This window comes from Dermacentor albipictus, chromosome 7 (genome assembly GCF_038994185.2).
Source record: "Dermacentor albipictus isolate Rhodes 1998 colony chromosome 7, USDA_Dalb.pri_finalv2, whole genome shotgun sequence".
NCBI lineage: Eukaryota > Metazoa > Arthropoda > Arachnida > Ixodida > Ixodidae > Dermacentor > Dermacentor albipictus.
In genome coordinates, this window is record NC_091827.1 from 38,345,590 (window position 1) to 38,410,569 (window position 64,980).

General features: G+C 48.6%; 1 protein-coding gene across 1 annotated transcript; it reads right to left on the bottom strand.

The window, feature by feature from the left end:
- Positions 1 to 3,581: 3,581 nt before the first annotated feature.
- Positions 3,582 to 48,074, bottom strand: LOC135905702 (uncharacterized). Its single transcript, XM_065436683.1, has 4 exons — positions 47,692 to 48,074; positions 13,362 to 13,722; positions 4,496 to 5,501; positions 3,582 to 3,753 (listed from the first exon to the last, which is right to left on the bottom strand). Exons 2-4 carry the CDS (start codon positions 13,687 to 13,689, stop codon positions 3,582 to 3,584), a joined length of 1,506 nt encoding a protein of 501 aa, XP_065292755.1. The 5' UTR covers positions 13,690 to 13,722; positions 47,692 to 48,074.
- Positions 48,075 to 64,980: the final 16,906 nt, after the last annotated feature.

The window sequence follows — 64,980 nt, forward strand, 5'->3', positions numbered from 1 at the left end:
ATTTCCAGCGAAGACGACGACGTCATCCAAGTGAACAAGACAGGTCTGCTACTTCAATCCTGCTAACAACGTCTTCATCACGCGCTGGAACGCTGCAGGCGGCGGGCACAGTCCGAATGACGTGACCTTGAAAACGTAGAGGCCGTCTGGAGTGATGAAGGCGATCTTTTCGCGATCTCTCTTGTCGACTTCTATTTGGCAGTAACCAGTCTTAAGATCCATCGACGAGAAGTATTTAGCGTTGTAGAGCCGATCCAATGCGTCAATTATTCGTTGGGGGGGCGAGGGGGGGGGGCGTATACATCTTTTTTCGTGATCTTGTTCAGTCGGCAATAATCGACGCAAAAACGTAGGGTTCCGTCCTTTTTCTCCACCAAGACTAGAGGAGAGGTCCGCGAGCTTTGCCACGGCTGGATGATGTCGGCGCGCAGCATTTCGTCGACTTTTTGCCTTATAGTTTCACGTTCTTGCGTTGAAACTCGCCAAGGGCTCTGGCGGAGCGGTCGAGCGTGCTGTTCGGTTATTATGCGATGCTTTGCAACTGGTGCTTGTCGAATCCTCGATGACGTCGAAAAGCAGTCTTTGTATCGTCGGACAAGATTTGTGAGCTGTTGCTGCTTACTCATGGGGAGGCTTGGATTTATGTCGAAGTTTGGCTCGGGAACTATGGTCGTCGAGGTAGGTGCGGCAGAATCCGAGAGGACAAACGGATTGCTGGTTTCCTCAATTTACTCGATGTATGCGATCATGGTGCCCTTGTTGATGTGCTTGAACTCCTGGCTGAAGTTTGTCGGCATCACCTTCGCTTTCCCTTCATGCAGTCGAGCGTTCCCTTTTGCAACGTATATTTCGCGGTCGAGCAGTAAACGTTGGTTGCTCTCGATGATGCCTTCTACGTCTGCGGGTGTTTCGCTGCCGACGGAAACGACAATGCTGGACCAAGGCGGGAGGCTGGCTTGGTCCCCAGGTACACTCAAGACACGCTGACTGGAAGGCCTCTCCGTCAGTATCGCTTGGTCTGTGGACAGCGTTACCGACTTCGACCTTAGGTCGATGATTGCCCCGTGTTGGTTCAGGAAGTCCATGCGCAGAGTTAGGTCTGGCGAGCACTGTTGGAGGACGACGAACGTCGCAGGGTAGGTCCGGCCACGAACTGTAATTCCTGGGATGCAGATTCCATTCGGCGTTTTGAGGTGTCCTCCAGCTCTTCATATTTGATGGCCGTCCCATGCAGTCTTGACTTTCTTCGGCTTGGCGCGAATAATACACTGATGAGGGAGTAGTCAGCTCCAGTGCCTACAAGCGCGGTGACTGCGTGGCCGTCGCGAAGTACGTCGAGGTCGGTAGTTATTTGTCTTCCGCTGCAGTTAGATCTTGGCGTCGGATCATGGCTGCGTTGCGTTGACCTGTGGATGGTAGGTGGCGTCGTCAGGTCTTGTTCTGCTGGCGTATTCTTGGCTTCCAGGCTTCGTCGGTATGGCGGCGTGTCGTTGCTGCGTCGCCGAAATAGATCTTGAAGCGCCATCGTCGGTGGCGGAGGATCTTCGTCATTTCGACGTACAGCAACCGCACTTCCAACGGTTGCTGCTTTTAGATTTCTGGATAGGGGCTTACGGACCGGCCCCGGACTGGGTCAGTGTATAGTCGGCCTTGAGCCGACAGGTGGCGTCCTGGCGACAGCGAACGTGGAGGAGGACGTCAGTCTCCACTGTATTCCGGCGATGTCACGTGGCCGCTCGCTAAGGTCAATATTTCCCGAAACAGATGTTTGCTAAGCCGCACCGGCGTCATACACACCCATTGTAAACACGGAGGCAGCCGAGGCAAGCAATGGACGCGTCAACACGTGATCAAACATGGCAGCGCCCACGGGATCACCGCGAAAAGGGTCAATAGACCCACTATAGGAGCCTATAAAGCAACTCTACACAGGGTATGCGGCAAAAGGGCTAGGCTCCGCCCAGAAGTTGCACACTTTTGTTTTTGTGTTCTTTTGCGTCATTGCAACCGGGTCAGGCATGTGCGGTGCTCTGTCGACACGAGATGAGCGCTCGGGTGCCTGGACCTACGTCAATTACAGAGACCAATCGGCGCAGGCGGTTGTCTGATCGTCTCGCCAATGAGAGGACTCGTCACGGCAACCCGTGGGGGCCGTGGGGCACTCTCGTAGCCGACGCTCAGCATACACAACTACGCGCACCTGGCACGTGTAGACCGCAAGTGCAAAGATGCAATAAATTTTTTTTAGATTTCGGACGTGTGGTTCTTAATTTTTAGATTTCAAAATGAGCAATTATAGTATATCTGAGAAGGTTCTCGTGATCGCGAAATCAGCCGATAACTGTTGGGGGGCTTGTCTGCTTGCGACGTAACTGTACGACTCGCATTGCCAAGGAGAGAGAGCAAGCGCAATGTTTTGCTTTTTGACACGGGATTATAAATTGTCTGGTACATGCAGTGGAATAACATTTTGCTAACGTGTTTACAGGAGCCTCGTCTACAGGTCGACAACGTTTTCTTATGTTTAAAAAATGTGTTTCAAGGCCCCTTTAAAGCGGAGTTCGTTATATCGCGATGAAAAGCTAGCCAGCACCAGCCGCACTGCTGAACGCACACCTGTCTCATGCAGTGCCAACACAAACAGATTTCCGCCATGTTTCATTGCAGGTTTGTGCAGCAGTGTGCATCTCCTCGCCCACGCCCGTCACGCTGCCCACTTCTAGCATGGAGGGAATGAGCATTACGTCATGCAGTGGGCCGAACACATGACCTCGGAGTCTCTGCGCATTGGCCGATAATAATCGGTTCCCGGTAATCTTTTTTTTTTTTGATCGATGCGCACTCGTTGCTGCTCTGCCGCGGCCATAGGGCTCGTACATAGCACGATTCGTACGACTGACTTTGACTGCCTGACTTTGACGCCGTGCCTCTGACTGCAGAGCGGTAGCAATAAAACCTACCGCGAACCCTGACGTGACCATAACGTGTTGGGCCGACTCGTTTGGCTTCAATCGGGTTTCGCAATGCTCTCTTAGGCCTAGTTCTTTCCTTCCTACGTGCTTTCTAGCCACCACATACATGAGAGGGTGAGAGCATTTTATAGACGCGGTTCGGGGATGGTCACATAACACAAACTACGCTTCACGAGAGGGAGTCGTGAAAGGACACCTTCAATGACCTCGCCTCTCGAACGGCGGAGAGCTAGCGGTTGTATCGATTCGCTTTGTTCTGTTCAGTTTAACTTCATTATGCGAACAAAGAAAAACTGCCGAACTGTTCTCATAATGTCATACCAACTGGCCCCTCACCGTACGCTACCAGTTTAACTTCCTTGAAGATAGATTCCCCCCCCCCCCCCCAAACTTTCGGGGTATTACTCACGGGGGTATTGTTCATTGACATGCGGCTGCTGGGACGATGGGTGTGGAAGATCCATTATGCTCTACGTATACAAGCGGGATCGCGCCGCCCTCGACAATCGAGCCGTGTGTGTACACGCGAGTAATTATAGTCCGCCGTAGCTGCGCCGGGGGCGCCTTAAGTGAACGCAACTCCCAATGCAAGTCTTAAACCACACGTTTTTATTCCTTGGAAGCCTTCTTCGCGCCGCTCTTGTTTTTCGACTTGCCGCTCCTGCGCTTTCCCTGCTTGGTCGGTTTTGCCGCTTTACACCGGAACACGTCGCACTGTCCTTTCTTGACCGCGCCGAACAGGGCCTTGAGGCCCAGCCTCTCGGCCCAGAGGTCGTTGACTCTGGAAGGAGGATTGCACAAACATAGTGAGTTGACGGCTGGCTCGTTCGAAACCGCCGTGTTATTTTTTTTTCATCCTGTGAAGTACACACGCGCATGCAGTTAGGAGTCACGTGAGAACAGAAGAAACTTTGCTCACACATTGCGCAGCATCAGAAGCCTAATCGGCCATATATCCCTTCACAATAAAGGAGCACTAAAGCAAAACATCAAATAAGTTATAACTAATAACGCGTATTCTATCAAAACAACATTTTCGTTAACATATTGCGGTAATAAGTTGACTATTACATGAAAAAATGAATGTCAGTGAATTTATTCTTGATTTAAATTTCGCGCATAAGCTCCAACGCCCGTCCGTTGGTGTGACGCCACAGGTTTTGAAGTGATTTCTTTCGTATTTTTGACACTGGGGTTTCAGTAAACGTTCTCGAAACTTGCTATACGTTCAGTCTTTTGTTCCGTTAGAACGCAATCGAGCCCATCTTTACCGATAAAAAACATGAACTACACTCTAAAACAAAATTACACCCTTTGGGTCGTATCTTGCCATACATCAATAAACGTCATCTCCCTTGTCCGCATTTCCTTTCCTTAACGCTGCGTGCCCGGGGCTTCCCAGTAACGAACGGCATGCGCGTTATCAGCATGGCAAAGCATCGCCGACAGGAAAGTAGCGTGCGCGGCGTTTTCAAGAAAGGAAACACAAGCAAAATGGGAGGCATTTTGCCCTGGGCACTCACAGTGTGGAGAGCGTGTAGAAGACCTTCTGGACCGGCAGGGCACCCGGCGCCCTGCCCTGCGCCGTCACCTCGCAGAAGATGCGCTGCAGGCAGTGAGGGTCTTCGAGGCTGGTCACGCCGAACTTGGCGATGGAGTCGAGGATCGGGTTCCGGTACGTCGGCCCCGGGGCTTCCCGGCGCCTCCTCCCCGCCGGGCCCACGGCGCCGACCGCGGCCACCGGAAGGTTGATGACGCTGGGCACGAGCGCCGCCATGAGCAGCCCCAGCGGCAGCAGACCCAGGAGCAGCGCCAGCGGCCCCTTGCCGCTGTGGTGCTTGCGCCGGTGCAGGTACGGCAGGTGGTGGTCCAGGTCCGGGAAGCCGAAGTCGTCCGCGTAGTCGGCCGCCACGAAGCCCCCCTTGTAGTCGTAGTGGTCGCTGGACGCCGTCGCGTACGCCTTGTCTCCGACGTCCTTGTCTCCCAGCTGGTTGCCTCCTCCGCTGCCGCCAAAGGCGCCAGCGCCCTTGTCGGCGTCTCCTCGGTGAAGGCTGGACGAGACCTTCGAACTCTCGCTGGCCATCAGCAGCGGGTTTCGCGAGGTGTAGCCGTACTTCGTCTTGACGTACGTGGGCGGCGACGTTTCGGCCGAGTCGTAGTCCGCCTTGAGCGCGTCGTTCCTGGTCAGGTACCGGTCCCTGCGGGCTTCCTCCGCGTCGTCGTCTTCGTCCTCGTAGTCGTCGGTGGTGTAGTAGCCGCCGCCGCCACCGCCGGACGGCTGCTTGAAGGACGACGTCGAAGTCGCCCCGTGCTTGAATGCCGCCGCCTTGCCGCCACCTGCCGTGTTCTTGTCGAAGTAGTAGTCGATGGGGCTGTACGGCAGGTTGTACGAAAACGGTCGCGGCGTCGTCGTCGTAGTGGTCGTCGTAGACGTCGAGGAGGTGGCGTAGTAAGCGGCGGCGGCGTAGGCGGCGTGGCTGCTCGGCGAGCCGGAGTAAACTAAGTTTGCAGAGGTCAACTTGTGCGCTGCTGTAAATAAAGTGTGGGGGGGTTGGGAATTGTACGGATGTTACACAACATGATCTCGCTACAAGGGCTGTGCTCTAAAACAAGAGCTGCGCTCTAAAACAAGAGCTGCGCTCTAAAACAATGGCTGCGCTCTAAAACAAAGGGCTGCGCTCTAAAACAAAGGGCTGCGCTCTAAAGCAAGGGCTGCGCTCTAAAACAAAGTGCTGCTCTCTAAACCAACGGCTGCGCTCTAAAACAAAGGGCTGTGCGCTAAAGCAAGGGCTGCTCTCTAAAACAAAGTTAGATTTAAAGTAGATTTAAATGGTGAAATTTAAAACAAATTTCACCATTTAAAATCAAGTGCTGCGCTCTAAAGCAAGGGCTGCGCTCTAAAACGAAGGCTGCACCCTAAAACAAGGGCTGCACCCTAAAACAAGGGCTGCACCCTAAAACAAGGGCTGCACCCTAAAACGAGGGCTGCGCCATAAAACGAGGGCTGCGCCATAAAACAAAGGACTGCGCTCTAAAGCAAGGACTGCGCTCTAAAGCAAGGGCTGCGCTCTAAAGCAAGGGCTGCGCTCTAAAGCAAGGGCTGCGCTCTAAAGCAAGGGCTGCGCTCTAAAGCGAGGGCTGCACCCTAAAACGAGGGCTGCACCCTAAAACGAGGGCTGCACCCTAAAACAAGGGCTGCACCCTAAAACAAGGGCTGCACCCTAAAACAAGGGCTGCACCCTAAAACAAGGGCTGCACCCTAAAACAAGGGCTGCACCCTAACACGAGGGCTGCACCCTAACACGAGGGCTGCACCCTAACACGAGGGCTGCACCCTAAAACGAGGGCTGCGCCATAAAACGAGGGCTGCGCCATAAAACGAGGGCTGCGCCATAAAACGAGGGCTGCGCCATAAAACGAGGGCTGCGCCATAAAACGAGGGCTGCGCCATAAAACAAAGGACTGCGCTCTAAAACAAAGGACTGCGCTCTAAAACAAAGGACTGCGCTCTAAAACAAAGGGCTGCGCTCTAAAGCAAGGGCTGCGCTCTAAAGCAAGGGCTGCGCTCTAAAGCAAGGGCTGCGCTCTAAAGCAAGGGCTGCGCTCTAAAGCAAGGGCTGCGCTCTAAAACAAGGGCTGCACCCTAAAACAAGAGCTGCACCCTAAAACAAGAGCTGCGCTCTAAAACAAGAGCTGTGCTCTAAAACAAGAGCTGTGCTCTAAAACAATGGCTGCGCTCTAAAGCAAGGGCTGCGCTCTAAAGCAAGGGCTGTGTTCTAAAACAAGAGCTGCGCTCTAAAACAAGAGCTGGTTTCCCGTACCTTAAGGATATACCTTTTACAGAGACCAACTTAACAGCAGATTTTCTATGCAGGACAGAAATTCACGCGACATAAAACGCACAAGTTGCCGCACGTGCTTCACCCACGAAAAGTTTGGGGCTTATGCTTAGTTCAGTTCCGTTATATGCCGAAAATCTTTTTGTCACGTGGAAGGGTCTCATTCCAAGCTCGAGGTGATACGCCGGTTGGTTCAAATATAATACAAAGAATTTTCACACTGTCAACAAACGAGACTTCTCATGGGAATTTATCATGGAAAGCACCAGATCGCAAAGCCAAACTATTAAATAAATTGAGCACGGCAACTGCAGCATCTCTATAGTCGTTGAAAATTTAAAAAAATGTACGAAACTGCAGGAGTCGCGAAGGAACAAGCAGATGTCGTCTGCTTAGGCAAAAATATTAAGTGCCTCGTCCAGTTAGAGGAAAACCCCTTGTGATGGAGCATGAAGCTATTGCGCTTAGAAAAAGGTCAAGTGACAAATAAACAAGGGATGGAGACAAAAGTGTATCCCTGCCGCACATCAGGGGTGATGTCAAATTTAAAACAAATTTCACCATTTAAAATCAATTCACAAGTGATTTTCTAGTACAAATATTTTATCTTATTAATGAATTCGACTGTGAGGCCAAGGCAATGCAAAGCTAAAAAAAGCGAGAGAGCGGTGTGAATATAATTCGCCCTGGTACAACAGTTGTTTGGTACGGGCTTAATAAATGCCCCCCCCCCCCCCCCATAAAAAAAGCACCTTTGCCGTCTATATATATTATAGCATAACTTAACTTGTCGGTACTATACAGTACCGACATTATACAGTCAGTATTAAAAATTATTATTGGACGCCTCAAATTAGGGTTGCCATGTGGGGAACTAAGTTTTCGGACAAGAACGATGCCGCCTTCCTTAAAGGGCAACGCTGTTACGCCTTCAACGAATAACAAGTTAGCAAGTGCTGTTAGACATTCCCCGAGTATCTAACAAACGAAGAGCACAAAATCTTCACACTAATGCATCAGGTTCGGGCGCTGATCTCTTTGTTCGTCGCTGACAGTGTTGCGCGAACCTCTTCTGTGGTCACATGGGCCACAAAGAACGCTCCCTGGTAGATTTGGCTTACTAAAGACGTAGCAAAAAAGAGCCAGAATGCGATAATGACGGGTCTTGAAGATTACAGCTAAGCTCCAGTGCAGACAACGACGAAAATAGGAGTTTGAAACTCTTGTCTAACGATGACTGTGACACATTTGGAAATAACCCGTTTCGAAGAATGACCGTTGTACAAAAGGACGATATTCTGGTTGTATATTTCCAATCCGAACTTTGCGCAGTGCGTCTACGCCAAGTCTCGATGTCATTAACTCCGGATACGAAGTGCCAAGGTTGTTTTCTGTAGTGTTTAGAAAAAGTTTATTTCAACAAGAGACGATACGAACACTGAGTCACAATCACGGCACAATTCCCCCAGGTAACATATATGGTAACATATACAAAGTACGAAGCACTGTATACAAGGTACGTTTTGAAAGAAGTGTCCCAGTCCACACTCACTAACATATAACCATACTGACCCACGGAAACTCGCAGTCACACATGAACTACTTGTCACACTACACGAAATGTTCAATATATACAGTATACACAATGGTTATGTACAATGATGGTGTCACTTTACATAGTTTTGTAGCGATGCTATGAGATGTGTGTATACAGAGATGGTCATGCATACGAGAGCACGCAGAATTCACGGGCACCTACATACATGTAAATTCAGTGAATACTTTCGATGACATGGTCACAATAACCAGGCTGGTTGAAAATTGAGCCATGTCCATCAGCCACTGACAGGAAACGGCGTGACCACTATTGAAGGAAGTATTCCCCAAGGAAGATCAACTCCTCTGACAGAAACGACAGTATCTCAAAGTAGAGTAGACAGTAAACAGTATCTCAAAGAGAGCAGAGTATCTCAAAGTATCTTGTTAGATATGGAGCTGTTTCCTGCGATTACTTCGAGTTCCCCAAACCACTTCGAAACGCAGCACAGCTAATTGAGGAATGCCGAAGCAGGAAAGCACATTCCAGAGGAGCGGCCGAGCAAACAAGTTGAAGGCAACAAGTTCACGTGCCAACAAGTTCGTGCGCCGCCGGGATTAGCAGGTGGGCCTCGGACAATGGAGCATGAGCAGCCCTCCCCTTCTCCTCGTTAGAAGTGCATTGCCAGTCTGCGAGGCAAGACCGCAGAGAGCCGCCAGGTGTGACACCGCGACACGGGCGCCTACCATTGGCTGAAAGTGGCGTCATCGGAGCGGACTCTCCCATTGGTCAAACATGACGTGACTTCCAGTGCTCGAAGGGTTTATAAGAAGCCTTCCAGAGAGACCTGAGCATTCTGGGAGATTCCCTGATTCCCTGAATCACCTCTCTCGAACTTCTTGCCGCGGGCCGCAGCGTCCGAGTTGCTGCCGGCCCGTAATGACTGTACGATTGTTAATTGACGCTCACCTCCTGTATATAATGTAGAATAAATCCTCCCAAGTTTTGGTTTTCATCCCGGAGTCCGTCCCTCAACCCCTACAATCTCAAGAAACAGAGCGCGGCGACGACGTCCCGTGGCAACTGCCTCGCACCGGTTACGCCACAGACAAATGGCCCCCGCAACAATTAAAAGTCGCGCGAAGCGGCCACGTGAGCAGCGACCAGATGTAATAAAGCGGTGAACTTCAAGGCTACGGAAACCAGCATGCACGGCCCTCCAAAATAGCAACGACGCATTGCAGCAGCACATGCTTGTTGGATTCTTGAAGGGGGCAGTTTGGACACAGCGAAGATGGGACTATGCCCCACCGCTCTAGTCTGTCACACGTTGGGAGCACTTGCCACCCTAGACGCCACATGAAGTCGCGTAGGTGGCCGGGCAAAAACGACGCCGTTATCGCATCCCACGACACAATATTGGAGCGTGCGCGGCGCGCTGGGTGAACTAGAGGAAGCATTAAGGCTGACATTTTATCCACAACACGGCTTTCGAGAACGTCTCAAGACATACCTGTTGAATATGGCGATAAAATGCCATGGCCGGGGAGTAAAACGCAGGTGAGTTTAACGTTTGTGGTCCGCGATTTAAGTGCACGCCCGGTAATATGTAACGAATTTTTGTGCCAAGGAAATGGCAGGCGAGTTCACGCGCAGGACACACTGATCGCGCTGTAACAGAGGGAGCAGAAATTCCAGGGCAAGCAGCCGGTAGCGGACAGACACGGATGGGAAGGCGAACCCACCACGAGAGCGTGGTTGCCGAAGCTCCGCGCGACAGACCAGTTCTGCACTGCCCGACCAGAAGAAGGAACCAAGAAGCGACTGCAAGGACCTAGTAACCCGTAATGGTGGCTGTACAACGTGACAAACGTATATCACTCGGCTGGAAGATACCGACTGTGCTGAGTACCTTCTTTCTTATAGAGGTAAATCATACCCTTGAACATCTTGAATACGCATAGAACACGTATAGAATACGTATAGAAATACGTATAGAAGCGCTCTCTTGAAGACGGAAAAAGGGACTGTGGGGAATCAAAGAAGAAATAACGATTTTGAAACATTTGGCGCCGCACCTGAAGTATTTTCCTACTCAGTGAAAATTCGTGGGTTACGGGATAGGCTGTGTTCATTGCAGAGATACAATGTGATGTCATTGGCGAAGGCTGTCACCTTCTCAACACCGCTACCAGGCAATGGGAGACCAGAAACGTAAGGGTCTCTCAATACTAAGCGCAGAAATGGCTCAAGGCCGAGCACAGAGAGTACTGGGGATAGAGGGCACCCCTGACGAACACCACGAGTGACGGGAAATGGTGCACCTTGACGAACATCAAGAAATAATGTTTACGGATATGTAATTGAATAGGCATTCCTAATAAGTTCAACAAAATTTGACCAAAAGCCGTATGAGGTCAGTACAATAAATACGTAGCTATGTTCAAGGCGATCGAATGCCTCTTCTTGATCTAGTGAAACGAAGAGACCACGTGCGGACGTGGTCAGCGTGCATGTCATTATGTCACGCGTTACGTAAGAGAGACTGTATATCTCTCTGGCATGGACTGAACATGCATGTTGGTGTCCTATTAAGGAAAGCATCAGGCCTCCCAGGCGTCGGGTGAGAAAAGCTGTGAAGGTTTTGTAGTCAACGTTGAAAAGCTTGATTGGCCTCCATTCATCTGGACAAACTGATGATGGATCGTGCTCAGGTATCAGCACAACACGGCCGTCGCGAAAGCCTGCCGGGAATTCAAAGTTCTCAAAGCAGCGGCTGATAACAGATACGAAAGTGGCACCAATATCTTCCGAGAACGTTAGATAAAACTCAATGGGCAACCCGTCCGGCTCTGGGGCCGAGCCACGCTTCATGAAAGATAATGCTGCCTTCACCTTATCAGCTGATGGTCGTGCCCAAGAACTGTCACGCGCGGGAGACGACGTAGCAGGAAGTGCTCTTGGGGCCGCAGAACCGAAAGCATTCGACTGTCTAAAGAGCGAGCTTCTTGCAAAGCGCAGAACTTCAGGGTGTGCACACGGATTACGCCTGCATCGCCAAGCAGCAGCTAACAAAGTAGACGCTGTGACGAGGCGTTGGAAACGCCTCAGTAACTCACGCTGCCATGACCGCATCAGCGGAGTCAGTTGATTGACCCGAAGGGCAGTACGGAGCTTCGTGGCAGTATCCACCAGTTCTTCTGACGTGCATCGTCAGAGCGCACGTCCTTCAACTGAAAGATGCAGACGCCACTGCACCTTGAGTGCGTCCCATGACTCTGGGTCAGATCTAGAAAGAGAGGCGCGCCAGACTCTTGACAAGTAAGAGCGCGGGCGCGCGTCATGTAGAACGCGGATGCCGAGACGCCGAGGTTTTACCGATGAGAAAGCAGGGAAGCAAACTTCAAGTATAACTGGTCTGTGATCTATGTGTTTAGAAAAGTTTATTTCGACAAGAGACGATACGAACACTGAGTCACAATCATGACACAATTCCATCAGGACGATAACCTTCCAATAACGCTCAAGTAAAATTATGAAATCTTGCGAAGTATAGCTAAACCGACTATGGCTTGTCGTGTTTCTAGGCCCTCTGCCTGGCGCAAGTGCCTTATTAAACTAGCTGAAGTTTTTTTCAAAATGATTCTGTAAGGAAGCAAGCAAAGTGCTCTGTAAACATGAGATGGTGCATGACGACTTCGGATTATAATTTGAACACATCATTTCTCTCACTCGAGAACTGATATCGAAATCGCGTCCCACTATTCATTCGTGGCTTCACAGACAAATGAAACACCCTGATCGCGTCCAACTTCGATCATGGGCATGGTCGAACTTCAAGAACCTTACTATAGACCTTTCTACGGCCCGCATGTTGAATAATAAACCACTCAGAAAGTGGATCTTTCAGTTTCTTCTCGAGAGAGCTAGAAAGATGTCTGCTAGTTTGCTTAATTTATAGTCCGAAGCCGTCTTGCCTACAGCGCAAATTTACACCGTATCTTGCGCGTTTCCTACAAAAGTATTAAAAACGATCTTCAGTAAATTCAACACAGCACTTGCGCCAAGCGGAGGACCTAAAAGTAATGGAACAACTCAGAATGAACTTAAGTTGTGGGTAAAGATTAAACTTAAAGAGTTGCAACACCTAGTTGTCACGTATGCATAAAATTGTAGTGACGTCAGGAGAATATCGGTTGTAATTCTAGGGTGCGATCTTGTGCGCGTTCCAAATTAGAACGGAGGCGGTCCGTTCCACCGAGCCGCACACGACTGGTGAATTTGAACCGTGACGAATGCCATGACGTCAATTGTGACGTGATATCTGCTGTCAATCGTTCCGTGTCGTCTGCTATCGGACGAACACAACGGAACGGACCGCCTATTTCAAGACGTAAAGAACGGACCGCCTCCGTTCGACTTTGGAACGCGTACAAGATCGCACCCCTATAGTACATCTAGCGTACCCATGTATTCTGAACCTGCTTAAGCTAGCGGAAATTGACGGCGCGCCGGAAAGTGTCACGTGCGTACACATGCTACTACATTGATGAGGGTTCCCTCGTTCGCCCAATGTCGACCAATAGAAATGTTCATATTCCCACGAACCCTTTTATTAGTTTTTTTTTATCTCCACATACACGGCTCGTCTATACCTTTCGGACGTTTAACCACTCAAATTAATATTTAAGCCAGCTACGGTTTGACGAACACCATAAAGGGTATAAGTCTGCATGTAAGGCCGAAATAAACAATTCCGCAACTATGAGGCAACTATGGGGCAATCAACTATTCCGCGACTATGTACGGATAGGGGGCTTTGTCAGGCAGTTCCTACATCCCTTCATCCCTACATCCCTTTAGTCCCTACATCCCAGACAATCTATTGTCTAAATAACGCATTCAAACAAACAAACAAGCAAAAAACCGTGCACACCCTTAAGGGTAAAATAATATTTTACTGTGTGCACCGACCAGGCGGTGATTGGCCAGAGTTCTTGCGTTATAACTCACGGTTGTTGCTTCCAGCGTGGACCGAGGGCAACGAGTAACTCGTCGCGTGATTCTTGAGGTAGCTGGACGGCGACGCGGTCGTCGAGGAGGGAGGCGCCGACGACGGCAGGAAGCTGCTGGTGATGGGGAAGCTCCAGGAGGCGGAAGAGACGCCCACTTTGGCGGGGGTGCCGCTTCCGGTGTTGTTACTGTGCCGCGAGCCCGGGCTCAGAGATCGGGACGTTGCCAGGAGGCCCACCATGGCGGAGGAGGAGCCGCCGGACGCCAGCGTCCAGCAGCAGCAGGTACCCAGGAAGATGAGCGAGGGAGCCCGGAGTGAGGCCGCCATGATTAAAACGAATGGTGCGCGAGCTGGTGGTGACTGAAAGAGAGATGACGAGAGAGAACTGTTTGTAGAGTGCTGCGGCGTTTCCCGCGTATTTTCTGCCACCCTTGCTCACAAAAGAATCAGAATGTTCGTAATTTTTCTCCCGGAGGAACGGAAAAAAAATGTTAATTCAGCTCAGACGGCTAAACATTGACGGCGACAGCCAGGTCAAGAGAGAGGGAGAGAGACTAGGAGATTAAAAACATAGGGATTAACGGGATTAACTGTCCTGTCGGCTATTCTAGCTGCACCGGTGGATGGGGAAAGGGTGAAAGTTCGAGAAAAGAGAACACACTCGGAGAATTTGTCCGTACAAACACAGGGAGGTCATTTGGAAGCTGTTATAGTTTTCAGGCTGTCCCGATGTTAAAAGACGCACTATAGCGCTTTTATAGTGACTCGGGCTGACAGCGACTGTGACCAGGGTTCAGGAATCCTGTTTCCCATAGGGCCCGGGACGGTTGTCAAGCTTATCGAGCGTGGCGCAGGAGATCTGTCTTCGTTTCGGCGCACAAAGACAGATTTATTTAGCGTTGCAACGATTGAACTCCTTGGACGGCGTCCCAACTGCACGCGGGTGTAACATGATGGTGCGATGCAGCACGCGAGGCCACTCTTGCTGTGCAGAAGAAACAGCGCCCCGGCAGATAGCAGGCGTCTCACAACGCTGGCGGGCGATGAAGGGCGCCGCCCGTGGCGCTGCAGGCGTCGCATCTAGGCGGTGCACGAGGCGAGACCGACGGGAAACCGTGGGCGTTATAGTCAGTGCCCAGTGAAATATTAGATAACGTTAGCTTGACGTTTACTTCCCGTACAGCTCAGGCCACTGACGCGGCAGCTCAGCCGGGTCGCGGGTGTACGCATGGTGGCCGGCGCACAATGCTCGCGGCCATAGAGTTTCTCACTATAACACCTAGAGGGTAATCTGGCGCCACCGTCTATGGGAGTTTCTTAACCACACCGCGCCGTCGTGGGAATGACGGTATATGTGTCTGCGAGGCTCGTGTTGGCTGGTGTTGTAAGAGGCTTCGTCTAAAACGTGGATATGGCTACGTAAATAACGTGTTCTCAAAGTAAAACCTTCATGAAACGTTTCCATTCACGCATATTACATCTTTACTCACCCGCAATGCATGACCAAGCGAAGAAAAGCAAGAACAGACGACAAACTGTTTCAAAGCGAGTGCGAACCTTGTCGTCTGTCCTCCAACTTTAGCGTCCCGCTGATACTTTTATGCGAAGCATATTACGAGAGCTCAACCCAGCTCCTCAGGCGCGGCGGTGTCGCCATGAAACCACGTGACACCGTGACGTCACGACAGAGGAGAAGTGGCTTTGGCTCAACTCTTGCAAGACGGGCTGGGTGGGAATCGAACCAGGGTCTCCGGAGTGTGGGACGGAGACGCTACCACTGAGCCACGAGTACGATGCTTCAAAGCGGTACAAAAGCGCCTCTAGTGAATGCGGTGTTGCCTTAGAAACGAGCTGTTTCTAAGGCGTGCGTCTCTTGCTCAGGCGCACATTTCGTTGCCGCGCCAAACGCTGCTTTGCTCGACGCTCACCGCGTCCAATGCGGGGCGCGTAGTCGCTGCCCTGTAGCCCATTGTCTTACACCCCTTGGCGGGTCGACGGGAACGCTGTCGCGTTCCACTCTTGAAGGCGAAGCAGTAATGCATGAGTTGTTTCTTCGTCTAGCCGAACCAAATATAGCCAAGCAACAGCAGTTCACCAGGCTAAACAGTGGTTCAACAACTAAAATAAAGGCTAGTATGCTTCGCATCCTGGGCTTAACCTTACCTAAGCCACAGCCATTTTTTACGTAACATGTTGTCGCGCACACAATAACAAGTTCTCATAGTTAAACAAAACATGTTTTCGCGTAATAATAAAGCTAAAACAGCTTTTCACGTGCTGTTCCAGTAGAAAATGAATTATTGTGACAGACGGAACGGTACTTGCCAAGCGCGCCTTCAAGGTGTCCTGTCTCTACGAGAACGATGCCAATCCGAATCCACAATATACCGGCATTCCCATGCACGCCACAGCGCAGCAGCGCCAGATTTCCCTCTAGGTGATGTAGTGAGAAGCTCTGTGCTCGCGACAGCAGCAACAGAAGACAGAACGCTGGCCTGGCATCGTCGCCGAGCCAATAGACCGTGCGTCCACTTCGCTTTGTCGTTTTCTTTTTTCTTTTCATTTGTTTTTTTTATGCGAAGCATATTACGAGAGCTCAACCCAGCTCCTCAGGCGCGGCGGTGTCGCCTTCAATACCACGTGACACCGTGACGTCACGATAGAGGAGAAACGGGGCTCCAACTCGCGCCGTCGCTCGCGCCGTCGCGGCGGTATATAAGCAGCTGCGCTTGCCTCTGCTAGACACTCACGAGGTGAGATGCCTCCTGGAGACAGAGCTGCTCGTTGGAATGAGAAGCGAAGGTTGCGGCGTGCTACAGAGACTGTTTCTAGGTGGCTTTGCTACGGCGCAGCGACTACGCGCCCCGCATCGGACGCGGTGAGCGTCGAGCAACGCAGTGTTCGGCGCGACAACGAAATGTGCGCCTGAGCAAGCGCCGCACGCCTGAGCCGACGCCGACGACACCGGCTTTTCTGCGACACGAGCTCCTTAACGCTGTCGCGTTAAAATAAAGGCTAGTATGCTTCGCATCCTGGGCTTAACCTTAGCTAAGCCACAGCCATTTTTTTTTTTTTTTTGCAGTCAGTCACACTCCGCGTCTCTGGAGACGCTCTATAGCCATTCGCGTTCTAGCCGCGCATGCGCCGTCGATAGCGGTACAGCACGACGACGACGGCGGCGGCGTCAGTGCGTTTCGAGCGTTCGTACAATTGCTATCCGAATAAAAATGGAAGGGAGCATGACGTCAGATAGCTAGCCTTGGCAAGACAACATGCTTCGATGCCGCCTTGCTTTCCTTTGGGCCCCATCTGCGCCTTTGCTCCAGGGAAATGGGACCTCCATGATCACCGGATTGTACAAAACGTTATTTGGTTTGTGGTAGCCCTCAATGATGCCCTCGTCACAATGGGTCCTATAGCTGGTGGCCATAAGCCTAAACTCGCCTCACACGCTCCACGCACTCTGCGGCTAGAAATTTCCACTTGCCTATAGCTGTCACGTGGTGAAGGCCCACTTCCAGCCAGCCTTTACAATTTTTTGTGTGGTTATGGCTTCAGAATTATCACGTGACGGTCCCTCCTAGTCTGTTTCTCCTTGCTCCATCGTTTTTCATAATTGCCAGATGTGGTAAAAGAGGACTATGTAAGTATGAGGGTTATGCTGCGAGTCTGTGTTCATAAAAGATTCCTGCAACAGTTAATATATGGAACTCTGGCGCCAGTTTCTACGGGAGCCGCCAACGTGTCACTGATATGCGGTACGTAGATTTGCCCAATTAACCTCGTCATTCTGCGTGGCTTCAAACGGTCTTGTAACTTTGCAAGTTGAACGTTTTTGCCAAAATATACCGTTGTCATTTCGCCTATTCCCTGAATTTATTGTCCCCAACAAATCTGGAAGAAGTTTTTGATGTTATTCGGTCTATACACAGCGGATCAACACCGGTCCAGATGGCTTACCAGTCGAATTTTACCGATCTTGCTGGGAGGAAGTAGGCACTGCCTTAGTGTCGCTCCTTAACGGCATTCTTGCACGGGAAGGTATTCCTAAATCGTTTAATCGGGGCCGCGTAATGCTCTTGCCAAAGCCTGACTCCAACCTTGCAGAACCCTCATCCTGGAGGCCTATAATGCTGCTCAACACAGACTATAAAATATTGACAACCCTTCTTGTAAATCGCATGAAAATGTTATTGCCGAAAATAGTCAGTGTACATCAGACATGTTCCGTGCCGGGTCGGAGTATATTTTCGTATCTCAACTTAACACGTGATATCATACAATACACAACAGCGCGTGAAGCTTCAGGAGCATTAGTAAGCTTGGACCAAGCCAAAGCGTTCGACCGCTTAGAACACCAGTACTTATTTGAGGTTTTACGATGCTATAACTTCCCTGACGAGTTTGTAGACATCCTGCGGATGTTGTATTCGCGAACAACAGCTGAGCTACTGCTTAACAGCATTTTAACACCTAGATTTGATGTGAAAGGCGAGTGCGGCAGGGTTGTCCTTTGTCACCCATATTGTTTGTGCTTGCGATTGACCCGTTGTTGAGGCGGTTTAGCGAGAGCCCGCTGATAAGAGGTCTTCCTATGCCGGGATCCGGGTGCATAAAGGTATCGGCGTATGCGGATAACATCACTTTGTTTTTACGGGATGGGGACAGTCTTGTAGAGGTATTTCGTATTTATAATCAATATGCTTCAATGTCAGGGGGCAATATAAATATGAGAAAATGTGAAGCATTAAATTTAGGTCGCGTCGAAATAACGCTACCAGGGGACATTAAACAGACCGAGCATATGCAAATACTAGGTATCAAATTTTGTACAAGTGGTGTTTCACATCACACGTGGTGAGACATTGTCAGTTCCATTAAAGAACAGTCAGAAGCAGTGACTGCGTCACCACAGCCGCTGGCAGAAAGGGCTTTCTTCATTAAGAACGTATTGTGCAGTAAATTGTGGTTTGCTGCAAGGGTAGCTCTCCCGCCGTCACCAACAGTACGAGTAGTAAACTCACTTATTTTCTCATGGTTCTGGTTAAACAAGTCGCAATACGTAGCGCAGCAATTTTTGCGTCTGCCAAAATCCAGCGGAGGATGGAGCTTGCCATGCATAGTTACATTCGGTAGGCTGTTGTGCACTAAGAGTACATGTGATCTACTTGATGATGACGAGTACCCTGGTAGGCCACTGCTCCTTTATTGGCTGGGCCATTACCGTCGAACGCTTATGCCGCAGAGTACAGGCAACTTGCTTCCGACGGCAGTAACGCCAGCACCGCAGTATGCGGCGGCTGCGCGCTTACAAAGCCAGCTTGTACAACTAAGAGTTACAAAGTGGCGTGCGACATCAGTTTCCAGGCTTTGTGAAATGTTGTGTGAGACAGCTGTACCTCCACGGACAGCTACTACACAAACATGGACAGCCGTGCTTTCACCTGATTTGCCCTCTCAAGTGAAGGATTTTCATTGGCGATATCAGTGGGGCATTCTACCTACAAGAGACATGCTTGAACGCTGGCATATGGTAGCGAATGATAAATGCATATATTGCGCACAAAGAGAGACCAACGCGCAGGTAGTAAAGGACTGCGTTGTAGCACACACCTTCTGGAAGCTAGTTGCAAGAATGTTCGGAATATCCATCGTGCGGCCACCACAGCGCCGAGATCGGTTTGCGAGTCTCGTCTACTACAGCGCTAGCTACATTTTGTGGTGCTTCCGCAACATCGCAGAACGATCTCGGCAGTCAAATAGAGCAATGTACCCCAGAATGAGGAAACTACGGGTGATAATATGGGGTCATCTTGAAGAACAGTTGTTCAAACTCGGTGAAGCCGAGTTTCTTCGCCGCTGGTCTACGCGGTACATAACCGTCTCCCGAGGCAAAGTCTTTCTACAGCCAGATTAATGCTCAATTCTGTTGCCTGAGTTCAGACTGTATCTGCATGTGCCCCGGGTACCTTCATAAATTCGAGGCTGACAATAATGCTTTTGCGTGGAGGCGGTAATGAGTTTTGTTGTTGTTGTTGCCGTTGTTGTTGTGTGTGGGCCACTGTTAAGTAGACACCATTTATGATTTCATTTGTTAATCTGTTTTGTTTACATCAAGTATGATGTATTACATGTGATGTACATTATATTGTACTTTTCGTTCATACCACAGTTGTAAGCGTGCCTACGGGTCAATAAATTTCCTTGTCAGCTATTATGCGTGCGCGTGGACGCGTACTGCATCGATGCGTTTAGAAAGATATATGGTTGCCTGGAGATTTAGAAAGATTAGGTGCAAATAAAGAAATCCACCAGAACGTCTCAAGGCTCAAGCCGCGCAAGCACGATGGTCAAGCATATCAATGTGCTATACCTATATCATTCGTTCCCATAGTCGAAGAATTGAATCGTGGCGCCAAAGTAATTTTTCTAGGAAACTCTGTTTGCATGTAACACGCATGCACAGACACGCACGCACTGGCGCGCGAACACACACACACACACACACACACACACACGCGCGCACACGCACACACACACACACACGCGCGCGCACACGCACACACACGCGCACACACACACGCGCGCGCACACACACGCGCGCGCACGCACACACACGTGCGCACACACACACGCGCGCACACACACGCGCGCACACACACGCGCGCACGCACACACGCGCGCACACACACACACACGCGCACACGCACACACGCGCGCACACGCACACACGCGCGCGCACACACACACGCGCGCGCACGCACACACGCGCGCACACGCACACACGCGCACACACACACACGCGCGCGCACACACACGCGCACACACACACACGCGCGCGCACACGCGCGCGCACGCACACACGCGCGCACACACACACACGCGCGCACACACACACACACGCGCACACACACACACGCGCGCACACACACACACACGCGCACACACACACACGCGCGCGCACACACGCGCGCGCACACACACGCGCGCGCACACGCACACACACGCGCACACGCACACACACGCGCACACGCACACACACGCGCGCGCACGCACACACACGCGCACGCACACACACGCGCGCGCACGCACACACACGCGCACACACACACACGCGCGCGCGCACACGCACACGCGCGCACACACACGCACACGCGCGCACACACACACGCGCGCGCACACGCGCGCGCACACACACGCGCGCACGCACACGCGCGCGCGCACACACACACATATACATGGAAGTTGCTCGGACCTCGTTTTCTTTGATAATAACAAACCACTTAACCAATGAGCAAGTACGCAAGTTTTGCAATAACGTCTTATCACTTCTAGCTGATACTGCGTGATTCTTCAGTGCACGTACCTTGAAACGTTTCATATGCGTGTGCAGTTGCGTGCGCGCGTGCTTATACGCATGGCGAGAGTGCGTGTTTATAGGCGCTTTCCGTTGTCGCATCTGCATTTCACTCGTCCGGCGACACCGCGTGCTCTAGTTGATTGATTCATTGGGTTTAACGTCTCAAAGAGGCATCACGGCTTTGGAAGACACCGCGTTGAGGGATCCCGCAAAAAGCAAAAAAAAAAATCCTGGCTCTCCCGTAATCGAGAATAGATATAAGCATGGAATGGCTACCGGCAAAGCAGAATGGTTGGAGATGATACTATAGCCACAATCTTAAAAAGGGTGCAGTTCATTTTCGCAACGGCACACCCAACCACTTCAATAAAACTTCGGTTGGGGCTAGTTACATAGTATTTTGGAGGGGAAAAATTCAGCGCGAAACCCTGGACAACCCACAAAGAAGAGACGAAACAAGCACTAGCGCTGAGTAACAACTAATTCATACTTATTACGACGACGCATATAGATACCCTTCACCATTGGATCACGCATGCGTGCGCAACCAAAGACACAGAAATTCATGTCACACTAAAGCCAGTTATCGAAGATGTGCGCGCAGGAAATTATATTCGGCTGAGTATATTCGGCTGAGGCGTACACGAAGGTATGACTGATACCGTCGTCTGCTTTTTCCTTTATGTGGAAAGCCTCCAAGACCAGCCGTGAATGTTCATTTGTGCTTGTATCCATGTATCTGCCTTTTGACGCCGTTATTAGAAATGGCATATAAAACTGGAGGACGCTTAAGCTTCGCCTTCAAGAGTGGAACGCGACAGCGTTCCCGTCGACCCGCCAAGGGATGTAATACAATGGGCTTCGGCGCAGCGACTACGCGCCCCGCATTGGACGCGGTGAGCGTCGAGCAACGCAGCGTTCGGCGCGGCAACGAAATGTGCGCCTGAGCAAGCGACGCACGCCTGAGCCTTAGAAGAGCTCGTTTCTAAGGCAACACCGCATTCACTAGAGGCGCGTTTGTACCGCTTTGAAGCGTGGAACTCGTGGCTCAGTCATAAAGAAAAAAAAACTCGTGGCTCAGTGGTAGCGCCTCCGTCTCACACTCCGGAGACCCTGGTTCGATTCCCACCCAGCCCATCTTGCAAGTTGTTTTTTATTCATGAAGGGCCTGCTGGGATTTATCGCTCACGGCCAACGCCGCCGACACCGACGCCGACGACACCGGCTTTTCTGCGACACGAGCTCCTTAACGCTGTCGCATTAAAACTTCAGGGTACTAGAAGTTACAGCTTGAGTGATATTGTGAACAAACATTAGGAAGAACTCGAAAGCAATATTTTTTTGTAACTTGTTTGAGAAGTATCTTGCGTACGTAATGCGGTCTTGTCTCGTCGCCCGGATGATCTCGTTTTGTTCCCGCAACTTGCCCGGATGTTCTCGTTTGAGTGCCCGGATAACGGCTCTGGCTCTTGGCTCAAGGTCGCCGACACCGGGAGCTAAAAGCATTTCGCGGTTAAAGCTTGAACGCGATCGCATTCAAAGATCCCTGAATGTTTCTCACGCTTCCCTGCAACTGCAACTTATGTAATTGTAATGTTTTCCTGGAAACGCTGGCTTCGAAAACTCACTAAGGCGAACTTTCTGGTTCTTTTTATTCCCCCCCCCCACGGCGGGCGCCGCCGCTGCCGCAGATGCGCGGAGGCGAGCGCCATCTGGATGGCATTGCAAGGAACCGAGTGGGGCGCGCCGCTCCTACTAAGACATGACCTCAAACGGCAGCTGGAAAAGGGGTTTGTGTGAATTCCCGCGTAACAGAATTACGTTTTCTCCTATATTCCAATTACAACCCGATGCTATCGTTTCTGTAGGTTGTGTATAAGCCGTACTTAACGAAATTTTCCGGTGCATTTTACTTTGAGAAATTCAGTTAGTTCAGAAACTCGTATACGCGCCACGCGGAGGGCCTGTATACGTGGTTCGGGATGCGTACTTTGGGACGATTTTTCTCTAACGGACAACGCCGCCGACGCCGACACCGGATTTTCTGCGACGCGGGACCTTTAACGCCATTGCGTTAAAATGTAAACTCTGTTTTTTGGGGAGCGGGAAATGACGTACGAAGGAGGCGCCCAAGACCAATGTTTGACAGGCACCTACAAGTCGCCCAAGGAGAAGTCATTTTGACCTTAGTCTAAGTGCACGAGCGTTCTTGCAGTCCACCTTCGCGGAAAAAGCGGGCCGCCGTGAATCGAAGCCCCCAACTTCGCGCTCAGTACACTCTTAAAACGGTTGCACCCTTTGGGGTGTATATTTGTCCCACAACAATAATCGTCATCTGCCTTGCTTGCGTTTCCTTTCCTGAAAACTCGGCGCTCGCTACTTTCCTGTCGAGAATGCTGCGTCACACAGATAAGGCGCATGCCGTTCGTGAAAGGAGAGTACCGGGCTCGCAGCGTTAAAGAAAGGAAACGCGGGCAGCACGGATGACGATTATTGTTGTGGGACAAGATACGCCCCAAAGGGTGTAAATTTTTCTAAGAGTGCACACTCTAGAAACAGTTGCACCCTTTGGGGTGTTTTTTTTTGTCCCACAACGATAATCGTCATCTGTCTTGCCCGCGTTTCCTTTCTTTAACGCTGCGAGCCCGGTATACTTCCCAGTCACGAACGGCATGCGCGTTATCAGTGTGGCGCAGCATTCTCGACAGGAAAGTAGCGAGCGCCGAGTTTCCAAGAAAGGAAACGCAAGCAAGGCAGATGACGATTATTGTTATGGGACAAAATATACACCCCAAAGGGTGCAAACAGTTTTTAGAGTGTAGCAGCACGCCATATAGGTTCCTACGGAACCCGCCGCGATGGGGGTGTGCGCAATTAGAGAGTGTCAGTATAGGGGACGCAAGCGGCTCGCGTGTGCAAGAACGCGGGGCGACGGTACTGCGCATGCGCAGACCACTACGTCCGGATCTGCGCATGCGCAGTACCCTCGCCCCTAGTTCTCGCGTACGCAAGCCGCTTGCGTCCCCTAAAGTGAAACTCTCTATTGACGGCTTGCAGAATCGTGCGCGTCCTCTTACGTGCAGTGGCGGTACTACAGAATTTGGTCGGAAAACGGGGCCCCGATTTTGACCGCTTCTCGGCGAATTAAGTTCGAGTGCTTGCGCAAGTCAAGTGTTTTTGCTTTGCTTATGTAAATACTAGGGTTCTTATAAAATAAAAGTTACGTGTTCCAGACAGAAGCGTTATCTTTCGCTGAGTATTGATGACGTGATCTACAATAAAATTCGCTGAGACGCTTACAGTTCATCCTAAAACCAGTAACACCAAGACACACGTCGACCATGTATCTGAGGCAAAATCGGCCGTCGTAAGGAACTTTGGTTGAACAATTATGTATTTTTTGCTAGTTGAAATGGCTTATTGCTCTGGGCTTGCACTTCCACGGGGAACGTAAAGGTCATAAATGAAGTTGACCTCTTTTTGTACAAGGCTTCGCAAAACGCACCAACGCGAGACACAAATATAGATTCTAACAATGCATTGATCGCGCGCGCACTCTCACTTGCACTTTCTGGCACGAAAGTATTCGCGAGACTTAATTGCGAACACGTGCTCGCGCAAGAAGCGAAACGAAACGCGCGGGGTCATCTCGTACTTGAGGAGCGTTATCACTCAATGAAAAAAATACTAAATGAAAAGAAAATTAACAAGTCGAGTATTATAGAGCGCAAGGCACAATTTCCGTTAGTGCTCGCGCTTGAAGCGCCGGATTTCGCGGCGGTCGCCGCACAGAAGGGGATGGGCGACCGAGCAAGCGGGCCAAGGGTAGCAGACGACGCCGAAGCAGACGACGCCGAAGCAGACGACGACAACGCTGCGGCAGCCACACAAAACGACGCTAAGATGATGCAGCGTCGCACTCACGCACGTAAAAGTAAAAAAAAAGAAGAAGAACCACATGCGCGGAAAGACGAAGCCACGGTGCCAAGTAGCGCGGAACGCCGGCGCGCGCCAGCGACCTTAACCGCGACGTCGTTCGCGTGACCGGACGCGCCACAGCGCTGGGCGACGCGTCGAGCGAAAGGGCGGGAGCGGGAGAGCGACCACGCCCGAGCGACAGTGACCCAGTGGCCTCCCCCCCCGGGCCCGGCCCCGGTGCCGGCGCCATTGCTGTTGCTGCTTGCTTGCTGCTTGCTGCTGCTGCTCGGGCTCAAACCTGCCGTCTGTCCCCTCCGCACGTGGTCCGGACCGCTTGTTCTCGTTTTGCTTTTGCGTATGGCTTATTTATGCTTCTTTTGTATTGCGACGTTGTTCTCTGCCGTCGCCGGCGATGGGTTACGCGGTGCGTGCGCTGGCAATTACTTTGACAGCTGAGCGGCCCGGAATATACGGTGCGGAAGACGCGTGGTTGCGCGCATTTGTGTGTGTTTGGTTAAACGCGTTTATATATATACTTTGAGTTCGCCAATCACAACTCGCGCACTCCCCACTCTTTCTAAATACGTTCGTTTTCGATGCAGAGGCGTTCTTTATGGATACGATACTGCGGCGACGTAGCCCCTGCGCCAAATAACAAGTGACCGCACTGTGGTTTTTTATGTGCGTGCGTTTGAATCCGTCGTACTAAATACACACTTGGTAAAGATAAATTACGGCAAAGCCCGCTGAAAAAGAAAGGGCAGAAGGCGAAATGATCATTAGCTACAGTTTGTGCGTCCACCAACTCCCACTCGGAAATCCGATGGTCAAGTAATAGGTATACGCTTTATTTACAGCGTTATGCTGGCGTCGTGATTGGCTTGGATATGTGTCCGTTGAATTGTCGCCGCCGGTGTCTGCCGTCAATTGTTGCGCACGTTCTTGTTAAAATGAGTAATCACGTGAAATTTCCTCCACCTCATTTTTTTGTGTGTCCGCTTTAAAATGAAAGTTCTAGGCCACGAGAGAGAGGAAGGAAGCCAGAAGAGGAAAGGCAGGGAGGTAAACCAGACGAGCGTCCGGTTTGCTATCCTACACTGAATGTAATGAAAGGGGTGGAATAGAGAGATGAAAAGAGGGTGCACATAGGGAGGGGTGCAAGCAGGAGGGTGCACACACGGGAACTATATAAACGGCCACTCAGACCGGTGCACTTCAACGAGTTCACCGGTGCATGCCCGAATAACTTATTGTGCCACTGACGGGATGCGGCCACGGTCCGAGTATCTTTGGCTCCGAAAATGGTTTCGTGTCCAGTCGGTTTCAATTTGTCCGGAGAGAGACAAAGAGGCGTTGGGACGTTGCATCGAGGACAGATGCACTGGTACCCAATGGTTTCCGCGTACCCACGGGAGTCGTACACGTTAGGCTATATCGGGCATGCCAAGACGAAAACACTGATAACCTGTCGTAATTTCCGCACCGAGCGATGGATGGTATAGAGCAGTGTTGCATCCCCGCGGGAGAGGCACTTGCCGCCGCAACAAAGGGTACAGAGTATTATACGTCGGCGGCAATTAGAGACGCTCGGAGAGCTCCGGAAAGATTGTGTCGTGCGAGTGAGGAAACGAATTTCTCTTGCAGCGTCCGCCCTCGCCTCGCAGTGGAATTTAAATAGTCTGGATGCCTTCTTGGACACACCGGGAAGCTTTGTCGGTGAGGTGGTTACCGACACATGCCGCAATGAACCGGAAGCAAGAGCAAGATGATATCGTAACTTTTTTCCAGAGCATGATGGTTCGTTTCTATTAATTTATTCCGGGTATACTGTGCTCGTGTGCACTGTCACGTGTAAAGCAGATTGGACACTCTGAAAAGTTCCTCTTGAATCGCAAAACACGGTCCCATTCCTCCGCTCGTTGGTCACGTGGCATAGATCAGAGCAGCAAGAGCGGCTGCTGAGTTGGTAGATAGGCTAGGTCGAACCAAATGAGCATGCACGCGGGCTTCGTACGTTTCGCGCGACGAGGGCCAGTTTCGTTTCTAATGACGTAGTGAAGTAGAAGGACGTAGAGTAACATAGTGACGTAGAGTAACATAGTGACGTTCCTTCGAAGTCCTCAGTCGCCAGCGGTTGTGTCGCGGGGGCGGATTTCTTAGACGCTTGCCGGTTTTGGCAGCGCAGCGGCAGGCATGGCCGGACTGGACTCTCCGCGCGCGCTACAAACACGCACAGAGTCCAATCTCCTTCCCCCAGAATCAATCTTGATTGCCTCCTCGGGGAACTGTTGTTATTGTTTGTTCCTTTTTTTAGTTCTTTCCCCATTTCTTCCATTTTAGACTACATTATGCAGTGTGAAATCTCTCTGTTTAATATCTGAATGTACTGGAATCTTTGCCAAATAGTGTGCTACGCAAAAATGTCTGAAAAATGCATGGTCTATACTTATGCAACCACTCATATTTTTTTTTTGCTGTAACCTCTTCCTTTCTTTTGTACATTCATTGTACTTTTTATTAATTGCATATTTGCCTATTGGTGGTACTTTCCGATTTCTGTATTGACTTTTTGTATTGCTTTCCTGCTATGCGGAAAGCGGCTCTGGCGAGACAACTGTCTCATGTACATAAGCACTCACCACTTATCTTATCATCATCATTCATCCCAGTACTTTCACTCCCCTTCCCTTTTCCCCAGTGCAGAGTAGCGCACTAGCTCAGGTCGACCTCTCTGTCTTTCCTATCAATAAATTCTATTCATTCATTGCATATTCCTGCTATGCTCTCGGTTGAGAGCGGCAGTAGTAAAAAAAAAAATAAGTTATATATTTGTCCGCCACATTTTCAGGGTTGGAGTGGCGCACCGCTAAATATTTGCCGAAATCCAGTGGGGCTATACTAGTTCAGGTAGGAACAAATTAGGAAAACGTACTAAGCTTCAACAAAGGCACTTCCTCACCAGAACAGGAATTGTCCTTACTGGTGCAGAATTCTGCCGCTACGTCCCTCATGACTCCTGTAATTAACCCGTGGCCCTCAATTTCCAGCGGCTTAGGAGAGCCTGACAAAGGCGGTGGTGAGACCTGCGAGTGGCGGAGGGTTCTAAGAATCTCTGGACCAGAACAGGCCGCTACTGGAAACTTACCCTGGCAAGCTATAACACCTGAACTCTCTCGAGTGGGGCTATAGCTTAGCAGGACTCTTTGAGAAATTATCAGGCGTTGCCTGGGATATTATTGGCCTCAGTGTGTTTGGAAGAACTGGTGGGGCTCATACAGGGCGGACTAACGGTCACGTGTTCTGCTACAGAGGTTTTCCAGATAACAGAGGATTTGTAATCCGCGAGTACATGGCGGGCAATAATAATGATTAATTCTACAGCATTATTAGAAGGGTAGCAGTAGAATTATATTATGGGATTTTACGTGCCAAAACCACTTTCTGATTATGAGGCACGCCGTAGTGGAGGGCTCCGGAAATTTCGACCGCCTGGGGTTCTTTAACGTGCACCTAAATCTAAGCACACGGGTGTTTTCGCATTGCGCCCCCATCGAAATGCGGCCGCCGTGGCCGGGATTCGATCCAGCGACCTCGTGCTCAGCAGTCTAACACCATAGCCACTGAGCAACCACGGCGGGTTCGAGGGTAGCAGTCGTCGTTATAAAACTGAATAGGACGTATCGAATAAAGGTGGTGCAAGCCTACGCTCCAATCTCCAGTCATGATGATGAACAAACAGAACAGTTTTATGAAGATGTTAAATTATAAATAAGAAAGGTGCGAACTCGGGGTACTGTTGTCATGGGCGAATTCAATGCAAGAAGTGCGGATAAAGCAGGTTGGGGAACAAGCAATAGGCAACTACGGGCATTGATTCTCGGAACCAACATTTCGGTAGAGATGCTCGTAGAGGGAGAGAGAGAAAATAATGCAGAGAAAGGCAGGCAGGTTAACCTGAGGTAGTTCCGGTTGGCTACCCTGCGCAGGGGGAAGGGTTAAGGGAGATTCGCGGAAAGAAATAGGCTCTGAATAATGAATACCTCCTTCGGGAAGCGCAGCTACAGGAAGCGGACCTGGAAAAGTCCAAACGGAGATAGAGGAAATTAAATAGACTTCGAACCCTCTGCCGTACATAAAAGTGTTTTTCCGAGCGTGAAAGAAGCCCGCGAATACACGCCAAGTCCATCGAGCGGCCAGTCGTGCGGCAATTTTGTGTGTATTCGGGGGCTTCTTTCACGCTCGGAAAAACACTTACGTTGCACGCACTGAGCAACCGAAAGCTGTAGCGGGAGCTTTTCATGACGCCCTACAATTTTCTCACTGACACTTTTAATCTAATTATAATATTTGAGAAGTTGATTAACAAGGACTAATTATATAGTTAAATGGAATGCAAAAATTAATCTGAGTATCTCCACGCCGCGGCAGACAACGTTACCTTGGTTCTGTCCAGCTACGCGGCTTTTGCATATTTTAAATTTTGGTGCAAGACTACCCCTCCCGTTTTCCACGAAATATAATTATGCTGTGATCGACAGCTTTTTCAGGACACTGGGAAGCACAGCTGATGACGGCCATATCAGACGTCCTCAAACTTGGTTAACACACTTTTTTTTTAGAAAAGCCGTGTTTGATCGAACTAATTTAATTTAACTTCGCACATATATTTTCATACCGTGTCCATTTCAGCTAAATTTGGTCTCACTGGCAGTTGTAGTTCTGCCAAGGCAACGGGTTAAATGCTGCCCGGTTCGTTAGATACACAAATAACGCTGGTACACTTAAATACGTAATTCATTACCACAGCCTCAATTACCCACCCACTTTGAACTTTGCTTACACATTTTCCGTTACCTAGTCCTTACCGTCACAAAAAATCAAGTTGACTCGTTTAGTTAGTAGAGGACACCAGGCGAAACAAGTATACGTATCTCGCATTAACCCCTCCCCCCCCCCCCCCCCCAAAAAAAAAGAAGAGGGTTCGCTCATTATTCGTGACGCTCGTAAGTAAGCCTGAAACGTTGAAACTTGGGCGACACATTACACTTCAGCTGCGCCCGTCCCTTCTAAATACAATATTTGTGAAATGCAGCGTACTCTTGGGAATTCGGGAAACGTAGCAGATAACAGCAGCTTGACACTTCTGAACGCTTGCTTAAAAGTTTTTTTAAATTTTTAAATATTTTTTTGCGAAAGACATATTTGACGAATGCGCATTCAACACTGCACGCAAACTTAGCACAGCGTTCTCCACATGATAGCAAATTTGAACCACGGTTGTAATTGTAATTATGCCAGGGCAGCGGTATAAGATTTACGACGCTCGTTAAACACTCTAATAAATAACGCTCCGAGCCATTTGCATATATGTAATATATAGTCAAAAGCCGCGTTTAACGCACATATTTTGAGCGTTGCTTACACATTACACGTGTCGTGCCTCTAATGTTCTCCAAATATGAATAAAGGGCCCCGTTTACTTTACCGAAGACACCAGAGAAACAAACTGAGAGCCTCCTATGGCGAAGTAAAATAGGAAAACAAATGGGGGTTAATTAATTATTTACATTACATTTAAAATAAGTAAGTGAAAGTTTCGCAGCGCATTGCACTAAAAATTACCTATGTTTTTACGGAACTTGAAGTTCGTACCTCGTGCAATTGTTTTAGGTGTCTGGGAAACATTTGGAGTAACGGCATTAGAATAACACTATGGAACGCTAATTAAGTAACTTTCTACAAAGGCTGCAATGAACCCACAAAGCTGGAAAATTTATCACTCGCCACACAGAAAGAACACGATTCCTAGTTCAACGAAATGTAAGCGTGACTAACATACTTTACCGAGGAACCCAGGGAAAGCTACTAAATACCTTGTATAACGCATAAATGTTGGGAGAAAGCAAGAACTTAGTAAATATTTTCAAATCCATTTAAGTATCCTGCACAGTTCAAACTTTCGGTGTAGATCACCCAAAAAGTGATCCCCATTTCTTGAAAATCAGAAATTTCTACCTTCTCTGCTTCTGCCAGGGAGCGTGTGTTAGTGGAACATTTATGTTGGAACAGCCTAAAAATAAAATTAAGACCATGTCAGAAGTGACACATGCCGAGGAAAAAAATTCAAGGCAGTGCTGCAATGGTATTTTGTAATCGCTCCCCACGTTCGACTGTGTTCGTTTTCTTATTAAAGCATTAACACAAAACGAAAACAAGACACAAAAAAGCAGAAATACCGCGCAGGACAACCGCTCCCAAATGATTGGTCACCAGTTCACCCAACTGTCAACATTCCTGAAAATAGTTTTCACCAACACATCTTGGATAAGTGGTGATTACACACTAATATTCAACAGCATCTGGTATACAAGGTGTTTCACGTAATTTGAACTATAGGCCTACCAACCGGGTGGGCAGGAGGGAGCTGCCCCCCCCCCTTTCCCACTCGGTAATACGCCTGCGGTTCAAATTATGTGAAACAACCTGTACATATGTATACAATAGTGCCGCCATTTGACAATCCAACAATTTCGTGCCACGAAGCACGCCATCGTTGGACACGGCTAATTATAATACTTTATAATACATCGCAGTTTGATAAATATAGCAAGCTAACTTCATGTTTTCAGATACGATTAGGCGTTTTCAAAACAACTGGGCATGATGGATGCGAAGCGTGAAATTTGTTATGGCGGGAAATGCCCAGCCCCAGCCTTCTCTGCAATGCCAGCGTGTGTGGCACATCCTGTTCGTCGTCTGCTACAGCTCTTCGCGGCGAGACACGACAGGCAACCTTCACCGCCCAAACAGGGATACGTAATAAAAAAGAAGCAATACCTTCATGTAAGAACAAATAGAACTTAGCCCCTGCTTTGTTTTTTTTTATTTTACAGCGTGCAGCCACAAACGACAGCTTTCGAAATGGGGGGGGGAAGATGCCACACTGCCCCCCCCCCCGATAACTACACTCCTATGGCATTAAGTCCAACTTACCTGTACGAAAGTTGTGGGCGTGTACTGCTTCATTCACCATTGATAATGCAAAATAAGCTTGCTTCATAAAAATATTTTTTTTTGCCAGCTAAGGTTACTCGGTCACCTAGTTCATGTTGCCTGTAGTCATGTTAAAGTACCGTAGACAGGAATGCCGCATCGACAGCGGTAACAAAACGCCGAAATCCAGCGAGCGAGCTACGCGACCAGCCCCATCAGCCGCTACCGCAGCGGCCACATTCCATGCTAAGTAATGATAATGATGATAGTAGTTTCCTTTTTTTTTTTTGACAGCGTCCTCCCTCCGTCGCAAACTTTAGTTCACGACGCCACCGCTACTCTTATTTTCGTTGCGCTGTAGAAGGTACAGTTTCCCCATCTCTAAGTGTATTATATATCTTCTGAGTAGACGCTGCGGGAGAGCTTCGCAGTCTCGCTCGTTCCACCACGTTAAGTTACTGGCATACACCACAGAACTGTCGTTTATACAGCCTCGACCCATCACTGAAACTTGAATTACTAGCAAATCTTTCACGACGCGACGCAACACTGCTGTGTCGGCTGTGGGTAGGAGTAACATTCACCAACTCCCACAGCTATCGTATTCGAATGGCGGACTCACCAATGTGCGCTGAGTGAAAGTGTGAAGAGACCATCCAGTCATCTTTTGTGCCACTGTTCTCGCTTTGATAACCAACGTGAGTCTCTCCTGTGTGCCTTGAATAGATTGGACGACAGACCATTTACAGAAGCAAAGATCTTGGGAGCCTGGCTTCACAGGTCATTAGCCCAGAAAGCAGTTCGAGCGCTTCTTCACTGCCTGAAGGCAACAGACTTGAGTGCCCAACTATAGACATTCTGCACCTAATTTAGTGCATGTGAAAATAGGTAAAGACTCATGTTTTCTCTCTCTCTCTCTCTTTCACTTCCATTCCCCTCCCCACGTGTTGGGTAGCGAACTGGACTCAGTCTGGTTAACCTCCCTGCCTTTCCTTCTTCCTTTCTCTCTTTGAGGTAACATAACCAAACACACACAAATATATAATATGCTGCGCATACAGTCAAGGCACATTCTACTATTTGGTGCCGTTGCCAGATGGGAAGTGGACTTGGCAGCGGTAGGCGCCGTAGCTTACATATACTCATCAACCCAGCATGATTCAATACATTGACCCCGGCTCGTCCTTCATGCCCGGGCTGACTGGGTGGGAGGCTTCGGTTCGGGCTTACGGTCCTTCCCGGGCGCGACTTTACAATTGCTAGTACGTACAGCGGGGCGTGGCACTTCGGAAGGCGCTGGACGTTTGTGCGCATGCGCGAGTAAAAGCGGGCGCGAGAAAGAAAATGTGGGGACCTTTGCTCCTTCAATATATGACTGTCTAGGCACTGCGGAGAAGTTTCTTTGTTCGCGTTGTATGTGTTTGTTCCTAGGCGTGCCGGCACTGCGGAGTGGGGTCGAGCTTGTTTGCGCTTCGATGCTGGCATACACCACAGAATTGTCCTTTATACAGCCTCGACCCATCACTGAAACTTAAATTACTAGCAAACCTTTCCCGACATGAGGCAACGCTGCTGTGTCGGCTGTGGGTAGGAGTAGCATTCACAAACTCCTACAGCTATCGTATTGGTGTGGCGGACTCACCAATGCGCGCTGAGTGCAAGTGTGAAGAGACCATCCAGTCATTTTTTGTGCCACTGTTCTCGCTTTGAGAACGCGCGGTGAGGCAGTGGGCCCGTACGCCCCATTTGGTGACCGCTGTGCCTGAAGGTACGTCGGACAGACTTTCTTGCGCCTGCAGCGCTAGTGCTGACTCAACCATGTCGGATTAAATATTTCTTGCCCCTTACGACGCTCTACCGCAAAAAAACTCACTGATTTTTTCGGGGGTGCAGTAGGGGCTGTCGTAGAGGCCTGTCCTGCTCTCCTGGTGCAGTATCTTCGCTCTTGGCAGGCTTGAACCCGCCACGGTTGCTTAGTGGCTGTGGTGTCGAGCTGCTAATTACGAGGTCGCGGGATCGAATCCCGGCCACGGCGGCCGCATTTCGATAGGGGCGAAATGCGAAAACACCCGTGGTACTTAGATTTAGGTGCTGTTACGATCGGCCTGCAGGGGAACTGAACTGCAAACCCGACGCCACCAGTTATAGCCAGTTATAGCCCGCTGCAGTTGTTTCGATCGACCTGCGGTGTTAGCCATCTTCGGAGAACCGACCTTCGAACCCTTCTCGGCCCGCTGCGATGTTTCCCTTTGTAAAGACAACAATGCGCCTCCTAGGACAGCCCGGCGGCGCCGGCGAGGCTAGCCACATTTGGCGGGCCGAGTATTGTTACTTGATTCGCTGTCGCCTTCACGGTCTACTTGGAGCAAGAGAACTCCTGGAAAAGGGCGTTTTGCGGTGCTTTCTCACGGGTCCCAAAAATCGTCACAATCACTGGACAGACGCGTCGTCTAACTGCGGGGTCAGCTCTGAAATCAAGAGGCGCCTGCTTGTGTCAAGCGTATCAACCCCCGTCTACGAGAACCCTCTCACCTCGGTGTGTTCAGTGAAACCAAAGTGTGGAAGTGAGTGTGTGAACCCTACCCCTCAAAGGCGGGTCGACTACGATGACTTTGGACGCTCCCATTGGACGAATGTTGAACAGCAGTTTTCCCCCACCTAGGGATCTAGGGAGGACAGAGGGTATTTAAGCAGCCGTTGTCGGCTGTTCGGTGTGCTTTCTTCATCAGTCATGCTAGACTGATGAAATGTAACGTTCTCCACCCTTCATGTAGACATTGTAAATAAACCCCATATTCCTCGTTCTCTATGAGGACAAGTTCCTCCCTTCAACAACGTCCTTAGCGTGGATGAGTCGGACGACGGCATGGGCCAGCTACCACTTATTTCATGCCCGACCCCAACTCTTACAGCGCACGTCAAAGAACCCCAGGTGGTCCAAATTTCTGGAGTCCCACACTACGGCGTGCCTCATAATCGGATCGTGGTTTTGGCACGTAAAGCCCCATAATTTAAGTTTTTTTTTTTCTAGGCCTTTCGTATGGTGCTGTCCGCGACTTTTCAGGAGCATATTTGAGTGGTCCCCTGTGAATGAACGCACAGCGCCTTAGCAACCGCGGTTGAACGCCACTGCCTAATGTCGCGCCGTGAGGATTATTGGCTTTGCGTTTCGCTCACGTTATGTCAGGTTAGCTTAGGTTTAGGTTACCTTAGGTTAGGTCAGCGAAAAAGGCGTTACGGTGGCGCGGCGTAGTCTCAGCGGTTACGCTGCGCGGATTTTTTTCTTTGCTTCTCGGCCACGTTTGCTTTGGTTAACGCTAGGTTTGGCTTAGTGTTTGAGGCGTCAGGGTAGCGTGACTTATCATAGTAGTTGCAGGTGCGTCGGGAGTCACCGGCGACCTTTCAATCACTTGCGTCCAACCACGGCTGTTAAGGCGCTAGATTTTCAATATATGTGGCCTGGGCTCTACTACGGTCCCTACTGCACTCACGGAAACATTTGTGACGTTATTTTCAAGGTGCATCGCCGTACGGCGCGAGAAAACTATGATCCGCCATGACTGACCTAGCACGAGCGCCGCAAGTGCGAGACAGTGTGTAAGACACAGCGGTCGCCAAATGAGGCGTCAGGGCCCGCTGATTCACCTATTTTACTGCGCCGGCAGCCAGCGTCCGAGGATAAACTCTACCCCACTCCGCCATGCCGGCACGCCTAGGGACAAACGCGTACAATACGCGCTAAGTAACCTCCACCATAGTGCCTACGCAGTCATATATTCAAGGATCTAAAGGCCCCAGATTTTCTCTCTTGCGCGCGCTCTTACTCGCGCCTGCACTGTAAAATAATTTACACCCTAAAAAGGGAAGAAAGGTGTAAATGTGTCTATAACTCACACCCTAAGGGTGTTATCTATATGTCGGATAACCTAAGGGTGTGAGTTATAGACACATTTACACCCCTTTTCACTTTTTTAGGGTGTAAATTATTTTACAGTGCGCGCACATCCGGCTGGCGAAATGAACGTCTCGTGGCGGCGTCTGCTCTCAATACAACGGCGCGGTAGGTTGTGGCGGGAAACAAGGGCATGTGAGCCGCGGCATGTAAGAACCGGATTGAGCATTGCACAGGTAGACCATTGCAACTCCAACGATAACGGGGAAACAAGACGACAACCAAACATTGGGCACACGGCCGAGGTTCGTGCCGTAATAAAATGAACCTGAAGCTGATTGTGGATATTGTTCTACGAACGAACTTCAATCACAGCGCTGCCCGTATGCCACCCACTACAACCCGCGTAAACGCCCAACTTATCCTTGCGGCTTTCTTGCCAGAGAATTTCTACAGCTCTAAGGGATCTCAAAACGCAAGTGCAATGAGGCAGTCCTTAGCCTTCGACGTTGATCCTTTAAATTTATTTCATGGAATAATGCACTTCCAAAGGTACGTAAGCAGATTTTGTGCTCAACAATTTCAGGGTTCTGCGGCTTTAAAGTAGAGTCGTCGGGAGTGGCGCCCTCTCGCAATGGACGCCACTAAACTGGGGCGCCATCTTGCTCCGGTTTGCCCGGCTGCCTTCTGTGTGCTCACTCGCTTCTCGAGTGTTCTCGAGTATATATGCGCGTGGCCATGTTACGCGAAGGACGTTTCGGCTACTCGAAGTCGTCCCGCCTGAACTGTAGTCGGATTCAGGAAACCGAGTGATTCGTGAAAATGTGTAGAGCTGACGGCGTCTGCTGCTGTTGCAACGAAGAGGTGTATCGTGCCCGTCAGTAAGTGTTGTCGAAAAAACAAGAACAAAAAAGACTTGCTGCGAATTGAGCATGCAAAATTTTGTGCGATGACTTGCTCAAGGCGCAGACATCGCTTTTCTTGCTTTGCTATGGCCGACGGTCCATTTTTTTTTTTTGTAGAGAAAGCAACCTCACTCTTCCGTGTCAGCATTGGGAATGCGGGTATAAGACGGGTGGGTACACTTCCTGCAAAGCTTTCGTCAAGTTTCGTATTGCGCTGGTGAATCGTTCCGTGGAAGTGCAGGCACAGTAATAATGCGCGCATGCGCGAGTTTCAGACGTGCACCTTCTAAGAACGATTACTGTATCGGTTCCCTCGAGCAGCTGCTGAGAAAAAAAAAGTGACGACGACAGCATCAAATTTGTTGTCTGAAAAAAAGAAATTTGCTTCCCTACGTGTCAGTAAGAGTGGGTGCGGCACGTCACGGGGCTGTCATCATCATCATCATCATCATCATCATCATCATCATCATCATCATCATTCTATTTTATGGCCACTGCAGGACGAAGGCTTATCCCTGCGATCTCCAATTACCCCTGTCCTGCGCCAACCGATTCCGACTAGCACCCGCAAATTTCCTAATTTCGTCGCGCCACCTAGTCTTCTGCCGTCCTCTACTGCGCTTCCCTTCTCTTGGTACCCATTCTGTCACCCTAATGGTCCAACCGTTATCTAATCTGCGCATTACATGACCTGCCCAGCTCCATTTTCCCCTCTTGATGTCAATTAGAATGTCGTCTATACCCGTTTGCTCTCTGATCCAAACAGCTCTCTTTCTGTCTCTTAAAGTTATGCCTAGCATTCTCCGTTCCATCGCTCTTTGCGGGGTCCTTAACTTATTCTCAAGCTTCTTTGCCAGTCTCTGTCTTTGTCACGGGGCTGTACGATGCGCCGAATGTTTATCTGCATGCATTACTCTGCCGTTGTCTTCAGAGCGCACCCCAGCACAGTCGCGATTTCTGTGTGCGCATGCTTCGATGTGAGCATGAATTTCTCTGAGATGCGTCATCTCGCTGCCAGATTGCAATAATGCGTCAATTGCCTCTGCTACGTAATCAAATGCACGTAACTTCCGCGCATTCATCGTCATGTATACGCATGTCGCAGTTTAGTTGTGTGCATCCTTGTGTTCTGAGGTTACATGCATAAGTAGCAATGTACTTTCCCTTTCGCTTCCCCCTAGTGCAGGGTAGCAAACCGGAGGTTTTAACTCTGGTTAACCTCCCTGCCTTTCCCTCTCTCTCTCTACATATATATATATGTATATGTATATGTGTATATATATATATATATATATATATATATATATATATATATATATATATATATATATAGAGAGAGAGAGAGAGAGAGAGAGAGAGAGAGAGAGCACACGCACCCAGATGTTTCTGGGAACAAGATTAATGTATGCTTATTTATTTATTTATTTATTTATTTATTTACAATACCCCTTAAGGCCCTCGAAGGAGGGTATTACATAGTGGGGGGGGGGGGGGGGCTACAAGAAAAGCAAGTGTACATTCAGGTACAGCATACAAAAAAAGAAAAACATTTACAAGACATATGTTTTTGGTTTCAACGAGTCAGTGTAGTCATCATAAGGAACAAAAAAAAAAAGAAAAAAAAAACGTTACATAAAAACGTCAGGAGCAAGCAACAAATCACAAAGCATAAAAATTATCAGGGAAACACGCTTAATAAGGAAACACAACATTTTAACAGGTTCTCACAGTAGTGCAAATTGTTTCCTTAAATTTGGCTGTGTCCGTTTCCATGGCTATGTATGAGGGTAAATCGTTCCAATCGATGATAGTGCGTGGTACGAATGATTGAGCGAAAGTTAATGACCGACACAAAATGCGTTTGACTTTGTTAGGGTGATCGCGGCGAGGAAAAATAATTGGCGGTGACTGAAAGAAATCATCACGAAGTGAGGAATGGTGGAAAATTTTATGAAATAGGGATAAGCGGGAATGTTTTCGACGAAGGCTCAAGGATTGCAAACCGGCACGATTTTTTAATGATGTAACGCTGGTGAATGTAGAATAATCTGAAAAAATAAATCGAGCAGTACGGTTCTGCAGGGCTTCAAGGTTAGAGGTTAGATATGCCTGATGAGGATCCCAAATTGCCGCAGCATATTCAATTTTTGGGCGAATGGTTGTGGTATATGCCTGTTTTCGTACGAGTGGTGGCGCTTGCTTGAGGGTTCGTTTTAGTATTCCAAGAGTACAGTTAGCAGCTGCCAGGGTTATATTTATATGGTGATGCCACGTTAGGTCAGACTGGAAATGAAGGCCAAGATATTTGTAGGAAGTGGAAGACTCAATCGTGCTGTTATTAATGAAGTAAGTGTTTTCAATTCGAGACTTTCGGCCGTTAAATGTCATGAACTTGGTTTTAGAGATATTAAGCGACATTAGCCATTTGGAGCACCATAAGGCAATAGCATCAAGGTCAGATTGCAAACATTGGCGATCGATATCAGAGGAAATTGTGCGGTAAATTACGACATCATCGGCAAAGAGACGAACGCGGGAGGTTACGCAAGAAGGAAGATCGTTAATATATATTAAGAAAAGTAAAGGACCTAGCACGCTGCCCTGGGGGACACCGGAAGTAACGTGGGCAAAAGAAGAATTGTAGTTGTTAGCGGAAGTGAACTGGAGCCTGGAGGAAAGAAAATCTTTAACCCATGCGAGGACGTTAGGGTGAATGTTGAGGCATGCAAGTTTGAGAAGTAATCTGTGGTGCGGAACGCAATCAAAAGCTTTGGAGAAATCAAGAAAAACTGCATCTACTTGTAAACCAGCGTCAATGGATGAGTGTAAGTCATGAACAAACCCTGCAAGTTGTGTTTCACAAGAGTAGCCCTTGCGGAAACCGTGTTGATACTGGTATATTATGTTGTGGCTTTCTAAGTATTTGGCAGTTTGGGAGTGAATGACGTGTTCCATGACCTTGCATGTGGTACTTGTTAGCGAAATAGGTCTGTAGTTGCATGGTGAAAAATGGTCGCCTGACTTGAAAAAGGGTGCTACCTTGGCTATTCGCCAATCATCAGGGATAGTGCCTGTCGCGAGAGATTGTGAAAAAAGGGCCGTCAGAATACTACAGATGCCATGGCGTGTATTTTTCAGTATAGTGTTATTGATACCATTATGGTCACATGTAGAAGAAATTTTCAGTTTACTTAAAAGGGAAAATATGCCCGCTTCTGTTACATCAATTTCTGGCATGTCAATGTGAGATATACAATCCTTCATAGGTGCGGTAGTAATGTCCTCGCAGGTAAAAACAGCCGTGAATGTCTCATTTAGAAGTTCTGCGCATTGTGATTCCGGAAGTGAAATGTTGTTGCTATCATGAAGAGTGATACCAGGATGTTGTTTGGGATTCACGATGCGCCAGAATCTTCGAGGGTTATTTTTAAGCATAGATGTTAGGTTATTGCAAAAGAAATGACGGCGTGTGGTTTTAAGTAATGTTTGGTATTCTTTATCGCAGGCTTTGTAACGCAGCCAAGAAACCGACGTAAATTTTTTATCGACCTGTCTGTAGAGTCGCTTTTTTTTATTGTTTAAACGCCGAAGCTGCTGCGTGAACCAGGGAGTACTACGGTTGCTTTTTATTGTAATGGTAGGTATGAATTTTTCTATTAGTTCTTTGAGGAAGTTTTTAAACAGAAGCCAATTTTCTTCTACCGTGAATGATAGGTGCCTGTCAATAAATTGCTCTGAAAAATTCAATAATTCCGAATTCATATTAGCAAAGTTGGCTTTGTTGTAGCATCTGATTTTTTTGTTGGTGGCTTGTCGTGTGTTAAACGGGCGTGTGAGGTTGCCGGTGATAATGGCGTGGTCAGAAAGGCCATCTAAGTGGGTGATATCAGAGCAAAGGTCAGGATTGTTTGTAAGGATGAGGTCGAGAATATTTGCAGAGGTTGCCGAGTGCCGCGTAGGTTGATCTATTACTTGTGTTAGCGAGTGGTCAAGGCAAGTGGTAAGAAATTCGTTCGCTTCAGTATCTTTGCACATAACTGTGAGCGTTGACCAGTCTATTGAAGGAAAGTTGAAGTCGCCGAAAATAATTAATACCGAGCTGGGAAATCGGATTACCACATCATCCAAAACTCTGCGAAATTCGCTCGCGAACGTGCACGTCATATCAGGAGGGCGATAAAATACACCGATAACAAAGGACGTCGGGCCACACTTGAGGGAAACTAACACGCATTCAAGAAAGGAATTAACAGCAACGGGAGCGGCCACTACATCATGTTTTATGGCAATAAGAACACCGCCTCCCTTTCGTTGAAGCCTGTCAGTACGAAAAAAATTATATTCTGTACCGCTGACTAAGATACAGTTGTCAGGAACAGTATCGTTCAGCCAGGTTTCGGTAAGAGCCACTGTGGAAGCTGAACAGGAATCTATCAATGAAGACAGTGGAACAGTTTTTTGGAGAACACTTCGTATATTTGTGTACAAAAAGCCAATATCACGTGAGGGCAATTGCGCTTTGTGTAAAGAAGGCACTAATGTGGCGGGATAGCATGTATTAGTGCGTCATTCGGTCTGGTCATTTATAGCAGTTACATTTTCTGTGCCCCGTTCGTTGGTATTAAGACGAACTGCGCAGTTGTTGTCAGAGTCCCACACGTACACATATCTATTGATAAAGAGCTTAGTGAAAACGAGCTTAGTGCGATCGCCTTCTTTCTTAATACTTTTAGCGAACTGCAAGAGCTTTCGGCGTTTTTCACGTACAGGGGCTGAGTAATCTCGGGAGATACTAAGTGTTGTGTTCTTCAACTTGATGCCCAAGTTTAAAACAGATTCAACCTCTTTCTCATTACAAAACTTTGCTATAATTGGTCGTTTCTTATCTGCCGAAAATGCGCCTAGTCTGTGCGCTCTCACAATGGTGTTCACAGTTAGTTTGAGCTTATCGGAGCAAAATTGACGCACAAGGTTTTCGGATTGCTGCCACGTTTCCGTTTTTTCGGTATCATCAATTCCAAAGAACAGAACATTGGCACGGCGGGAGCGGTTCTCTAAATCATCAATTTTGTCTTGCATGGCCGAAAATGTTTTTTCGTAAGACTGGGGAACCTGCGCACAAGCTCCCACGCCAGCCTGTGACTCAAGTGCAAGAACTCGCTTTTTAAGTATGTCCACTTCATTTTGCACGGTAATCTGCATGGTCAAAACTTTGTTGACAGAATCGAAAAGCTGTGTGTGGCTTGATTCAATGCGGGTAACTGCGTCAAAAACCGAGTTCAGTTTCTCTTCTTGCGCTTTAGTCATTGGCCCCGGGTTTTCCTCAATATCCCCGCTAAGCAGTAACATGCTCCAGATACAAAGTACTGCTTCACGAACACGTTTCAAACAACCAGGGGGCCACGACACTGCTATCAAGCATACATCATATCACTCCGGAAGTTGCACGACGTGCAATAACTAACCTGAAGCAGCTAAGTACTGGTATTGCCCTGGTAGTACTTAGTGCACGTTAAAGAACCTTTAAAGCATCCTTAACGTGAACCCGAGAGACCGATACATGCGCTTTCTTGCATTTTTCCTGCAAAGGTACCCGCCGCCGTCGGAGTTCAACTCGCGACCTTGAACTCGGCAGCGCAACACCAAACAGCAACTGACCCGCCCCGGTGGAGTGCTTGCAATGCTCGTTTCGTCACTTGTTGAGTATACTTTTCGAGGCAATAGCTTTTCTGGAGCAGTCTGTGCTGTTGAATACGCATGGGTAGTACCGGTACGGGGACGCTTCGAATGGGCATCTTTCTTATGGAGAGTCAAGACACCATGAATACACGTCTAGCTAGAAGCTGTCCGTCGGTGACAAATGATCATTCTTTACTGATAGAGCGTTTAAAACGCAGACTCTTTCCTTATTATTACGTAAAAGTTATACCTATGTTATTTTTTTTTTCTACAAAAGAATGAATCTCGTGCGGGTTGTGCAAATACATAAGTCGTGAACAGTGCCGGCTACTGCCTGTGATTGGAAGAAAAACAACCAGGCTTGCCGTGCACCTTTCAAATGGTCAGTTCCTTTATTTCCTTCACTTACTTGCTGTATGTAATGCAAACAATCAATAGCTGAAGTTACATACATTACTGGCAAAAAGATACTTTGTGTAATATTTTTTTCGTGTAGTGTAGTGTAGGCACACACACACTACATTTCGTGTATAGTGTGTGTGTGTGTGTGTGTGTGTGTGTGTGTGTGTGTGTGTGTGTGTGTGTGCGTGTTTGTGTTTGTGTGTGTGGGTGTGTGTGTGTGTGTTTGTGTGTGTTCGTGCTATGTTTTAAGCAAAACATGGTTCCAGATATTCCCATGGTGGCGCAGCGCTCACTATAGGGAACTCACGTGAACTCACGTGAACTCACGTGGAGGGCTAACATCGTGAGAAACTCTATGGTCAACGAGCGTCGTTGCCATTTGGAAGAGGGGAAGAGAGAGAGATTCTCATGTATAGAAAGAGTGCAGTAACTCTCACTTCAGGTGATAACCTCAACCGCACTAAGGAAGCGGGAAAGGGAAACAAAAGCAAGAGAGAGAGAGAGATCTCGAATGGATACGAACGTATGACATCTTCGTTCCTGCCTGCGGATGTTTTCTTTGTGTACTGTCTCCGCAAACAAGCACTTTTTTCTTTAATGCGAAGATATACTGCTACTGACACGGGGGTCCGGAGGTTGCTTTTCGGTCAGCCTCAAAAGGACCACTTTAGCGGGCCCAGAGAGTAGAATTCAGGAAGGCAGGGATGTTAACCAGTCAATAGTCTGGTTGGCTGCCGTACACTGGGGGATGGGAGAAGGGGAGCGGGCCCAGACTTGCCAAGACAGGGCCTAATGAAAATTATGTACGTACGTATATACGTACGTACGTACGTGCGTGTATGTATGTATGTATGTATGTATGTATGTATGTATGTATGTATGTATGTATGTATGTATGTATGTATGTATGTATGTATGTATGTATGTATGTATGTATGTATGTATGTATGTATGTATGTATGTATGTATGTATGTGTGTGTGTGTATGTATGTATGTATGTATGTATGTATGTATGTATGTATGTATGTATGTATGTATGTATGTATGTATGTATGTGTGTGTGTGTGTGTGTGTGTGTGTGTGTGTGTGTATGTGTGTGTATGTATGTATGTATGCGTCATGAGCAATGCCATGGGCACGTTTCGCGTTCCAAAGCTCTTTTGCTGATTTTCTAGAATGAATTTTCTAAAACGGAAGTGCTTGAGTGTATGTATCGATAAATTGTCGTTGTGCATTCTTTGTGTTACATCATTTAGCGGCACAAATGAATGAATACTCCAGCTATTACGAACAACATTTGTTCACCATCAAATTAAAAAATAAGTTAACGATGACGCCACGCGGGGTAGCCAATCGAAAAGCTCGTTCGACTGACGTCACGTGACCCTGCTATACGTAGCAGGAGACGGCGCAGCTGAAAACTGAGTAGAGCAGCACCTCCGCGATCCTTAGCGATGCACATTTTAAAAAAAAACCTTTTTTATAAATTACAGGCTTTACACTGAGAGCTCAAATGTGTCAATGATCAGAAGGACCTGCCCTAACGACTCGGTGCGTTTGCACAAAATCGTCGACGTCGTTTCAGACATCCTTTTAAAACAAATGCCTCGCAGTAAAAAATTATGACTCCCTCCCTTTCATCGTGCGCGGACATATGACAACGGACCAGACTAGAGAGATAGAGAGAGAGAGAGAGGAAAGCGGAAAAGGCAGGGAGGTTAACCAGAGAAAAAGATCCGGTTTGCCACCCTACGCTGGGGAGAGAGGGGGAGGGGGAGGTAAAGTGGTAACAAAGTAGAGATAAGGAAATAAGGAAATGGAAAGGAGGGAATAAGGAAAGGGAGGAATAAGGAAAATAAGGAAAGTAGATAAGGAAAGAAAGGAGTATAGACACACAATTACAGTCGGTCACAGTCACCGCATGCTGTCACTATACTACGTGCTTTTAAAGAGGCACTGCGCCCGAAGTACGCGCGATGGCTCATCGTTTAAACTGCTAGACTTCTGTCGTTCTTACGAGACGACGCCGCCTCAGAGATCGCGGACACAGATGAGGGGGAAAATGCCCGTGCTCTCGCAAATTATGCTGCTAGCAAAACACGCTGTTGCACTTACAGTGGTTCAAAGACCCTGCATTGTGCACGTAACCACGATTGCGTGTTTTTTCGGCATGTCGTCACCCAACGCGCTTCATCCCGAATTGGGCCAGCACTGAGCAGACGGCACGCTTGTACGTACGCATGCACAAGGCCTACAAAGCTTTCTCGCTGACCACTTGAGGGTCACTCAATTCACTGCGCCCACACGGATGAAAGAAAACACGCAAAAAAGAGAAACACGCAATTTGACCCTGCCGACAACTCCGTGCTCGTCTATCCTTACGGCCGTATCCCGAAATGCATATTGATTTCAAATCCATGCTTCAGTCGATCTATAAATGACGCCTGGCGTGAGCGATCCCAGGACGCTCGGTGCGTTTCTCTCGGCGCGTTATCGATCGAGCATGGGCTTCAAGTTAGGTTGCATTTTTGAATACGGGGGTTAATCTGCAGATTTTCAGCGTTTCGTATTTTTGGAATGCATCATGTAACCGCACAAAAACAAGGGACAAAGAAGGAACACACTTTTTCCCTTGTTTTTGTGCGGTTACATGACGCATTCCAATAACGACCACCAACTAGCCCGCTTATCCTTGTTAAATATGTTTCGTATTCTCAAGGCTGTTTCGGCACTGAACGAAACAACGTTATACTAGGCTTGCGGGATGACCATAGTCGCATTTCCCATCGTGAAATGCAGCAAACGGAAGCACGGGCGCGAAATGACGAGACAGGACACGACCCTCTACGCATGAAATCTGTCCACTATATACTGAATTCTGTCTCTTGACAACTCGCGAACCCGAAAAGCGCGGAACAGGTAATTTTGTAGCAACAATGGTGGCCCAGTGACATCTGCGAGCCCCATGCCCCACGCTATTCAACACAACCATCGTGCCTAGTTATTCGGCCACTGTTTCGACTTTGTATTCAAACCTTATTTTAAACTTGCGATAGTCCCGAACAATAACAAAGCGGCTAAACACTACATCACTCGCTGCGTGTGCTTTTTATCATAACGCGTTTGGCGATAATGTTCAAAAATTAGCTGAGGTAATTTTTGGGCTAAAAAAATAAAGCCGTTTTGCCGTAAGGGGGGAAGCATTGACAGTGATAGCGAGCCTTAGCCAGGACCATGTTTTAGCGTTGTGCTTTCAACTCCTCGGACGGTGTCGTGGATGCGGATGCGATATGTTCGCGCGAGCAGCGCATACAGCGCAACTTCTGCTTTGCAGGAGAAACAGCGTCCCGGCAGCTGCCAGGCGTCTCACTATGTTGGCGCGATGATGAGCGCCGCCAGTGACGTTGCACGGCGTCGCGCGCCTCGATGGTGCGCGTGGTGAGATCGACGCGGAAAACCATCGGCGTTAAGTGCAGCGCCCCCGCCCAGTGAAATATTAACGCGACAGCGTTAAGGAGCTCGTGTCGCAGAAAAGCCGGTGTCGTCGGCGTCGGTGGCGTTGGCCGTGAGCGATAAATCCCGGCAGGCACTTCATGAATAAAAAACTACTTGCAAGATGGGCTGGGTGGGAATCGAACCAGGGTCTCCGGAGTGTGAGACGGAGACGCTATTAAATAACGTTAGCGTGACGTTCACTGCTCCGACCAAAAGCGTACAGCGCACACATGTACACAGCAGTTGCCCAGGGACGCGAGCGTGCTTTTAGCGTCGTGCGTGCTTACTATAGGCACATGGCGATCGAGTGTTGACGCTGAGTCCGCTTCGCTTCGTCGTTTTTGCAGCCAAAAGCATTGCGCGTCTCTGAAAACGCCCTGACCGACACGCCCCGTCTGATTAGTGCTGACCAACGAAGCCAAGCATATCACCCGCGACGCGGTTGCATGCACGAACAGCTGACGAGCTGAGGCCGACCTCATATATAGTGCTTCCTACAGTATAGAGTAAGCTCTGGCGTTAGTGTCGACGGGAGCTGTAAGTATGCAGGGCTGTTGGGCCAGCATGCATGGGAATTCCGGTTAGCACACGGATTGGCCTGAACTTCGCCTTTCTGGATTCAAACGGCTTCATGCCTTTGCAAACTGATCCTCTTTCAATAAATTGCAAAATTTATAATTAAATAAATTTAAATAAATAAATAAAATTCATAAGGCTACCCGCCGTGGTCGCTCAGTGGCTGTGGTGTTGGGCTGCTGAGCACGAGGTCGCGGGATCGAATCCCGGCGGCCGCATTCCGATGGGGGCGAAATGCGACAACACCCGTGTACTTAGATTTAGGTCCGCGTTAAGGAACCCCAGGTGGTCGAAATTTCCGGACTCCTCCACTACGGCGTGCCTCATAATCACAAAGTGGTTTTGGCATGTAAAACCCCATAATTTAATTTTAAATTCATAAGGCTGACACGCGCCGAGGTCAACCACCAATCGACGTCAACAGCAATACGCTAGAAATGCGCACTCCATGTCATTGTGTGACTTAAGAGCGTTTCAAAATAAAGACATTAAAAGCTTAATAAGCAGCGTTATTTCGGCGGTAATATTTTGACCTTTTTTCGCCGGGATAGCTAATAGCGTCGTTGCGCTGCTGAGCCCTAGGATGCGGGTTCGAGCCCTGCTGCGGCGAACGCATTCGGACGGGGGCTACATGCAAAAAACGTTCGTGTACTTAGATTCACGTGCACGTAAAAGAACCCCGACCGAGTCGTGAAAATTAATCCAGAGTCCCCTATATACTGTGGCCTCGTAATCATGCCGTAGCTTTAGCACGTACGTAAATCACTAGACTTCTTTTTTACCATCGCATCAACTATACTTTTGCACCAAGCTCATTGCGGATTACTATGACGCATACCAGTGCTTCGCCGAATAGAAACGTGTTCTCTAAGAAGAATATCAACATGCTGCTCGCCGAACGCACGAAAAATTATTGTCCGAGCCAAACACGGCGCGGATTTCCCACGTTGCGTTACCTGTGGGTGCTTTATGGAAAGAAAGCTACAGTGTCAACGCCTTCGCGGAGAAGGAGGTACAGGCGAACGAGGTAGAACAACAATGCTGAAGAACTGTGCTGAAAAGAACACGATCGACTGAAGAAAGTGCACGAACCACTTTGGACACTCACCTTGAACAAATGTGGAAGGCAACGCGTGCGACGACTCTCTCGCGGCTAAGTCCAGCTCAGCGCGCGGGGTTCATCCGACACTGCAACGTGTTGCATCAGGCAGTGGTCCTATCTGTTACGCGATCTGACGCCGTCTGGCGCGACGTCTTCCACGCGCCTTCTGGTCGCGCACCGCGGAGCCCGGCGGGGGAGATCGCTACGCCACCGCCGCCGTCGGTAGGCCTGGCAGATGAGTGCGTACGTCTGCCCCGTCTTCTGGTCAGGGTCAGGGAAAAAGCGCAAGAGAGGCGTCGCTCGGTGTTGTAGGGCATCGAGCGCACGCCTCTCACGCATAGGGGGGAGCGTGTCAGTGTCTGTGTGCACGGATTCAACCGGGCTGGCGCGAAGAAAGGACAGCCGCTGTTCCAGTCCGCTTGCGGTGTCCCGGACGTGCGACCGCCATTGTACGGCCTCCCGGCCCGGTGCGCCGCTCCTCCGCGGCCGCCATTGCTGCGGACCCGCGCCACTGAGCAGACGACGACGTCGCCGCGTCGTCTGCTCACGGGGCGTTCCGGATTGCTCGCCTTCCGAATAGAGACACGCACAAACACGCAACGCATTGACTTATACAACCGTTGTTTGCAACGAGACTCCGGAACAGGCGTACATTGAAGCACGGTTTGGCATCCAGTATAGCTCATCGTCTCGAAGGCGGTCGGCCCTTGCGTTCGACTTTCGTGATTTTCCCTCTTGTCCTGAATTCGATGCGGACTTCGCGCCTGCGGGCGCGTTATGTAAAGCGAGCCCGCGAGCTTCTCACACTATAAGTATACCGACGCTTTCGGGAGTCGGTCAACACAGACGTCATTCGACTTGTATGAGAGGCGCGAGTCTCTCGTGACCTCACGTGCGGATCGCGGTAAACCACACGGCCGCTGGAGCCTAGCGACTGGGTCGTCGCGCTAAGGTGCGGCCAGAGCGTCAGAAGACGATGGGTCATTTATCATGCCTCAAGACTGCGCTTGTGTCGGTTTTTCTTTTTGTGTCTTGGTAATGTAATCCCAGACGTGTTTCTTGTGGGAATGTTCACGTTCCCATTGTTGGGCGCGCGTATTTCTTTATTTTTTGTTTTTTTCATCTGTGTCTGGCAGGAAATGGCAGAAATGGTGGTCGGAGGGTGACAACAGCACGCTGGTTTGTAGGCTCGGTATTGTAACGAAGAGAAATACGAAGACCAGTTGGCACGGCCTCCAGTCAGACATTCCACAATCTGCAGACGACTCTGACGTCATGAGTGCAGTTAGGTTGGAGTAATCTCGTGCCATTTATATTAAGGGGTGCCTTGTCGGTAGTAAAGAACAAGAATTACAGGCCCAACGCACACGCTGAAGTCTATACAAAGCGAAGCTTTAGTGAAGCTTTTACATGAATGCTGTACAACTGACGGTGATGCATGCAATTGTGTTTACTTCATTACCCTCCAATGAGTATATATATTGTTTGTTTGTTTGTTTGTTTGTTTATTGGTTTCTTTCCAATACAAGGAAAAAGCGAAGGGAGAGCTAAAGGCTACTAGCCTGACGAGGCCCTCCCTCCGCATACAGTTTCGACAACATTACAAAAGAGATTTGAGAAAACAGCACACACATTTGTAGTTACACTCTACACAGTTCTATGTCATAGAGGATCTAGTTCATATCACTGCACACAGATATATAAAACAGATTTCTTGTCATAGATGTGACAGAACGGGAAAAAAAACATATGAACGCAAATGCAAAATGTCAATCATCGTAGCGAACATATGAAAAAAGAGAAAAAAGGCGACATCCAACACACAGTAAAAGAGCACTGTTTTACAGACAAACGCTACATATGGTTTTAAATGAGATGTCACTGGTAGCGAATTTCTTTCTCGATAACCATTGTTTTGAATGTTTTTTTCTTAATCGATTTGTTGAGGTCGACATCATCTGGAAGTTTATTTAGAAGCACCGGAATTTGGTAATTTAAATGTTGTTTTCCATAATTCGTGCGTGTTCGAGGCTTTCTGCGCTCTTGCCTTCGAAGGGCGCGCGTGTGTGTTTCAGCGGGATTGCTAAATGCGTGTAGTTTATGTTTTTGTACATACTGCAATAACTTGAAGCAATAAATTTCATCAGCTCTTAGCAGAGAATACTTTACAAACAGTGGACCTGTTGGCAAGTCTTGTGGGTGTCCTGCATATCTTTCGAGTAGGCGAAGTACACGCTTCTGAAACTTTAGTATTCGGAGGTAGTTTCTACTAGAGGTTGTACCCCAAACCAAAATACAGTAGGAAAGTCTGGAATAAAAGAGAGTATAATAAAGAGAAACTTTAAGCCACAAAGGTATAAGTGAGCTTATTCTATACAAGCAGCCGAGCGATCTACTGAGCTCCAAAGCAAGATTATCAATGTGGGTGTTCCAAGACAAATTTTCTTGGAACCATACTCGTGACGTAGCAATTAGGTCGTCCTTTTATTGAACCTGAGGAAAGTCACGGCGATGGTCCCATGCACCGAGACGCGAGGAGACGCAATGTTCCAGAGACGCGAACACCAATGCACCACGAATTAAGCGCCACCAGTGTCTATCAAGGCTTCCAGGTGCACACCTTCAACTATGGCAGTACAGCACGTTAGGCAAGCGCGCTGGAGGTGTTTCAACGCGACAGCGTTAAGGAGCTCGTGTCGCAGAAAAGCCGGTGTCGTCGGCGTCGGCGGCGTTGGCCGTGAGCGATAAATCCCAGCAGGCACTTCATGAATAAAAAACAACTTGCAAGATGGGCTGGGTGGGAATCGAACCAGGGTCTCCGGAGTGTGAGACGGAGACGCTACCACTGAGCCACGAGTTTTTTTTCTTTATATAAAGAAAAAAACCACTGAGCCACGAGTTCGATGCTTCAAAGCGGTACAAAAGCGCCTCTAGTGAATGTGGTGTTGCCTTAGAAACGAGCTGTTTCTAAGGCTCAGGCGTGCGTCGCTTGCTCAGGCGCACATGTCGTTGCCGCGCAGAACGCTGCGTTGCTCGAGGCTCACCGCGTCCGATGCGGGGCGCGTAGTCGCTGCGCTGTTGCCCATTGTCTTACACCCCTTGGCGGGTCGGCGGGAACGCTGTCGCGTTCCACTCTTGAAGGCGACGCTTAAGCGTCCTCCAATTTTTAGCCCTAACGGCATATACAGCTTTTCCTCCGCAAACTGCGTCGCTTAGTTTTCTGGACGATGGTCGGAGAGGTGACGTGGGGCGGCGAGGGGTCACGTGAAGGTGAATGGCGTCTAGCAGGACGGTAGCTAGCAGACGTCTCGGCAGATGCGGTTGGCCACTGAGAACGGCGGAAAGGCGGAGCTTAAGAGCGGCGTTGATAAGTGGCCCCAGCTGAAAACTCATCCTGCTCGGACACATGTAACCACGACACTCGTCATGTTGCCACCTGCGGCAGAAACGTGAAGTAAGGCTGGGGTTTCCGAAATATTTCGTTATACAGGCCACTTCGTTCTAACGACCGCGCACCGCACAGCTCGCAGTAGAACCGGGATAGAAATATTCATTCGTTGTACAGGTCATTTCGTTGTAGAGGCCTCGATTGTAGTAGCAGACCTGAACGAGATGGACGCCAGGGTGGATAGTAGGGTTGGCTCGGTGCGCTGGAAGGGAGCGCAGCCAGGTGGGCCGGCGAAAGTTTGGCAGGCGTCAATTGGACAATGGCTGGAGACACGGTAGCAACCTGCGCGTATGTCGGTAGAGGGCCCGGGGGCTGGAGTATTTGGGTGCGCAGTGTATACTGTCATTGACGCTAACTCCTCCTTGACGACGTCGCGCAATATGGTAGCGGGAAACGAAGTAGATACCGGAGGTACTGAAAGGACAAACAACTGCAGCTCTTCTCTTGCTGTTGTGTCTATCATCGCACGCAACTAAAGATCACCAGTGGGATCGTTTTCGATGATATCCGGTTGCAGCCGTATAGATACGAGTTCGTCAAGGCGCTGGCGCGTAGCAACGATATCAGCGATGGTAGCGGGGTTCCTGATAGCGAGTTCGTTGAAGATGATGGCCCCAATACCCACGAGGATGTGGTGAACTCCGTCATATTCCGTCATGGCAGCGATCAGGCGGGGTTAAAGAGCAAGGACGTCCTCGATGTGCGAGGTATAAGACTCGCCGCGGTGTTGTTTGCGATCGTCGGAAGTTCTTTTTGTGAACGAACCACCTGGGTGCCACAAATCTGCCTGAGCTGCTGTTTTAAAGTAGCCAAGTTCGAAGAAATCAACCTCGTGGTTGAAATACTACGTCTTCGCCATGCCAGTGCGAAAGAAGGAGACGTGACGTACTCTACACATGCGGGGTTTATAGTTTATTGTGATCTGTTCTGTTTTTAATGGAAAAACTGCCATTCGGCTGTAACGCAAAGTACAAAGGAAACGCAGTACAGGTTTGTCTGTCCGGATGAAAGCCTCGAAGTTAGAGAAAAATTTGTCCAGGGATCGGACACAGGGACAACGCCTTTCTGGGGCAGTCGCTCTACCACCGGAGCTAACTGCAAGAGAAGACCGTAGTAGATCGCAAAGCGATGAGAAATTGAGCCACAATTCGTCGAAGAACGGGGACACTGGATATGGCTGATCATTTCCGCTGGAAACCACCAGGTGTAGGAAGGTTCGGGAAACTGGCGGGAACCCTTCTTAGCGAAGTTTCTTACCTATGAGGTGCTAAGAGAACTGGCCTGCTTAGTTGCTATAAATTCACTGCGGAAACTCGTTTAACCTGCTCAGAGCTTCGCAACCCGGAAACTTCGGACAGTTTGTAAGTGTTAGAATAGTCTTGATCGTCCAGCACGCCACCGCACTTGTGTCACCACTTCCGTACGCGTGTACGCCGTGTACTTTTGTACGGGCGTGTACGTGCATATACATCTATCGAGAGCTTTTGCAACTGCGTGTGACTCTCTGGGACTTCTTTCTTTCTTTTCGCGAAGCACGTGGATCGCGTGAGAAACAGAAGAAAAGAGAAAAAAGGAACATTATTTGGTGTCGCGTGAACCTGACCTTGCGCGTTTCTTTATCCTCTTTGCTGCCCCGTTAAGCGACGATGTTGCACGAAACCTGCGGGGCGCCTTGCACGCAACGTGCATTATGAATGCGACAAGTCGGTCGTCGCTTTCTTCTGCAGCGTGTCTTTAGTTTCTTCTACGTTGGTGAGACAGGCCCTCTGCACAACATCATCAGCGCCATTGAGGACAGCAGGCATTCAGTGTGCGAGCCGTCGGATACCTTGCCATATTGTGTTGTAAATCTATCGTGGGAGAGGCGGAAAAAAGCAAAGAAGGGAAGGAAACGCAGGCAGATTAGCCACCGTATCGACCAGTCGGCTACCCTGCGCTGAGGAAAGGAATAAAGAGAATTAAATGTGAATGGAAACTATTGTCTGCTTCAATGCGATCAGCATTCAAGTGCTGGTGCATATGTAACTTTGGCGATGAGGTATTGATTATTGCTCGAGGTTTTAATGATTATGTTTCTCTTATCTAGTAGCATCGCGTTAGTGTGTGAATTTTCTCACTCTTTTTTTTTAAATATTTTCTCCTGTTATTCCCTTTTACCCTTTTCTCCAGCACAGGGTAGCCAGCCGGTACTTACACTGGTTAACCTCCCTGTCTTTCCTTCCCTTTCTCTCTCTCTCTCTCTAATGTATCGTTTTATCTAATTATGGAGTGTAAATTGTATCTTCGGACACGTGGTACTTACCCAGTGACATACGGACGGACGGACTGACGGACGCCGGAGTTGCATGGTTGCAAGATACAAAGTTGCTGAAGTACGCCAAATATGTTCTAATCGCCTTGAAACTGCACATAAGTGCGATGTGTAGCGGCACAACTTTCAGTCTGACTCTCATGTGGGGTTGCCAACCATCCCAAATTTAGCGGGACAGTCTCGACTTTTTTGAGTAAACGACGCGTATGCCACTTGACCCGGTCGGGACGGCTAAATGTCCCGACTTTTACTCGTCTTTATATACTCCATGCATAATAATAACAACAGACAGACCGCAATTCGTCTGCCTGACAGCTCGTTTGCATATTCTTCTATTTTGTGTCTTCTGTGGCACTGTCGTAAACATACAGGCGGTACCAGAATTCGTCTTCATTATGCCTGACAGCTGGTTTGCATATTCTTCTATTTTGTGCGTTCTGCTGCACTGTCATAAACGTAAAGGCGTTTTTTTTTTCGTCGTGGTTCTAGCTCTGTTGTAAGCCCTAACCCTGCACAGTGCATCTATCCGTATCCGTAGCCATTCAGTCAGACGACTGCACTGCTCCTTTGTTGTAAATCGCGACACGTTAGGACTAAATTTCTTTTCCTACTTTGTTGCACGTGCGTACTGGCGGCTCCTGGCCGCCAGTACGCACCATTCCGTGCTACCCTCCCTCCAAACCCAACCCCCCGTTCCGTCTTCGTCCTCTATAGAGTTGACAATCCTACTCTCAATATGTACGTCTTCTATAATCGCAGCCACGTGTTCAATGCCTTCTGTGCGGAGAACTGTCTCGAGCAATGTGCGAGGATTCCCTCTTCCGACAAGGGGCCATCGTCCAGTCTTTATCTAGATCGAAGATTTCTTTCTGTAGGGGTTCTGTTTCGAGGAAATTCGCATAGAAGTTACGAATCACCTTCTCGCAACCACAGTAGTCGTATGTATTGTTGTCATTTTTTTCTCTCTTCCACGTTTTGCATGTGTGTGCGCTTTTTTAAAGAAAAGATCTTTCTGCCCTCCCCCTTCCCCTTCCCCAGATCAGGGTAGCAAACCAGACACCTATCTTCCGGTTAACCTCCCTGCCTCCCTCTCTCTCTCTTTCTCTTTTAGTGCAAGAAATTCAATGGTCTGAAACACAGACTCCGAGATTAGTCACGTTGTTCTTTGTTTCGGAGGCCATGTGTGAACTACGGAGCATTGTATTACGTATACTGGAGGGAAACTTGCCGTTAGGGCAGGCGCGGCTGCCGGTTTACATACGTAAATCAATCCAGCAGGGAACACATGGGCAGTGCGTCGATTTGTCCCCAAATGCGTTCCTTTCGTGGCTTGGAATGACTTTGTGCATTCCAACATTACCTTTGTTGGAGGTGATCTTGAAACGCAAGTTTCTTGTGTAGTGCTGACGTTCTAGTCTTAGTAAACTTTCAGCTTCTGCCATTAGAAAGTTTGCAGGATATTACAAAAAACTGTTTTTGTAGACAACCAGAAACTATTTCACGTGTGGAAAATTACTTTCCAAACATCACCAATAGATTTGCCAGCATGCAAGCGTACTTGAACGTCTCGTGATTTACGTTTGTGCAGGGAATTTCGCGCTAAAATTCAATATTACTGAGCGTACAGCACATAGCTGCTATAAAGAAATTCTGTGAAGGTACTGACGCCAACAGAATGGAATCACCAGTAACAGTCCAAGAAGCCGCAGTGTGGTTTTCAAGCGAAGCCTTTCCATGCAGTAAAAGAGCTCGCGCATTTCTAACGATCTCCGCCGCGTATTGGTCTCACTTAGTACGAAGCGATGGTCAGGGCAACCACCCTTTCCAGGAACTCATACGCGCTTGTCACGCACTTATGTCCACCTGGCAACTTCCGTTCGTCGATGACAAACGGAAGTTGCCAGGTGGACACAAGTCCGAACGGAAGAGAGAGTGTGCACATATTGCAATCATGAAATATGGATTACGTCTGTCGGCAGTCGTGGTGTTTCCTTCTTCGTCGGGCCCCATTTGCGGTTGCCTCGGCAGACGATGTATGCAGCTTGGTGACAGAAAAGCTCTGTATGCAGAACCCCATCCGTGTGCGAGGAAGAGTTCTGCATGCAGGGCAGTTCTGCATATATATGGGCCAACTGGTACAGAGGCACCAGCTAGTAGGGTTCCACATGTGCGGTGTATAGTTTTCCGCACAGCAAACTTCTGTTTCTAGGGCGCGACTGCTGTTTTAGCACACTTAGCCACATTACAGGTCTCACGCATGAATCCTGCATATGTGTTAAGCCTACCGCATTGCTTAACCAGGATATAACAAGGCTTATTCCTGAACATCTTGAATGGGCGGCGCAAGACGACCGCTGTACTCACAACTAACACACAAGCGCTGTACTCGCAAGCGCTGTACTCACAAGCGCTGCACTCACAAGCGCTGTACTCACAACTAACAGCGCCTCCCCTTGAAGATGTTCAACCAGTACCAACTCGCCCAAATGTCGATCCTTCTACAGTATATTCCTGAACACTATTTTGGTTTCGTTTGTGACTTCATCGCCAGCATCAGGGTCTCCGGTAACCATCTCCGCTGTTCAGCTTTTGAGGGAACAACATCCTGAGAGACGTATGCCTCTCAGTCTGAGCATCGAAGATGTATCGAAGATGTATGGGAACGGGTAGGGGAAGGGGACTGACACTTAGGCATTCGTGCCTTTTTGTGGGCCTCTTTGACAGAGATCCTTTGTATTTTTTTCTCGCAATATAAACATTCATTCATTCATTCATTCATTCATTCATTCATTCATGCATTCATCTTCCTATCTCGTATGCGACGTCCAGGGTTTGCTGCGTCTGATTGCGTTGATTTCACAAGGCGCTGCAAGTAACAGGGAAGCAGGGGCCAAAATTGGCTCCACGCGCTGCCGACATTGGCCTTTACCAACGTTGCCTACATGTCTCCCCAATTGGGACCAACGCAGATCGCAAGGGGGCGGCGCTTAATTCTCCCTCGTGCTGCGAAAGACTAGGAACGCAGGCGGCTATGCTAAAGTAGCTAACCATCGCTATAGCAAAATTAATGAGCTTCTATAGCTAAATAAATGAGCTTGAGAAGAACATGGAGCCTGTTGAACCAAGCGGTCTTGCTAATGAACTATCTGGAGGAGCTGGTGGCATTGCAGGTGATTTTCGAATCTCCTTTTGGATTTATCCGATGACATATCATCGTCTTTTTCTAATTCGCTTTGATAGAAAGTCTCGTAGTAGAAGCGTAACATTTTTAAAGTGGGGAACGGTGCTCTTTTGGGCTGTTTATTTACTGCTGCTGTGTATGTTCCTCCTCTTCTAAGTGACAAACGTCGTGATAAAAGCAACCAAACGTTCGAAAAATATGTTGCTTACTTATGTATTTGATGTTGAAGTTTACTTTAAAGGTCCGACGCATTATCCTCAATCTGGGCGGGTTAAACGGCATTGGAAGCGTAGCTGTTTATTTACGGATCATTTTGGTAATTTTCTGTTTGGAATTATGCCAAAGTTGAATGGTCTCTCTTTTGTAGGGGGAATTTCCCACCATCTTTTTCTTTCGAAGTCCTTGGCTTCTTGCGGCATCGGTGTTCTAAATCCGCGATATGCTTTGCCCACGATATGCTGTGCAAAGACAATAATCCGTACAGCATTTGCCCAAGCATACCAATCAACCCTTGCCTGAAGAGGTCCTATTTGGACCATGGCCGGATTCTTGGCGGGGTGATGTTGTAGAAGCTCTAGTCAAATTTTTGCACGAGAGTCGTCTAGATTTGAGACCTTGAATAGTCTTTGCAGTTCAAGTTCACTTGCCGCCATCTTCACACTCATCAACAACTCACTCCATCTCGATCTTATTACTCCCGTCTCCCTTCCCCAATACTGAGCAGCAGGTCAGTGCTTTGATTCAGGTAGAGCTTTCAGCTTTTCTGCCATAATAAATGTCTCTCTCTCTCTCTTCTATGGTCCCTGGGCCACGAAGAACGTTCTATGGTTGACTTGGCGCTAAAAATGTCGCACCGCAAAGAGCCCAGATGCGGTTATGCATTTATTTGTCATGTATTGGTTAGTTAATAATTAATACAGTAGTGTAGGCCCAGAACAGTGCCCAAGCAGGAAGCATATGAAGGTCTAGACATTACGACGGAGTTCAAATGTGAATAACGACAAAAAATGTCCTTGTTCTTGTCTGGCCATGACTGAGTCACGTTAAAGTGAGCCGCCTAGAAAAATTACTTCGTGTAGGAAGAGACGATATTCCTGTCCTGCATTTCCAATGTGACCTTTGTGCAACGCTCCTGTGTCAAGTCTCGGCCTCAGTGACTCCGGATCTGAAGTGCCCGATTCAGGCCCCGCATAACTGCCATCTTAAGAATACAAGATGTCCAGGGGCAAACATGCAGGAGTTCATGCGAGTTATGCACAAAACAGAACACAGTCAAAGTCGTACGAGCTCCGTGGTCAGAATTTTAAAAGCACTGAATTAAGGGTCGCTAGAAGTCGTACGGTAAATCTTCTTAGATTTATACGATGTATCGCTACATTAACGCTTGTCAAACGCTTTAATAACTGAGAAGCACGAAACGCCATATCAGTGGCGGGCGCTTACTAAATGCGAGAAAATGCGGTACCAGAGTCGCAAGAATCTAAGTACGTTAGACAACGTCGCACCGTGTACATACAAGTGAGCAGCGACGAGTCTGGTTCCCCCGCCTGTTCGACCCTCCATTCCGCCATCCCTCTCACCCATCTCTCTCTCTCTCTCTTTCCAACGTGTGTGCCAGAAACGAAGAGAAGCACACGTGATTCGGATATGCGGTCACGTGGCCCGCCCGCACGCCGCCACCTTTTGTGGGCTCTGCGAATTTTCCGCGTCTCGGTGGCGATGCAGCCGTCGTGATCCCGATTTCTCTTTTGTCAGAACGACACCGTCACCTGGCTTTCTTCTCCATCATTCCCGCCGCCAGCAGCGTTCACCACTGCCCCCCTATCGTGCTTCGCGCGAAATGCCGGCCATACAGTGACGTAACAACCTTTCCAGCCGGTGTGTTTTTCCTAATGCCCCGAAAGCAGCTGAGGAATGTAATCACTTTTCAGCGTTCGTTTCCCGTACCAAATTGTATGTTACGAGCTATAGGGATGTGCGAATATTGGAAATCTCGAAAACTAATTCAGTTGCCTTCGCCGTGCGATTCGTATTCGATTTGAGAATCGGCTGTTCAAAGTTGTCCAGTAATGTCGAGCGCGTTTACAACGATGTGTCCGGGACCTCCGAAATAAATTCGCTATACAGGCTACTTCGTTGTAAAGGTCGCGAACCACACAGCTCGCAATATATTGCGGACAGAATTATTCCTTCGTTATACAAGTAATTTCGATGTAGAGGCATTCGACTGCATTCGGTTCTGTTAGAATGCAAGTACGGTTGACAACCGTCAGTGAGTTTAGCGGGACATTCCTGAGAGAGAGAGAGAGTAAGTACAGGAAAGGCAGGGAGGTCAACCAGACGAGCACCCGGTTTGCTACCCTACACTGGGTGCGGGGGAAAGGCGAATAGAAAGAGTCCTGACTTTTAAATAAGCGTAAGTAGTCCCGACTTGACCCAGTCGAGGGCGGCCACATGTCTCGGCTTCCTCCTTTTTTTACCCTACTGGATAAAGTTCAGTAAAGCAGATGTACCTTATATATTGCCTGACAGTTCAATTGAGCATTGTGGCTCGTCTCCTGCTGCGTTGTCATAAACGTGAAGGTGGTTTCGTTTTTGGCGTGCTTCTAGATCTGTTGCAGGCACCAGACATTCACATTACCTAAATCTGTGTCAGTCTCCGTGTTTTTCAGTCAGCTGTATTACATTTTTCTTTCAAATCGCGACTCGGTAGGACAGAAATATTACAGTTGATCCGGTTCAGAGCCGAAAAAATCGCTGGCGCTTGCATTCTTTTCATATGGAAACCTCGCCATTTCTTCCCCATTTTTCCATGCCTGGTATAAGGTTCGCATGGCGTCCTCGGTGGAAAAAAGGAGACAGCTTCTTTATGTTTGGTGACAGTCAGGGTCAGGTAATGGGTGATGAGTACGAAAAGTTTAAAGTGTGTGGATTAATTGGCGCCTTGGGAACAAACTACACATGCAAACGCTCTGGAGTGTTACGAGCGTTGCTTAAAAGAGGTGTAGAATTTAGCCTCTTGACCGGGCAGAACTATACAGATGCTACCGAGATCAAATTTACCGAAGATTGATGGAGTGCAGTGGCAACTCTCTGTGCGAAGTTAACTGCCTGCGGGTGAAATGCAGCCTTTGTGAAAATGTCTTAGGGAAGTGTTTGAAAGTGTCAGACGGCTGTTATCAGCTACATTTTCCAATGTTCCGAAAGAACTCTGCCTTACATCAAGTTCTGTGTTTCGAAGAAACGAGAGAAATGTTATGTGCAATGTGTGGCAAAACTTTCACGTTCCTCGCCTAGTTAGAAGCGTTGCAAATAAATATGGAACCCTCGTTCTTTCTTTCTATCTCATATGCGTCATACGACGTTAGTATATGTAGAGTTGGCTTCTTCGCTGTCCTCCGTGAATAAAACGAGTACCCTTGCGTAAATCAGACTAAAAGAAAGGGCCCGTTACGGGAAACGAATGCGAAAAGTTCAGAAGTATGCGGGCTAATCATGGCCTTTGAGATAAATTACGCATTTAAGCAATCCGGATCTTTATAAATGTGCTTTGCATACAACGCACAATGTATGCTGCTGCCGTGGCAGAACTGTGAATGCAACCGAGATCAAATGTAGCGAAAATGTGGGAAGGGGTGAGGGGGGGCGGTACTATGGCCAATGGTCTGGAGAAATAAATTGTATGTGGTTGGATTACTGCCTTTGTAAAATATCCTTAAAAGGTGCTGGAAATCCTTACATCCGGGCTAGGTTTCAAGCGGAACGGTCATGTGCCGGCAACGTTTGCACGTATGTGATATAATTACGCGGGACTGAAGGTCATATTAAAACTGCTCGAAATAAACATTTTCACTGAATCTGCTTGGTAATCTCCTTCCCCTTGTTCATGATATGGATGAATACAAACATTAGGCAACCAACCTTCAACCAACCTTCATGCTCCAAAACCGCCATCGTTTCTCTAGGTGGTTGTATGCTTTCTCGCTAAGTGCATGATTGAAATTTGCAACAGATGTGAAGGGATATAGGTTCACTAAACAGCATCGTGTCGAACACGCATGGTTCTTAGTCTAGCGTTTTTGTAGTAAAAAAAACCACGCACAAAATATACAAACCTTTATTTAGTGCACAACGAACGTTTGTCGATGTCTGCACTAGAGAGGTTTGCGTCACGCGATGCTATCAAATGGATGCCAGTGGAGAAATCATTTCGCTCTGCGGCATCCACCACAGCTGATTCGGCGAAGTTTGCTGTACTTCGAAGGAAAAGTTATACTGTGCCGACTGCATGGAGCAGATTTTATGTGTGTCTGCGTGCAAACCTGGGTAAGCGGTACATGAAAGATAGCGAATCCACATAACCGACTGCTCAAACACTCTTCGCGAGTACTGAGCATCTGTATGTTGGGGGTTCTTATGGGGATTCAGCACCGACGCCCTGGTCACACGGCTTCTTCGGGGCTCCCGCACGAACGACATTACCGGACAACGCTGCCAGCTCGCCTCGTATACACCTCGTATACATACACCAGCTGGAGTACATACACCAGGTGTATACACATACACCAGGTGTATACACATACACCAGGTGTATACATACACCAGGTGTATACACCAGGTATACACCTCGTATACACCTCCCAGGTGCAGCTTTTAGCGTCTCACAAAGTAGAGACGGTAAAATTTAACGTGATAAGCAATAGTTTCGGATCACTGACAAAAAAAGAAGAATTCGCAATGTAATTGTATATTCCGGTTACGTATATCAAGGTAATTTATAATTAATTATAAAAACATTTTAGAGGGAATTCATTGCGACGGCCTCTGCATAAGCTGCGTCGCAGGACCGCTGGTCGCTTCGGCTCTCACTGCGGCAGACGTACAAACAACTAGCTGACCTCCAACGTGGGCATATCACAATTAGGCGTATTGAGGCATTTAAAGCGGGCTAAAATAATGTAGCGTGCTCCAGTCTTGTATATGCCACTAAATCGCACGAAGGACTCTTGCACAGCCCTCGCAAAAGATTGTATCAGTGCCACATATGTATGGAAACCCCATCACGTTTTCCCCACTTCCGACGCTTTGATGGAGGCATGTTACAGAACTGCGATATCTCTTCTTGACGCGGAGTTAGGAATATGTAACATTTGAGTTTATTTCTTTTTCTAAAACTACCTATTCTAGGCAACTTTAGTATGACTTCTCCATACTTCCGGCTTGTATTCTCGGCTTAACATAATCGGCATCAACCCTGTCCTTTATTCTCGCGCATATCCGGCTGTGTGTTAGCCACAGCTATATTGTAGCCACTCTGCGTAAGCTCACTGAAGCGTCGGTAGCTTGGTATGCTGTGAATTCCGACCGTGATGCATCTCGATTCTGCTCTTTATGCAAAGCTCGCTCATTTCAAAATTGTGTTGGCCTTATGCTATGCACTGCTCCATATATCATTGATTCCTTTGTTATATATATATTTGTTTGTGTAATTTTCATTATATCCAGTGTGGTCGATCCCTTCGTGGGCATGAGCCATGTTTCGTAAACAAAAATTGGCATTGAAAGTGGTAGGAAGGTTGCCCTAAAGCTCCTCACAGTGGGTTCCAGAGATTGACGGGGGTTAGAGCTAGCCTACATGCAAGTCTTACAGCGCTTACATGTAGGCTACCTACTCGCAGGCGACACCCACATCATTGGTTAAAACTACACATCTTTCCGCAAAAAAATTCTCGTAAATCGTAAGATGTACAACAAATATTACCATCTCAGCAGATGTATGCCAACCTCAGAAACTTATATATCTAAGCTGTATGAGCGATTTCTAGCACTTTTGTAATGCAATAAGCGTCCGTCCGTTTGGCGGTTCTTGTGATGATCCATCACCGACGCCCTGGCCACATACGGCCGCTTCGGGGGGTTCCCACGCGGGGTGCGTTGCTGGACCTGGCCGTCAGCTCTAGCCGCCGAAGGCGCACAAGCCATTAGTCGAGACGGTGAAAATGCAACGTCAGAAACAATAATTACGAAATACTGACTAAAATAAAATCACCGCCCATGCACTACGTAAATATGGCTAAGCAGCGAAGCCGAAACGTGCGGCCCCGGTGTTTATCGCTGGGTTGATCTCGACGGTTCATTAAACGACGGCTTGGTGGGCTGCCGGATCCTCGGTACGTAGTTTCTGCTTGCGCTCGGCTGCATGAGGCTGTTCTTGTGCCCGGGCTGCAGCATCTGCACGGCGCAGTCGAACTCGTTCCCGGTTCTGGTCGCGGCGTTGCTGATCGAAAGCTGCCTGCTCCTCGGGAATACGTGTGACGCGTGGCCTAAGCATTTCGGAGCCTGAAAGAAACTGATGCGCGCGCGCTCGGCTGCGACGGAGAGCAACGACGTCACTACTGGCGCAGCCAATCGCGCGCCTCTCTCTCTTTTCTTTTTATTCGTGAATGCGCAAGGGGTTCCGCCGGAGGAGTTTTCTGCGTACAGGCGAGAGCGAAACTGACGGGACGTTGCCCCTCAGGGTGACCGACCGCGGGTGTAACACGCGCTGGAGTTGAGTAGAGACCACCCGCTGAGAAGACGTCAGGGCCCGCGTCACGGCGCCATTTAGTCATGGTGTCGTTCTGCAGGAGACTACATGAAGTTGTTTCTCTCTCTCCCTCTCTCTCTCTGCGTACAGGCAAAAGACGGACGGACAAATCGGCTAGCCACATACAGCTTCGCTGTAAAAAAAACGCGTATAAAGTTGCTATTTCAGTGAGGTACACACAAGGTAACTTCTGAAGAATCTGAATAAGGCGACAAGTTCTGCGGAATCCCGCAAGGTGGAGACTGGTTCACGATAGGGAAAATCGTCATACACTACAAAGGAAACCCGTACAACGGGTTTCTCAGAAAGAAAGCTTCGCAGTTGAGAAGAAAGTTCGCCTTGGTCCGGGATTCGAACCCGGGACGAGCGCCTTTCCAGACCGGTTGCTCTACCATCTGAGCTAATGAGGAGTCTAGCAGGTGGCAGTGCGAGGACGCATTATTCGACAATTCGAAGCACAGTGACATATGTAATCACTAATAAATACGTTTCAAAGCAAGTTGTTAGTAATGAGTCCTACGCACGTTGCGTTGCAGCATCACCGCGTCTGCTTTCGTGGCCGCAGTCGGACAAACGCATTGCTGATCTCCAACGTTTGACGCGACGTTAGAAACAACAACAATAATAATTGGTTTTAAAGAAAGGCAGCATATATGTTCTCTACCGAATGAGATATACGCAAGGGAACTTCCATATTATATTCTTTTATTATTGCATTTCAAGGCAAATTCGGAGGTCCAAATTCAGCACACGGTGGGTTGCGTTTACGTGTGATATGGACGACGTCGTCGCACGCTGGCTTTCAAAACTGATGGTTTTGCTGCTGCAAAACTTGGAAAGTTGGAATAGTGACCCGGTTCGCCAAATTCTTCATCAACATTATCGTCGTACCAGCGTTCCCCTTAAAACACATGGTGGCATCGTTGGTAATCACCTCGCCGTTGACGCTGCCCGACGTGCCCAGGCTGGCGCACCGACGCGCCTTATACCTTTATATAGAGTAGACGCTGCACGAGAGCTTCGCAGTCTCGCTCGTACCATCACGTTAATTTACTGGCATACACCACAGAACTCTAAGTGTCGTTTATACAGCCTCTACACATCACTGAAACTTAAATTACCAGCAAACCTTTCAAGACGTGACGCAACACTGCTGTGTCGGCTGTCGGTAGGAGAAGCATTCACTAACTCCTACAGCTATCGTATTGAAATGGCGGACTTAACAATATGCGCTACGTGCAAGTGTGAAGAGACCATCAGCCATCTTCTGTGCCACTGTTCTAGCTTTGATAACCAACGTCAGACTCTCCAGTGTGCCTTGAATAGACTGGACGACAGGCCATTTGTAGATGCAAAGATCTTGGGAGCCTGGCTTCACAGTTCATTAGCCCAGAAAGCAGTTCGAGCGCTTCTTCACTACCTGAAGGCAACGGACTTGAGTGTCCGACTATAGACATCCTGCGCCTAACTTACTGCATGTGAAAGTGCGGTATAGACTCATGTTTTCTCTCTCTCTCTCTCTCTCTTTCACTCCTCATTCCCCTCCCCACGTGTAGGGTAGCAAACTGGACTCAGTCTGGTTAACCTCCCTGCCTTTCCTTCTTCCCCTTCTCTCTGATTTCACCTCAAACCTTCACTTTCAGTACCAGCAGAGATCAAGTTGAATGAACTTGGAGAGGAACGCTGACAAACTCGTTTGGTAAACGTCAGACGGATGTGAATCACCCACAGGGTTCGTGAAAATGCTTTATCAAGTGCTCGAAACTGTC

What these genes read in the sequence shown, in the direction of transcription:
- LOC135905702 (XM_065436683.1), bottom strand. Translation starts at nt 13,689, where the DNA reads ATGGCGGCCTCACTCCGGGCTCCCTCGCTCATCTTCCTGGGTACCTGC. An exon ending in CCACGCTGGAAGCAACAACC is followed by an intron (nt 5,502 to 13,361) that starts GTGAGTTATAAC and finishes CTTTATTTACAG; the next exon opens with CAGCGCACAAGTTGACCTCT. An exon ending in TTCTACACGCTCTCCACACT is followed by an intron (nt 3,754 to 4,495) that starts GTGAGTGCCCAG and finishes TCCTCCTTCCAG; the next exon opens with AGTCAACGACCTCTGGGCCG.